General features: G+C 50.8%; 1 protein-coding gene across 7 annotated transcripts; it reads left to right on the top strand.

Moving 5' to 3' along the window:
* Window positions 1-14,851: 14,851 nt before the first annotated feature.
* On the top strand, window positions 14,852-41,646 carry MAB21L3 (mab-21 like 3). Of its 7 annotated transcripts, XR_006788268.1 has the most exons (9): window positions 16,329-16,753; window positions 24,307-24,447; window positions 25,936-26,227; window positions 28,901-29,079; window positions 29,479-29,673; window positions 35,300-35,394; window positions 35,519-36,504; window positions 38,576-38,637; window positions 41,484-41,646. XR_006788268.1 is itself a non-coding variant. In XM_045861642.1 (8 exons), the coding sequence occupies exons 2-8, from the start codon at window positions 16,589-16,591 to the stop codon at window positions 35,943-35,945; spliced, it is 1,494 nt and encodes a 497-aa protein (XP_045717598.1). In that variant the 5' UTR covers window positions 14,852-15,028; window positions 16,517-16,588; the 3' UTR covers window positions 35,946-39,208. The 7 variants fall into 7 exon arrangements, 4 of the variants coding, with proteins under 4 accessions (XP_045717598.1, XP_045717599.1, XP_045717600.1 ...); XM_045861642.1 differs by lacking the exon at window positions 41,484-41,646 and adding an exon at window positions 14,852-15,028 and having other exon boundaries at window positions 16,517-16,753; window positions 35,519-39,208; XM_045861643.1 differs by lacking the exon at window positions 41,484-41,646 and adding an exon at window positions 16,086-16,202 and having other exon boundaries at window positions 16,517-16,753; window positions 35,519-39,208.
* The last annotated feature ends 28,845 nt before the right edge of the window (window positions 41,647-70,491 follow it).

Below are 70,491 nucleotides of genomic sequence, written 5' to 3'. Positions count from 1 at the left end.
GGGGCCTAACAAACTATTTATAATTTGTAGATAATTTTTTATCATGAAAAGGTATCGGATTTTGTCAAATACTTTTGTGACATTTACTGAGATTATATGGACTTTGTTTTTTATATCACTAATTTGGTGGGTTATATTATTTGATTTTCATATGTTGAAACAACCTTGCATTCCTGAGAGAAATCTGACTTGGTTATGTGTATAGCTTTTATTGAATGTTGCTGGATTTGGTGTCCTAGCATTTTGAGGACTTTTGAATGTATATTCATGAGAGATATCAGTCTCTGGTTTGCTTTTGTTATCTTTGTCTGGCTTTGGCATTAGGTTAATACCAATATCAGAGAATAAGCTGGGAAGTGTTTCTTTCTCTTCCATTTTTTTTTGAAGAGTTGTGAGTGATTAGTGTTAATTCTTCTTTAATTTTTTTGTAGAATTCACCTGTGACTCCATCTGATCCCGAGTTTTGGAGGGGATTTTTGAAGGGGAAAGTTTTTGATTACTAATTCAAACTATTAGAGGTCTATTTAAATGTTCTATTTCTTTTGGAGTCAGTTTTAGTAGTTTATGTCTTTTATAGATATTTATTCATTTAGATTATCTAATTTTGTTAGCACACAATTAGTCATGGTGTTCCCTTATTGTCCCTTTTGTATTTCAGTAAGGTCACTGGTGATGTACTTCTTTTATTCTTGATTTCTGTATTTTGAGTCCTCTCTTTTTATCTTGGTCATTCTAGCCAATGGTTTGTCAGTTTTGTTGACCCTTTTAAACAACCAGCTATTGGTTTCACTGATTTTTCTCTATTATTTTTCTATTTTATTGTTTTCTATTCTCATCTTCATTACTTACTATTTTCAGATTTCTCTGAGTTTAGTTTGCTCTTTTTTTCTAGTTTCTTCAGGTAGAAATTCACTATTGATTTGAGATCATTTTTTGTTTTTAATATAGGTATTCATCACTGTAAATTTTCATCTAATCACTGTTTTACCTGTATTCCATAATTTGGTAAATTGTGTTTTTTATTTCTATTCATTTTAAAGTATTTTCTAATTTCCCTCATGATTTCATTTTTGGTCCATTTTTTTTATTTGGGAATGTGTTGCTTAATTTTTACATATTTGTGAATTTTTAAAATTTCTTACTGTTATATATTTATAATTTAATTGTTATGATTGAAAACATACTTTGCATGATTTCTGATTTTTTAAATTTATTGGGACATGCATATTGTCTATCTTGAGGAATTTTCTACGTGCACTTGAAGAGAAGTGTAGTCTTCTATAGTAACTGAGTGTTCTGTAGATGTCCATTACATGTAGTGATTTATAGTGTTGTTCAAGTCTTCTGTTTTCTTGTTGCTCTTCTGTCTAGTTCTTCTATCCATTACTGAAAGTGGGGTATTGGAGTTTTCAACTATTATTGTTGAATTGTCTTTTTCTTCCTTTAATTTTATAAGTTGTTATTTTATTTATTTTGGATCTTTGTTGTTAGGTGTGTACATATATTTATATTTGCTATATCTTCTTAATTAACTGACCCTTTTATCATTTAAAAATGTCTTTGTCTTTAGTAACAGTTTTTATCTTTTTTTTTTTTTTTTTTTAAAGATTTTATTTATTTATTTTTAGAGAGGGAAAGGAGGGAGAAAGAGAGAGAGAGAAATATCAATGTGCGGTTGCTGGGGGCTGTGGCCTACAACCCAGGCATGTGCCCTGACTGGGAATCGAACCTGCGACACTTTGGTTCGCAGCTCGCGCTCAATCCACTGAGCTATGCCAGCCAGGGCAACAGTTTTTATCTTAAAGTGTGTTTTGCCTGATACTGATATTCACTTCAGCTCTCTTTTACTATTTCTTTTTTCATCCTTTAACTTTCATCCTATTTATGTCTTTAAATCTAAAGTATGTCTCTTGTAAACAATATTGAGTTGTCTCATGGGTTTAAAAAATGTATTTGTCAGTTTCTGCCTTTTAATTAAAGTGCTTTATCCATTTATGTGTAATGTAATTACAGATAAGTTAGAATTTACATTTGCCATCTTGCTATTTGTTTTCTATATATTTTTTGTCTTTTTGGTTCCCCTGCTTCTCCACTACTGCCTTTTTTTGTTGTTCTTAGGTAAATATTTTCTAGCATACCATTTAAATTTCATTTGTTATACATAGTTGACTTATTTTCTTTGTGGTTGTCCTGAGGATTACAGGTATCATCATAATTCATGACAATCTAATTCAGGTTGTTGCCAACTTTGTATAGTATACAAAAACTTTGCTCTTGTATAGTTCTATTTCTTTCCTGCTTCTTTTGTGTTGTTGACATACAAATTACATCTTTATACTTTATGGGCCCATCAACAAAGATTTGTAATTATTGCTTTATAAAGTTGTCTTCTAAATCATATAGGAGAAAAAAGAGTTAGGAAACAAAAATATACAATTACACACTACCTATATTTACTTATGGAGTAACTTTTACTGATGCTCCTTATTTTTCGTGTAGATTCAAGTTACTGTCTAGTTTACTTTTAGCTTGAAGGACTCCTTTTAGTATTTCTTGTAGGCAAGTCTGCTAGTGATATATTCTCTCAGCTTATGGTTATCTGTGAATATTGTAATTTCTTAATTTTTGAAGGATGGCATTGCTTGATACAAAATTCCTGGTTGAGAGATATTTTTTTCTTTAACACCTTATGAATGTCATTCCAATGCTCTCTGGCCTCCAAGACTTTTTATGAGAAGTCAACAGTTAATCTTATCAGAACCCTTTGTACATGATGAGTCACATCTCTCTTTTTTATTTTATTTTTTATTAAATTTATTGGGTGACATTGGTTAATAACATTGCATAAGTGTCAAGTGTAAAATTCTATAATACATCATCAGTATATTTCATTCTGTGCTCTCTATCTAAAGTCTAATCTCCTTCTTTAACTGTATATTTGACCCCCTTTACCTTCCTCATCCTCCCTATACCCCCCTTCCCTTCTGGTAACCCCAATTCTATTATCTGCATTTATGAGTTAGTTTGGTTGTTCATCTGTTGCTTTCTGTTTCATATCCCCCAAATGAGTGAAATTATATGGTTCTGGTCCTTTCCCATCTACTTATTTCACTTAGCATGATACTCTCAAGATCTATCCTTGTTGTTGCAAATGGCAGTGTTTTATCCTTCCTTGTGGCTGAGTAGTATTTTGTTGTATATATGTATCACATTTTCTTTACCCGGTCTCTCTTCAGGCTTTCAAGATTCTCTCTTTGTCTTTCAACATTTTGATTATAATGTGTCAAATCTCTTTGAGTTTTTCCTACTTGGAGTTCATTGAGCTTCTTGGCTATATAAAATAATGTTTTCCACTGAATTTAGAAATTCTTCAAATATCCTTTCTTCCTACTTTCTCTCTCTTCTTCTTGGACTTCTACAATGCATTTGTTGTTATACTTGATTGTGTCCCACATGTCTCTGATACTGTTAATTCTTATATATTTTTTCTTTCCATTGATCAGACTAAATTATCTCAATTTGCTGATTCTTCTTTATTCCAATCCCCTCTAGTGAATTTTTCATTTTAGTTATTGTAACATTTCAACTCCAGAATTTTTATTTGGTTCCTTTTATAAATTATCTTTGTTAATATTCTCTATCTGATGAAACATTGTTTTCATACTTTTCTTTAGTTTTTTTTGACATGGTTTCCTTTAGTTTTTTGAACATATTTAAGACAGCTGACTTAAAGTCTCTGTGAAATCAATCCAAATTGTGGGCTTCCTGAAGGAGAGTTTCTGTTGATTTTATTTTTTTCTTGTATTTGTTCTATACTTCCTCATTTCTTTATATGTCTCATAAATGTTTTGTTGGAAACTGTATACCTTAAATATATAGTGTGACAACTATGGGAATCAGATTCCTTTCCTCACCAGGATTTGTTGTTGTTGGTTCTATTGTTATAATTGTTCAGTGACTTTTTTGAACTAATTCTGTTCTTTGCTGTGTATGGCCACTAAAGTCTCTGCTAATTTAGTTCAGTAGTCAGCTAATGATTGGACAGAGATTTTTTTAACCATCTGCAACCTATGTGTCTCCCAGCCTTTGCAAAGGGGCTCTCTTGTGTGTTGGGGCATGCCTGCAACAGTCAGGCAGTTTACAACTCTGCCCTAGCCCTCAATTCCTGCTCGTGCAGAGTCTCAAGTCAGACAAAGGTGAGAGATCAAAGCCTATTCAGGTTTTTCCTTAGCATGTTTATAGACCTAGGAATTTGCGCAATGCCTTCTAGATTCCTAGGCTCCTGTAGGAGCCTTCCACAGCCTCTATGAACATTTAATTCCCCAGCTCTTTCTTTTAGGACATCCATCGATTACTGTATTGCACACCCCAATTATTATTCACCTCTCAGACAGCCATGAAATTAAATAATTAACTGTAATTGTTTTCACAAATGCACTTAGGAAAAAGTCTGTTTCTACTGGGAGGGCCCTGATTTAGGCCCGTTATAGACAACCTCAGGTCTTCCAGGACACTACTAGCCAAGGTGCATAATGATAATTTTCTAGCATGAGGTTTTAGAGGGACTCTATCCCTGTCTGCTTCCTCTGGTGCCTGCCACGGTACTAGGTTTCATCATGAGGATGGGCTGTTCATTTCCAAGGCTACTGTGGAGCTAGAGAGTAAAACATAGAAAAAGTTAAACCACTACACAGCTCTCTCTTCTTACCAAGATTTATTTGTTTTCCTTGAATAATAGATGCTCCCCCAATTGCTGCAAGACTGGTTAATTTCCTGATTTCTGAAAAGGTTGATTCTGCCCCCTTTTGCAGTTTTCTCATTACATTTATGGAGAAGAGAATTTTTGACAGTCTTTATTTTCACTGACATCATTTGTGTCCATGCTTTTGGACTTATTTTCTTTTCCTGGGACACCCTTTCCTTTCTAAACTTCCTCACGAATCTTTCCTACCTTTCAAGACTCAGCGTAAATATTACTTCTTCAGTGAGGTTTTCATTCACCTGCTGGGAAATATTGATTTGATTTGCCTTTGCTTGCACCTGTCACTTGTATCTTTCACTTGTTGTCCCCTGTATTGCAATTCAGTGTCTGTGTTTCTCTCATCATTAAAAATGGGCCCTTTTGTTTCTCTTTCATGTTTGCAATTCTCTGTCCACACCAGAAAAGTGGTATCTTAACTAAAAAAAGTATTAGCTTAACTAAAGTGCACACAGCTATTCCAAGAGACTTTATTTAAGACTCTAAAGTCGAAAGTGCAAAATCCACTTACCAAGAAATTAAAACCAAGTTGTGGAGAGACCTCCAAATGGAAGACAGATTTGTCAATTATGTATTCATCTGTCTACCTTACATGGCAGTCTTTCTGGGAGTAGTTGGCTTTTATCCAATTCAGGAGTACACACTATATGAAGAATAATTACCATGTCCCCAGCTCGTGGAGAAAAGCTATTATAATTCCCTAGTAATTATAGCTATGGTTTATTATATCTTTAACTGGGTCATCTCAATTAACCTGAAGTATTTATAACAGATATTTTGGTTTAGGGAACTTCTAGAGGTAGTTAATTAAAAGGAGCTGTGTTGAGCTGTACTAGGCACCCAAGCTGAGGTACAAAGAACTGCAAACATGGTTGATCTGAATACCATTTCTTTCATTTCCTTTTTTTAAAATTTTTTTTAAGATTTTATTTATTATTTATTTTTAGAGAGGGAAGGGAGGGAGATAGATAGATAGAGAGAGAGAGAGAGAGAGAGAGATATCAATGTGCGGTTGCTGGGGGTTATGGCCTGCAACCCAGGCATGTACCCTGGCTGGGAATCGAACCTGGGACACTTTGGTTCCCAGCCCGCGCTCAATCCACTGAGCTACGCCAGCCAGGGCTTCATTTTCTTTTTAAAAAGTTTTTATTTATTGACTTTTAGAGAGAGAGAGAGAGAGAGACGTCAATTTGTTGTTTCACTTATTTATGCATTCATTGGTTGATTGTTATATGTGTCCTGACCAGGTATCGAACCTGCAACCTTGGTGTGCTGCGATGACACTCTAACTTAATTGAGGTACGCGGCCAGGGCTCTCTCATTTCCTTGTTGTTGGGGCCTGTGTGTGATAAACTTACTGTTCAGAGTCCCTCGACATGCTGGCCTTTTATCTCGGATTATTTTAGCGTGAGGTATAGTTCGACTGAGCTGCGTAGCTGAGGATGTATGTAATGTTGTTCTTACTTGGATATTGAAGAGAAAACCAGGATCTAAGCAGCCCTCGGGGCCAAGAGCCCAGGAGCCCTCAGATCTGTTTAGTGCTAATAACCGACTATCTGATGTTGAACTAAGGCCAGAATTTATCAAGAAACAAGAGCATTATTTGAAAAAAAGCCCCAAGAGCTGGGGGTAAGGGATTATTCTTCTTGGTTGATAGTGTTCTGGCTGCTTGCAACCAGTTGTCATGGAGATGGGAGAGAATGAACTGGGAGGTGGCTGTGACAGGCATCGCCACGTGGAAGAAGGGGGCTTAACCTACATGTCCTTTGTTAATGGGACTTTGTTATAGCCTTCCTCCGACTAGGGCTTGAAGTATCTTGTAGCCTTTCCTGATGCTACAGTGCGAAGTGAAGGTGGTGAAAGTATCCTACCATTCTGCAGATGAGACTTGTTTCTGTCGACACTCCATTATTCCATGACCCCCAGGGGACTTAGAGACTGAGGAGAAGCCTTGGTGGCATGAAAAATGTCAGTATTTATATGATTAAGTTTAGGCACTAAAGCCCAATGTGAAAGACTTATTTCAACTGATACCAGTCATTGGGCACTTTATTCCACCAGCTTAGTGTTTTGTGTTTTGTTTTGTACTGAAATGTTTAATAAAGACTCACTGATGTTTAGGTATCAAACTTCATTTACTTGTTTTCTATTCTTTATTATTGTTGTTATTGTTTTGTCTGGGTGGTTTGACCTTGGTCACTTTTACTGAAGGAGCACCTGCCCAAAAAGTCACATCTTATTTTCTCAACATTGATTGTAGATTACAAATGGCCATAAACCTACGGTAAAAAGCCATGTTTTCCTTGGTATCCAGTTTCCTTAATCATGTTTCAAGAACAAATATTGTGGTTCTGAGCAATGAAACAGAGAGGCAAGGCCTGCGTGTTCCTTCTAGCAGGGACACCTCCAGCGTGTTCCTTTCTCAGAGGAAGGGCAGGGTGTTACTCCTTGGTGGATTAGGCCTTTGCGGGCTTTCTTGGTTTTCTAGCCCGATGGAAAGCTCAGAAGATTTTACTTCAGTAGATTCCTGATCTGGATGCCTAGGTCAAGAGCTCTCATTTTCAAGACTGACCATCAAAGAACTCACTTGAAGAGTGCCCACCAGGCTCCCAGACGAGACACAGTAAAGGAGGAACTGGGGTGGTTGGGACAGTGAGCTTTCAGGGGTTCTAGGATTGAAACCTGTGAGGAAAAGGGAGACAGAAAGCTGGCCCAGCATCTGGTGCAGGTGGGAAGAGCAGCCGAAATGTGTCCCAGAAAAGCAAGAAACTCCCCTTCAGGAGACACCAGCCGGAAGCTGCTGCCCCTTCCTGGGGCAACGGGCTGACTGGTGGCAGGGAGCGCAACAAGGATGCCACTAGGGTGTCTCTCTGTCCGGCTCTGGGAAGCTAAGGGACTTCTTCAACAGGGTGTCTTGGCCTGCTGGGCTGCTATACCAAAACCCCAGGGACTAGGTGGCTTAAACCACGAAACTTATTTTCTCACGTTGTGGAGGTTAGAAGTCCAAGATCAAGATGTCAACAGGCTCGATGTCTCCTGAGGCCCCTCCCTCTCCTTGGCTTGCAGAGAGCCACCTTCTCACTGCGGCCTCACGTGACCCTTCCTCTGTGTATGCATGTCCTTCATGTGTCTTCCTGCCTCTTCCTGGCAAATCTTTCTCACGCAGGTGTCGTTGGCTCACCAAGCACTGGCCTTAGAGGACTGGGTCCAGCCAGAAGGCCGCCCTTCCTGGTGGCACCGTGGGGACGAAGTGGCTGATGTCAGCTGGAAGTCCCATGATCACAGTGAACCCTACACAGTCTCCGCCTACAAGGCTGACAGGCTAATGGAGATGGATGATCCTATAGACAACTAGCTGCAAAGTAGATCACTCTAAAGAATAATTCCTATCATATCCATGTATTATTCGAAATCCTTTAAAGGCTCTTTGTTGCCTACAGGGGGAGATCAAAATGCCTTAGCCTTGAGTTCAGTGCCTCGTGTCATCTCTCCACACTTACCCGGCATGCTTCAGGTGGACTCCTGTGACCCCAGTCCCTGCCTGGGCCCCTGGGCCTGTGGCCGGCTGTTACTGTGGGCTGAGGATGCCCGCGCCCACCCTCCTCTCTGGCCCTCACCTTCTCAGTGTGCACTCAGTCCCCGTCCGGGCCAGCAGCAGGGCTTGACCCATGGGTACGCAGCTGACTATGTCGCCCTTTGTACTTGGGCCTTAACTCTAACTTGACCCACTGTGAGAACCTATGGAATCGGTGGGATCTTCGTGTTTGGGTGCCCAGCATGAGACTTGCATCAGGTAGGAAGGGCAGGGAGCTTGTATAGCCTGAAGCTTCTTTTTAAAATTTCCCAGTGTACTTTCAAACATTTCTGTTAAACGCTTGCCCTTGAAATTGTGTAGCTACCTTGAAAAGTTAGATACATACCATGAAATGATTTATGAATGTTCTCTTACTGTCTCTGACCTACATATATTTTTATTTTTTCTGCTTATATCTTTCCTGTCTCAGCATGATACATCTCAATAAAGAAAACCAACACAGAAATATATCTACTTTATAGTCATGCTAATAATATTGTCCAACTTTCGAATGTTTATAAGATTGGGTCTGTTTTTTTTTTTATCCTCACCCAAGGACATGCGTATTGAGTTTTGAGAGAGGAGAAGGGAGGGAGAGAGAGAGGGAGAGAAACATCAGTCGGTTGCCTCTCATAAGCACCCCAACCAGGGGCTGAACCCACAACTGAGGCACGTGCCCTGACTGGGAATTGAACCAATGACCTTTCTGTTTATGGGAAGGTGGCACTCTGACCAACTGAACCACACCAGCCAGGGCAGGCCTGTTTTCTTATTATGCAGAACAATGTTGGCAAAACTAGTTAACTAGAGTCTAAGTTGCTAGGGTATTACCAGGGCCCAATGGACCTGGGAGAAGGGAAATGCCCAACTCCAGTAAGTTCTAGCCTTCTGCAGGGGAGAAGGAAAACAGCCAACTCCAGCCCTCTCTGGCCACACTGGCCCACTTCTGGAGGGAGGAAAAGCAAAACCTCAGCAACTAGTGGAGTTCACAGACCAGAAGCGCAGGCTCCCTGCAAGACAGAGGCCTCATCATGGGGCTGCAGCATGTCGCCCCTCCCCCCGCACCTCTCCACCACGTTGCCAACGGCCTGTTTATAGCAGGTCCCTTTACTGAGTACATTCTGTCCAACTATCAGCAAAGACGTCTAAGGTGTATGGAAGAAATGAGGAATGCCTTTGCTGGGCTTATTAGGAGACTGAGAAAAGAGTTTCTGAGCTAGAGGCTATCTCAATAGACAGACGCCTTCAGAACTGAGTAGCAGAGAGCACGAAGACTAAAAGCAGAACCAAGTGTCTAAGAATTGTGGGACAACTGTGCAAGGTGGAACACACATTATGAGAACCCCAGAAGGAGAAGAAGCAGACAAAGAAACAGAGGGAATATTTGCAGCAATAACGACTGAGAGTTTCCCCAAATGCAGTGCTCCCCACTCGGCTATGGTTTCACTCAGAGCCCTTTCCATGACCTGTGGTCAACTTTCGGAGATAAATGATGTGTAAGTGTTCAATTGAGAGCTGTTCTGAGCAGTGTGATGAAAATTGGCGCTGTCCTGCCTGAGACACGAATCATCCCTTTGTCCAGGGTGTCCCCACTGTATACCTGACTCACCTGTTAAGTCACCTAGAAGCTGCCTCCGTCATCAGACCAACTGTTTCCGTATATCGCCAGTGCTCACGGTCACGTCACCCTTATCTTGCTTAATGATGGCCCCAGGGCAAAAGAGTAGTGATGCTGGTAATTCAGACACTCCATGGAGAAGCTTCCCTTAAATGAAAAGGTGAAAAGTTGCTCAATAAGGAAGAAACATCATATGCTGAGGTTGCTAAGGCCTATGGGTAAGAAAATCTCGTCTATTTGGAATTGTGAAGAAAGAAAAAGAAATTCATGCTAGTTTTACCGCTGCACCTCAAACTGCACAAGTTACAGCCACAGTGCACCAGGCGAGAAAACAGTAACACACGTGGTAGGCAGGAATCTAACTATACCGATAATTGCTGTGAATGTGAATGGTCTAAATTCACCAATTAAAAGACAGATTGTCGGAGTGGGTCAAAAAAACTAGACCCAACTATATATTGTCTACAAGACACCCACTTTAGAGATAAAGATTAAAAGTATATGGATGGATGAAAATATACCATGCTAGAAAGTGGGGTGGGGGAGTGACTGTATCTACTGCAGGAAGAGCAGATGCAAAGCAAGGACGAGTTGAAGACAAAGGAATAAAGTAGGATCCTCACCTCACCCCAGACTCCTGGCAACCACTGATCTGTTCTTCGCCATTGCAGCTTAATATTTTTTAAGAGTTTCTGAGAATGCCAAATAAATGGAATCATGCATTATGTAACCTTTCGAAAGTGGGTTCTCTCACTCAGCATAATAACTTTCAGATTTCTCCAAGTCATAGATATCAATAGTTTGTTCCCATGTACTGTTGCATAGGATTCGGTGGTGTGCTTATACCGCAGCCCCTTATCCAGCCGCATCCTGAAGAGTGTTGGGTGTGTGTGTGTGTGTCTGGATTCTGACCACAGCAAGTAAAGCTGTTGTGAACAGTCATGCACAGGCTCTTGTACAAGTCAAGGTTCTGTTTCTCTGAGCTATAGACCTAAGAGTGCAGTTGCTGGGGGTCAGATATACACCTGACTTTGTAAGAACTTACCATTCTCCACAGTGGCTGCACCCCTTTACACTCCCACTTGAAAGATACGGATTCTGTAGTGGCTCCGTGTGCTTATCTGCATTTGGTGTTTTCAGTATTTCTTTTTAGTTTTAGCCATTCAAATAAGCACGAGAGTAATCTTACTCTTGTATCTGACTATGTTTTTAGTTTGCATTTCCCTCATGACTAAAGATATTGACGCTCCTTGGTCATCCTACATCCTCTTTGGGGAAATGTCTCTTCCAGTCGTTGCCCCCTTTTCATGACTACTTGTCTTCTTACTGTTGAGTTGGAGAGTTCCGTGTGTATTCTGGATACAAGCCCTCTGCTGGAACTGCAGTTTTCAAATGTGTCCTCCTCTTCCACATCTTGGCTTTTCATCCTCATGACAGCATCTTTGGAAGAACAAAGGTTTAAAATCTTGAGCTGGATGAATTCAGGTTTTCACTCTTTTAATGCATCTTTTGTTGGGTGTTAGTCTAAGAACTCTTTGCCTAACCCCAGTTCAGAAGGATTTATCCTGTTTTTTTCTAAACGCTGTATAGTTTTATGTTTTTCATTTAGATTATGTTCCATTTTGAGTTAATCTTTATATAAGGTGTGAGTCTTCTGTCAAGGTCTAACTCTTTGCTTATGGATGACCAATTATTCCAACAAATACCATCTTTCTTCCACTGAATTGTGGTTACACTTTGTCAAAGATAAAATGAGTGTATTTGTGTGAGTCTTTTCTGGACTTTCCATTTAGTCCCATTGATCTCTGGGTCTGTATCTTCTCTTTGAGTCTCTTTTAACTGAAAAAAAAATGACAAATTTGTCATATGTCATGAGCAATGGGGGGAGGGGGGGAGGGCGGTGGTGGGATCAGTCACCTGTGTGTCTGAGAACTAGTAGCAGCTAATTCTCCCCGTCGTCTATTTCCCAACAGTTTCCAACTCAGATACTGCAGAAACTGGGGTGAACAGCTCAGTCAAGTGCCAGTTAGCTTTGTGGTATAACTGACTAATAACACCAGTGTCTCCTTCTGTAAATGTGCTCCTTACTCTCATTGGTGTCAGCTGAGAACTGGGCCAGCCTCACGTGACTCAGAGCAGAGGGAAGGGAGTAGCATCTGACCTCAGGAAAAGTTTCAGATGAAAATGGTAGGGAGATTCACTGTTCTCTGCACCATTCACTGTTTAATTGGTAAATTAAAGTGTCATCCAAGCCACAGAGGAGGTTTATTACACCAACAATGTGTGTCGGTTGAAAATAGTTTTCTGGGTTGCCCTTCAGCATGGGCTGTTTGGATGAGAAAGACCCAGGATGACATCCCAGTGCATGGAGTACAGATGGACGGACGCACAGACAGATGGGTGCAGACCTAGATAGTCTCTTTCCTTTCCCCTGCACACACTAGGGTCATGTAATACACACCATTTCACAACTAAAACAGGTCATCTGCTGCATCCAAGGCTGGAGTTCACGGCACTAATCACGTCTCATTATTTCTTTTGATCAAAGGCCATGCAGGTGGTAGAGTCGGTGTGAAGTAAACACGTTTTCTCCATTCAGGCTGATGTTGGAGGACTCCTTTTCCTGGGTGTATTAGGGTGAGAATTGCTGCTAAGAAATAATGCACTTTTCATTGAAATGGCCGGATGGAGCCACGACTTTCACAAAGACACAAGGGTGTTTGGGTGCCAAGACCACACGGCACATTCTAACCCCTGGGCATCTTGTCAGCAGCCCTGGTAGTGTGGGCTGTGAGTGGCGGCTTCCTTCAGGTACAAACACATCAGTCCTGTCACTCTGCTCTTTCTGAGTTCCAGTCAGCTTTTCCAGCGTTCATTCATCATGCGCCTCAGTAAAGCAGTGAGAATTTTCTCACTATCTACCTTTTACTTTTCTCACTTTAGCGGGTGCCTCTAGGTAAGATGGGATTGGATTGTAGAGTAGGAAAAGGGGCCACCCTCATTTACTCATTTGTTCATTCACACATTCCTTCATTCACTCCGGAGATATTTATTGAGCGCTCACTCCGTGTTAAGTACTGTAATCAATAAGGGAAACCTTGGCCTTTAAGGAGCTCATGCTGGATGGATCCTTGATACAGCACATGGTCCCCCACTCAGCCTTGAGCATCAGAGAAGGCCCCTGGAGCAGGTGGCAGCTGAGCTGAGTCTTGGAGGACAAATACGAGTAGAAATAGTCCCAGGGGGCGTCAGAGGGAGGGGTGAGTGTCCACGCAGAGAACATTGCCTGGATAAGGGCCCAGAGAGGATGATGTCAAGGCTTCTGAGGAAACTGGGACAATTTTAGTATTACAGGAGCACACAGCATGGGCTGGGTTTTGTGTCATCCAGTACACACACACACACACACACACACACACACACAACCTAGAATATCCTAGAGAGGGAATGTATTCTCTAACCCACCTCGGGCCCCACCCTTTCCCATTGTTCTGCTCTACCCTGTTTATCTTATTACCTTCCTGGCTCAGATAGGCATTTGAATCTGGGGTCCTCCACCTCTGAGCCTTGATAAAAGGTCAAACTATCTCAGTTGCCATTTTGAGTAGGAGAGGAAAGGAGACTAGTTTTTTGATGGAATTATGAGGAATAACCCAATGGAAGATCTTACCCATGAGATAAGACTAGGAGGATTAGTCACATGTGTTAAAAGAAGGGTCTTTTTTTCTCAAAGAGGAAAATGGAGCATAAAAACATATTTATTGATGTCCTACCATGTGTCAGATACCATGCTAAGTTCTTTTATATCAGGTCTTTCTATAAAAGATGGTAGTAATTTAAAGAGATCATATATTCATGTATGAAGTTAAACTGATAATTTATAAAGTGACTTTATGCATCGCAACATATTTTATTTACGGGGATGTCACTTTAATGCTTAATGCAATCAAATATTCGCCACTATTAAGGGAAGGTCGATTACGTGTTAGCTACTCAGCTGTACGGGGGACACAGGACACTCAGGGTCCCTGCCTTGCTCCCTGCTGGGGCCTCTCCACAGTGGGAACAATGATCTCTGTCTGGGCTGTTGAGCTGTCCGGGGTGAGTCACTCCAGCATTAAAGGAAAACTTTGGAAGAATAAGTCGAGTTTGCAACCTTGGTAAACTTGAACACATTTGTACATTTAAGATTGATTTGGATGGAGCCAACCCTTTGCCTTCCCGGAATGAGTATCCCGGCCACTGGGTGAATCAGCAACAGGCGCCTGGTGAGCCAGGGTGACTCCGTCCTCCCAAGGCTGCCCCTGCTGATGGCTGAGGGCTGTGACGAGCTGGTCGAACCGCCTTTAAAAAACAACATCTTGGTCCTCACAACAGAAGTTGTGTGAGCTGGTCAGCCTGTGCAGACCTGCATGGGGTGTGAGTCAGGAGAAGTGAGGAGACCTTCCTCCTGGGGAAGGAGAAGAGTCTGAGTCATCTCGGAGCCCCTCCGAATGGCCTAGCAGAGCGCCTCAGGCCGACTGCTGCTCGGTAAACATTTGCTGACCCAACACCCAATTAACCAGAGATCCATATCTGCAAAGAGAGCTGTCTTTTCCAATCTGCCAGAGGCCACCGTGTTTGTGACTGCCCTGTATTTGGAACCTTGGAGTACAAAACGGGCTGTGTTTGTATATACAACACCCCTATTTCCCGGCTCTGACATCCAGGTAAAAATAGACTGCACTAAGTCACCTGCACACGAGCTTCTTCCCTCCCCTCCCAGGTGCCTCCGTGGGCCCTGTTTTCCCTCCTCGGGTCTGGCAACTGTCACTGGCCCCAGCGCAGCAGAAGATTCGGTTTTATCGTTTCGATCAGCTGCGGTGCTGGTGCAATCGCAGTTGGAGAGCCACGGGCAAAAATGACGCAAGTTTGCACGCCTGATGATGAGAACGAGGGGTAACCTTAGAAGGGGAGGGAAGGCCCCACCAGAGGAAAGAGACTCGCAGTTAGGGACAGCAGTGACACAGGAGTGAGGACCACAACATGAGCACCTGGAAGAAACTAACCGGAGGACCTGGGCTGCATTGAAAATAAGGTGGGTCCAGAATTCTGAATCGAAAGAAGCTCGGAGGGAGGGAGGCTCTCGTTCTACCTGTGAAAAGCCGAGCGTTCGGAACACCTGGCCAGTGGTAAGAGCAGCCAAGGGAAGAAGACTGAGAAATATTCAGGAACATTTGCTGGAGAGAGAGAGAGAGAGGGAGAGGGAGGAACTTAGAATGGCAAATGGAAGAAAATAGAAACATTGAGGCAGTTTTTAAAAAGACTTTATTTGTTTGCAGAGAAAGGGGAAGGAAGGGAGAAAGAGAGGGAGAGATACATCAATCAGTTGCCTCTTCCAAGCCCAGCACTGGGGACCTGGCCAGCAACCTAGGGATGTGCCCTGACCTGGAATAGAACCAATGACCTTCCAGGTTGCTGGATGACACCCAACCCGCTGAGCCACACCAGTCTGGGCTCAAGGCGGTATTAAGGAGGGTGGCTTTCCCTGGTTCGTATCAGACTGCAGTTTCACAGAAGGGACCTGTGGAAAGAGGCTGGACTGAACCCTGGGATTGAGGAGGTGGCTTTCACACCACCAGCAGAGCAGGGGAGTTACGTGAATTCTGGGGCTGCAGAAAGCGGAGTCACCTGGCACCCAGCAGCACCTTGCAGAGCTCCCCGAGGTGGGTTGGGAACGCTGCTCAGAAGCGAGCAGGGCGCCTAGACCGCTGTCACGGCCTCAGATCGAATGATGGCACACTGTAATGTTTACCAGCGTGGGGGAGGTCGGATCAGACTGGTGTGATTTTTTTTCCTGTAATGAAACTTGCTCCAGCAAGCCGGACTGGGAGCTTACTGCCTGCGCTGTTTCCCAACATGGTTCGGCTGGGCAAACCAGCCGTGACGGTTTCCTCGACTCTCAGGGGCTCTGTTCACGGGGGCAGTGACATAGTTTTCATGGCCCGCTCTCTTACCTTTCACCGCCACTTTTCAAGTGGGAGGAGGGTTAAAGGTCAGTGGGTGAGCAGGAGGATCCCTGTCCTGCCACTGGTGGGCGTGCCTGTGTGTGCGTGCCTGTCTGCACAGGCTGGCGCTCGTGCGTGCGCTTTCCTGCACGCTGATGGTTGCGCCCTGATCCGGTTGGCAAGCCCTGACCCCCATTCGCAAGCACGGTGATGGGTGCCAGGCCAGTTGTTTGGCAGTTTCCTACGTTGTTTATTGTAAAGAAGGTAAATCAGTCTTCGGGGGTTTCTGGGTCAGAGGGCGGGGGGTATTTACTGTCAACAGGAGAAGGGCGAGGGGATAAAGGGTGCTGAGCTCTGCGGTGTGCCTGCTCTCAGGAGGAGAGCGGGAGGAGGTGGGGAGAGGCCACCCGCAGGGATCTCTGCCCTGGGGTGCTTGCGTGGGAAGCGCAACTTGGGAAACTGCTCTTTGGCCCGAGCGCCAGAGCCAAACAGAAGAAAAATAAGGTTGGACTCAACTTCCATTTCATCGACTCTCCTTTTCAAAGTTTTTTTTTTTTTAATTCTCCCTAAACTGACAGATGGATGCTCACAATTTGGGAATAAGAGTTTAAGCGAAGAATCGAGGAGGCACGTGTCTGGTCCCCGCACACATGCCCCGAGAAACCGAAGCCAGAGAGCCTGGCGGGAGTGGGAGAGCGGCCGCGAGCACCGTCCTTCCCGGAGAAGCAAGCCCCACGTCCGCTCTGCTCGGGGCCGACCCAGAAGCAATGAAATCTCTGACTTCGGAAAGCTCAGAAGAGGACCTGCTGGATAAGGTGAGGACAGACACTGGTCTCCCACACCCCCTCTCAGCCCTCCTCACCCCCCTCAGCCCTCCTCACCCCTCCTCACCTCCCTTACCCCTCCCTACCCCTCCTCACCTCTCCTCACCCCTCTTCACCCCCTCACCCCTCCCTACCCCTCCTCACCCCCTTACCCCTCCCTACCTCTCCTCACCCCCCTCAGCCCTCTTCACCCCTCCTCACCCCCCTCACCCGTCCCTACCCCTCCTCACCCCTCCTTACCTGCTCACCCCTCCTCACCCCTCTTCACCCCCCTCAACCCTCCCTACCTCTCCTCACCCCCGTCAGCCATCCTCACCCCTCCTCACTCCCCTCACCCCTCCCTACCCCTCCTCATCCCTCCATACCCCTCCTCACCTCTCCTCACCCCCCCCACCCCCTCCTCACCCCCCCCTCAGCCCTCCTCACCCCTCCTCACCTGTTCACCCCTCCATACCCCTCCTCACCTCTCCTCACCCCTCCTCACCCCTCCTCACCTCTTCTTATAGCTCCCTACCCCTCCTCACCCCCTTACCCCTCCCCACCTCTTCTCACTCCCCTCACCCCTCCTCACCCCTTTCACCCCCCATCCCTCCTCACTTTTCCTCACTCCCTCACCCCTCCTGACACTCTCACACCACAAATCTTGATTCAGACTTCATTATCATAGTAATAAGTTGGTTTCTTAGGCAAAACTACTAGAAGATAAATAAGAAAAACTTACAATGGTAAAAATTATAGCAAAATGATTTCCCATTATTTTTCCTTATGAGGGCTCTTTGATAGGAGGAGTGTTGGCTGACATTTTCCCATTATCCTGTGTTTTCTGAAAGAAAGAAGTCCAAACATTTTAGCCCGGCCTTCGAGTAATGCTTTTATCTTTCTACTCTCCACCTCCCTGCATCTCCAACGGGACTTTCAGACATCCCTCTGCTCACTGAATCCAGCCTGTGCACGTGCTTTCTGTAGCCTCTTAGCGTATTTCGAATTTGTTGCAAATACGGGGTGGGCAAAAGTAGGTTTACAATTGTGAGTACGCAAAACAGAGTTTATTCTTGTATTATTATTTATTAATTATTGTATTATTCTCCATATGAACAACTGTAAATCTACTTTTACCCACCCTGTATTTTAAAATAGAGATTTTTGAATAGAAACCCAGATTTTCATCTTCTCTGGGGGGGAAATAATCAAGGTATCTGGTGACCACAGGTCCCAGTTTCTTGCCTGGCAACCGTGGGCTGGAGCTGCGTGACCAACAGGACCTGGAGCTCCCTGGCCCTTGGGGCTCTGAGCCCGACACCTGCTCCTCCCCATCCCCCCATCTGTGTCCTCCACCCCACCCCACCCCTGGGGGTGGTTGTGTCTGGCACTCCTGCCCCACAAAAGGGGCAGCTCTGAGAAGTTCGCAGGCCAGAGAGGGAACAGCTCCTCCTCCCCCACTTTCCTGCCTCATAGCCACCCTTCCGATTCAGCTCAGAGTCCACGTTCTCAAAAAAGTTTCCCAGACACAAAACATTTTCCCCAGCACAAAACGATTTTTGCCTTCCTGTGAACTCCCCTCGTAATTATTACTGATAATATTTATTTGACAATCATTATTGTAAATATTATATTGCTTGATTGTCTCTAAGTTTCTGGAGGGAAGAAGAGAGTCTTGGATATCTTTATTCCCCTTGATATTCATGCAGTATCTTTGCACACATGTGGTCAGAAAATCTTCAGGGTTTACGGAAGATACTGCAAAAATAGTGTAAGAGGTGCTGGCAGGTGGAGGCCCACACAGTATCTCATTAATCTAATGGCAACCCTGTGACACACGCAGAGGAGGGAACGGAGGCCCATGTGGATTAAATAACTTGCCCTAAGTCACACAGCTGGGTAGAGAGGGGGCTGAGGTTTCAGCGCACTGTTCTTGACCCCAAAGCCGTAGGTCTCCTGCAAAACGCACCCTTCTATACAAATCTCCGTAAGCACGCGCTGAGCCCCGGCTCTGGGAAGAACACGGTGCCCAGAACCCAGGTCCGGGGTGTGGCTTGCTGACTGAGAGAGGTTCTGTGCTCCGGTGGCCTCCAAGGGTGGCCCTGTCCCACCTGCGCATCTTGCCCATAACTCCAGAGGCAAAAGGGATAATTGTGCAGATGAGTAAATGTTTAAAGTCACACATGGCTGACCACAGGGCTGCAGTAGGATTCAAATGGGCTGCTGGAGGCGGACGGGTAGCTCCGTGGGAGAAGCGCTTCAGGGCGGAGGCAAAGCCTCCGCGCATGCGTAGGACTTGAGCGAGCGGAGGATCAGAGCAGAGGCCGTGGGGTTAAGGCAGCCCATTCACGCGGTGGGCGTGGGTTTCTGTCCCACTCACCTTGCCCTTGGGGAGGCTGTGTGCAGTGATTCTGACGTGGGCTTCAGAATGACACAGCCCGCGCGTGGACCCCTGTCCTGTGACTCGCTGACTCTGGGACCCTGGGCGAATTCCTTACTCTTTCTGAACTTCAGGCTCCCCATCTGTAAAATGGGGGCAATCATAGCATCCGTCTTAAAAGGATCCTGGGAGGCTCCAAGGAGCTAAGCCTTAGAAAGTATCCCGCACATCTCCAGCTTCCCCAGTCTGAGCTCCTTCGTGCCCCTATTGCTAAGGCTTCTGCTATGCGTGGGAGCTGCAAATATCCCGTGGGGCCCGAGCATCTGGTTCACGGAAGAATTAGTCTGAAAAGATGAGGATATGATGGCGGAAAACCTGTTTCATGATACATATCGCTGAATTTAAGTCTCCACCCCTTCCCATTAGTAACCCCTGGAAGACAGAGACGGCGTCTGTCCTTCTGTACATTGATTACTGGACTTGATGCGATCCCAGAATTAAAAGGCCGACTTCCTGCTTTCGGGAAAGAAGGTCATTCCCAGCGCGCAGCTGGGCGCCGTTTCCCGGCCTCGCTCTCCAGCAAGCGCATCGGAGTGCGGATGAGTCAGACTGTTATGGTCGGGAACAACCTTGATGTCTCAACAATTTACATTTGAAACAGTAAAAACTGTCCCCAAACTTGAGCTAGTCATGGAGCGAAGGACAGTGTGATTTGGGTGGGGCGGGGGGGGGGAAGCAGCCCGGAATGGGACGCGCGTACCTGCGTGGGGACTTGCAGATGTGCCCTGGAGAGAGGGAGGCCACCGATCGGGGCTGGCGCCCTTAATGAGCGGGTGCCTCCCCTGGCTGCTTTGGCACCAGTGCTGTTTACCTGGGGTAACTGAATCTGCCTCTTCACCAGTGTAGCATGACTTACCCGCGGTCAGTCGGTGCAGTGGAAGGGTTAGATTAGCCTTAGCGCTTAGATACTCCAATCCAGTAGTCTTTGAGAATACAGTTACTTTCCCCCACTACTCCTGATCAGAATCCCTCGGGATTTCTGAATTACCCAGTGTCCCCTAATGCACTAGCCAGCTCTGTCCTTCCCTACCGGGGCTGGAAAATGGGACCCACCAGTCCCATGGGACTGGCAACGGGAAACGCCCCTTGCTCCTCTATCCATCTCCAGGGCTTGCCCAGCAAACTGGGTTCTTGGCACCTCAGCTATTACCTCTGGTGCTGGAGCATATCTTACAGCTGAGCCCACCTGTAACTCCCAGCTTGTGGACCCGCCCACATCTGTCCTGGGCACTGCCTGGCAATCTTACCCATGTGCCCAGGTGGCCCCGCATTCCTTAGAGAAGCCATTTCCAAAGTCTGTCACCCCCAAGTCCCCTGCCTTCCATCTCTCCATCTCACTCGCAGCCCATTGCCTCGTCTCCTGCTCTAACGAGAAAACAGACGGCCGACAGGAAAGCTCTCTGATTCCCACCATCCCCTACCCTCTTGCCTGTATTTGCACCCACCGTTCCTTCCCCCTGACACCCGGAGGCGAACTCCTCACCAGGCTTCTGCTTTTGCACAACCGTTCCCGGCTGGGAAACCCTTACTCACTGGCTTTGCCCTCTGTGGCCTCTTCCTGCTCCTCTGGCTCTTTCCTGTTGGCCTTTGACGTGTTCCAACCCGTGTGCCATTTGGAAAAAAACCTGTCGGTGTCCTTGTTTGTTTTTCCTTTCCGAGACAACTTCCCGGAGGAGTTGCTCACTTCTGTCTTCACTTGCTCATCTCCCGCCACTGAAATCTGACAGAATGCCCAGCAAGTTCCCGGACTCTTCCCTCCTGTCCCAGCTCCACACCCTACGGACACTGTTCGGGCCTTATCTTAGCCATTTGCTGTTGACTTTGTTCTGAAAACTCTTCTTGCTTTATCTTCAAGACCTCTGTTTATTCTCCACCTCACCATCCTCCTGCAAGGCAATCCTGCCCCAAGGGTATAGGGATGATTACTACTCTCCACCATGCTCTTCTACTAGGTACCTGCCATGCTCTCTTTCGAGAACAACCTTCCTGCTCTTGTCTTTCTAGCCCACTCCTACTAACCTTTCAAGACACGACTCCAATAACTCCAGTGCACAGTGCCTCCAGGAAGAGCCTACCAGTCTCCAAACCAGGGAAGTATCCCTTGTTTGTGTACCCAGCGTGTACTTTGCAAACACTTAGCACTAGCTGGCTGCAGTTTCAGTTTGTGTTTTGTCTCCCCCCCCCCCCATCTGTAAACCTCTTTACAACACATATGCACAGAGCCTGGTGTGCGGTGGGCATTCCACAAAGCCGGCCCTGCAGAGTGGGGTCACAACTCACAGGAGTCCTACACTGGCCAGGGCCCTTCACCACAGCCTCCGAGGGCACCTTCCTCGACTTTTGGCAAACGGCCTTACCTCTGTGACCGCCTGCTCTCTTCCGCTTGCACGTTCTGGCAGATTTGGTCCCCTTCTCACGATGAGCACAGCGGGGTGAACGTTTGGGTGGGGGAGGTGGCTGCTGGTGGCAAAGAGAACTCGTGAGAAGCTAGTAGAGATGTGATCATATTATTTAAGGTCAGGCAAGACCCATGGATTCTGAAAAGACACCTTCACGTCCATCGTATATTTCCAATGAGATTGTAAGCTTGTGGAGGCCAGAGACCTCGCCTTCTGATTCTCGTTACTCCTAGGAATCTGGAGTGCATCAGTAACTAGTTCTTCAAAACCGGTCTTCTGTGTGCACCTGTCTATGCACATATCAGATTTTCAAGCCACCTCATTGTCCTGATGGCGCCTCCGCCTTCCCTTAAGCTTTGTACTTATGTCTGTCTTCCCCCCCGCTTTAAGTTCATGGCCACGTCTGTGCTATTGTTGCTGTGCCCTAGCATGTATCAGTGCCTGGCACATAGCTAGATAAATGTTTATTGATGCACTAAATCTGTACAGGACATACAGCATGTGTGCAAATACACACACAGGCACCGCCGTGTTCTGTGTCCATATGCGGTTGGCTGGTCGGTCAGTGGGAGGCATGAGGTCTCGGGCGACTGGACAAACTGACGAGTGAGTTCAGAGAGACAGAACTCTCATAGACTTGGGCGTTCTTTCTGGACTGGTTTAGGGGTGTCCAAAAACTACTCTAGAATGTCTGGAAACAGCCATTACACAAAACTCGGAAGAAATGCAAAGATTCATTGGTGCACATTACATTTACATGATTTATCAGGGGTGTCCAACCTTGTGGCGTCTCTGGGCCACATTGGAAGGAGAGTTGTTCTGGGCCACATGGTAAACATGTTGCAACATGTAATCACAAAAAAACTCATAATGTTTTAAGTAAATTTATGATTTGGTGTTGGGCCGTGTTCACAGCCATCCTGGGCTGCATGCAGCCTGCAGGCCGCAGGTGGGACACCCGGGAGACACTTCCCGTCAGTGCCCGGCTGGGCTCCGGGGCGTCTGTAAGGGAGACCGCCCCCTGCTGGTCCCAGCCTGCAGGTGCCTCGTGGGCAACCTAACGAAGAGGTCCTCTAGTTCAGAAAAATCCTACAGATTCTTCCCACCCCCAGATCACCTGGACTTTTCTGTCTCTCCTGGAGTTTGCAAAGAGTTCCCTTGCGTTTCCCACATAACACAAGCATGTTTCCCTAACCCTTAAGTATCCTTTAAGGTATGTATTTTGGGGGGTTCAGTTTTCTGTGGGTATCTTCCAGTTTTCGGAGACCTGCTGGGCAGAGTTGGAAGAGACGTCTGCACACATTCTCCTACTGGTGCAGGAGGGCTGCGCTCCTGGAGAAGGGGACCGCTGTTTGCTGACAGGGGCAGGAGGCACTCGCTGCAAGTTTACTCGCTTTAAACCACAGGTGGCGAATGCAAGGCCCGCAGGCCAAATCCCACCCTCCACCTTGTTTTACCCTGCCCGGCACCTTGTTTCTACCTGGCAGCGGCAGCAAGCTCCTTGCCCCTGGTTAAGGAGTAGTTACGTTTATACAGTCCTAACATTACATTCAGCCCTTTGAAGGCAATCGCGAGGCTGATGTGGTCCCCAGTGAAAATGAGTTTAACACCCCTGCAAACCATTTAATGTCCATGCACACTAAACTGGTTTATATTCACCGTCCTGGCCAGCAGGGGTCAGGCTCCTTCACGCTGTGTTCTCACCACAGCCCCCAAAACCCTGTGGGACGCTGGACTGAGCCCCGCCCCCACCGCCCTCCTTCCCGGGCTCCAGCCCCAGGGGCTCCCCTGCCTGACCTCCCCTCGAGCTTTACCAGGCATGCCCCGCTGCGGGGGACTTGGAATAGACTTTCCCCAGCTGTCGTCAGGGCCCGCTTAAATGCCAGGTCCTCAGAGATGGCTTCCCTGCCCCCGATCCCAAATAGCAGCCCCTTTACTCTCTAACCCCTTACCCTCTTATTTTTCTTCATGGGATGTACCACACGGACAGCACATTCTGCACACATGTGGTGTGTGCGTGCACATATATAGGGCGGGGCAAAAGGAGGTTTACAGTTGTGAGTATGCAAAACAGGGTTCACTCTTTTATTATTTATTAAGTATTGTGTTATTTTCCCATACAAACAACTATAAACCTCCTTTTGCCCCACCCTGCATGTACATATACATGTATGTGTGTATATGTACATATACCTATGTGCTGTATGATCAACCACAGGGCAAGTCTCTCTATCCTGTTTGCAGTTGCCTCGTTCTTTTTTTTTAAGATTTATTTATTTATTTATTTTTAGAGAGGGAAGGGAGGGAGAAAGAGAGAGAGAGAGAAACATCAATATGCGGTTGCTGGGGGCTGTGGCCTGCAACCCAGGCATGTGCCCTGACTGGGAATTGAACCTGCCATGCTTTGGTTCGCAGCCCGTGCTCAGTCCACTGAGCTATGCCAGCCAGGGTGGTTGCCTCGTTCTTAACTGTGCCCCGGCACCTGGACAGGCACCCACCACATTGCAGGTGCTAGATGAATACGGGGCAAACGCTTCTATTTTAGAAGCGAGCACTGAGGAGCACCATCAGACCTAAACGCACCCCTCCTGGAGTTCTGGGGAAGACAGGAGCTTTTGAGCCAGAGTCCTTGGGTCACCCCCACTGTGTCCTGTCCATCACTTCTTTGCACCAGTGCCTGGCGGCCAGACTGGAGGTGACCCCTGTGCTGCTCCTTGCTCCCCCAGGTGGAACTGAGGCGCCAGTGGGTCTCCCAGACTGTAGAGGAGGTGCAGAAAGCCATCTACCATCTGACCACCAAAATCAGCAACCGAGACATCCGATTCCAAGCCATCCCTTACTCCTTCACCTACAACGGGAACATTAAGGTGAGTGGGTCTCCCTTGTCTCTGGGTGCCCGTGCAGACAGCCCGGACAACTGGGGTGGCTGGGGCTCAGTGAGTGGCAGGCACTCACACTGGGAAGAATACTAATCATACTTCCTGTTCCCATGGGTGCTCGTAGTACTTGCCATTCGCAAACTCATTTGAGCTCTCGCACTCCTGCTTTCCTACCGATGATAAGAACCGAGACTTAGGGAAGTCAAATGACTTGATCGGTCTTAGCAGGCACCGAAGCCAGAACTCGCACGAGGCCCTTGACCCCAGAGCACATGCCACTATAATGATTAACGTTTAGTGAAGCACCTGCTCATTGATTAAGCAACTGCTTCATAGATTGGGCACTGGGCAGAGGGCACTTGGGGCATCATGGGGAATAGTTGAAAGTGATAATCTGTGGGTTGCAGGTGGGGGAAGGAAGAAAGCGGAAGAAGTAGCCTTGAGAAGTTACAGGAGCAGCCTGGGCCCCCTTCCCTGCTGAGGAGCCCCGCCGAGCTGTAAGCCACCAGAGCCGGCACATAACGACCAGCGTTCACGCAACACTGTGGGGCGGGCCACGCCGTTCTCGCAGAAACGGTCTCACTCAAACCTGCAAACAGCCTTGTGGGACAGACATTAGGTCTTTCCCCTTTTCGAGATAAGAGAAGTGAGGCTCGGAATCATTCTAGGTCCCCAGGCTCCTTTGTCTCGATTTTTCTCATGACACAGAACAACCCCTTTTGCTGGTGTCACACTTATGTGTGTTCACACCCCTTTTCTCACACCAGACTCAGCTCCTGGGCCATGTGTAAGGGTCATGTTTATGGATGGCTCCATTCCTCGCCCCCAGCAGGGTGGGTGGCCTGCGGGGGACACTCGGCTCCTGTTGAATGAATGCATGAGCAAAAAAAATTAGTACATGAGGAAAAGAGCATTGCCAGGCCAGTGCATTTCAAGATTGGTGGGCATAGCAAACACCCATAAGATTCTGGGACTTTCACATTTTGAAAGAGTGTTCGATCTCAGGACGTTCACCTCAGGATGAGAAGTGTAAAACAGACTGGATCCTGGAATGTCAGAACACCATCTGCCCACCTCTACCGCCCACCTCTAGTACCACCTGAGTTAGACAAAAGCAGACCACGGGCTGGGAATAGAAACATCACATCACTTTTCCTCGAACAATATCCCAGCAAACTTCCTCCTGGGAGAAAGCTTCTCCCCGCAAACATGAGGTGCCCTGTCAAGTTCCAGGCCTAGTTCCCTCCTTCCCCTTGCAGACTCATGAAACTGAGAGCTCAGTGAGTTAGTCGCCTGCTTGAAGCAGCACAGTGGGTGAGTGGCAGGACGAAGGTGGACCCTCTAGCCATGGGCAGGTGCATTTCCCTGTCTACTTGGTTGCTTCACTGAGGGTCGAGTGGTTCACGGAGCCACCTGGTGTAACAGGTCAGCCCCAGAGCACTTCTCTCACCTCCCTCTTAACTTTCCTGCCCCCAGGTTTTGGCGCCCAGCCAGTTCCTGGTCACAGTCCCAGTGAGAGGCCTGGCTGGGTACAGGGAGGCCCAGGAGCGCTGCTGGCGCTACTACACGCTGCAGGGCACCAGGCTGCCCTGCCCCCTGCCGGGCCCAGATGGCCTGCAGCAGTGGCTGGAGGTGCGGCAGTTCCCTAGGAGCCTGTGGCTGTGGCACGAGGCAGACGTGAACATCGAGGGGGACCTTGTGCCTGCCAAGGTCCTCCAGGTGTTCCGGACGCTGGTAGAAGATGCCATTGAAGCCTGTCACCTGTCAGGTGAGTGGACCAAGAAAAGGACAAGGGAGATTTCAGGCACTTTCATTTTGCTCACTCAAACCTCTGCTAGGGTGTCACCTGAAGCTCAGGCCCCTAAATTGAGACAACAGTCATGTACTCTTTGACCTGCCCCATCCTGTGACACGAACCAGCCCCATCCCTGTGACACGAACCAGCCCTCTTTGTGCTGTCACACACAGGAGGCTGGAAGTCACACCACACCGACACACTCCTGTGGATTTCAGTGGTCCCTGCCCTGGCATGGATAGGATGGGCTTTGGGCTATGCAGCCTTTCCAAGACGTCAGCTTAAAAAACTTGGGCACTTTTTAAAAAGCACAGTCTTCACAAACCCTCGGATCTTTGTGATTAACACATTGTATGCGGGAAACTTATTTGTACGTTTTACATTGACTGGTAGTAGAGCGCGTGATAAAAACTACCCGCAAACAATGTGTTAAGCATGTTTCTGCTACAATACTTGGCAACCAACCACAGTGCCCCAGTGGGTTGAGACAGCACATGTGGAAACCGCTGATTTTTACCAAAACACAAAACCCAGAAGCCATGGAGAACTGAATCCAACAACCCCAAGATCTTAAGTCACAGTACTGTGTGGCTCATGCACACACACACATACACACACGCATGCATTTTGTTCACCCAGAGTAAAAAGGTGAATTTCCAGCTGGAAAAAATGGCTGATTCCCTCAACTGGGCAAGAGTACTTACAAACCAATAAGAAAAAGCATATAAGCAGATCAATAGAAATAATGGCAAAAAAAAAGCCATAACTCACAAAAAAAGATTATAAAGGGCTAGTAAAAATAAGAAAAAGTGTCCCATCTAATATGTATTTTGAGAAATGTGCCTGAAGCACCTAACAGATTGGCAGACGTGAAAACGTCCAATCACACTCAGTGCAGGGGCGGGCGTGGTGAGACACATTTTCTTGGAAGTGCACATTGGTTCCTACTTTTTAAAGGGCAATTTGTCCACTTTTATTTTTATAATGTGATGACTTGGCAGTGCAGTAGCTCCGGTTCTAGAAATAGATTCCTGCGGATCCCCGAAAAAATACACACAGGGACACCCACTGCCGCAGGCTCTGCAACAGCCAGTAGCTAGAAAGGATTGACGTGGAAACAGGAAAACTGACTCGGGAAACCCCGCGGCATCAGCCTGGTGGACGACTATGCAGCCTTTAAAAAGGATGAGGTATGTGTGTGTGGGTGTGCACACACAGTTATGGAAAAGGCTGGCGCTAGATAAGGAGGTGGAAAACCGAAGTGCTGAGCAACACGCAATTGCATTTGTGCAGAAAGAAATGGATTTCATTGCACATTTCCTGTGCGGCCAGAACAGTCTGCAGGCTGCCATCATGGAGCTAGCTCGTGTTTAACAGTTGTTACCGTGGACAGGCGCTTCCGCGGATTATTTAATTCCATACTCGTTGCATGCCTATAGAGCAGGAATGATTTTTCTATCTGTTTTACAAATGAAAAGATGAGATTTAGAGAAATGAAGTTCCGTGCCGAAGGTCACGCAGAAGTGAGCGGAGCGAGGAGCCTCGGGAGCCGGGTGGGGGCCGGGCGGGCTGGGTCCGGCACTGGCTGGCTTGTCGCTTCGCAACACTGTCAGCGGTGACAGTGAACAAGAGATTCAAACTGGGCCGGTTGGGGAGGCGCCGTCAGTGTTCACGCTGAAGTGCCAGACGCCGGCCTGCTCCCGGCTGGACGGCCCTGGCGAGGGGCAGACAGTACTCTTTAACACACCCGCGCCAAGGACAGAAGGATGTTCTGTTTTGAACAGCCGAGCACAGTGAACGAGGGGGCCTCCGTTCTCTTCTCTGAGCAGGGAGACACAGAATAGTATAGTGGATCCCTGTCCAAGAGGGCTCACCCTTGTCTGTGATGAAGGCGAACAAGCACACAAAAAAAGACTGTATCTTCTGAAAGAAGGAGGAACACTTAGAAACGGGTGCTAGTATACGAGCGGGAAATCTTTACCAAACGTGTTCCTTCTCTCTCCCTCTCTTTACCCGGTTGGAAAAGACGGTGTGAGGGCTTCCTTCTGCTCGCTCGACTCCTTGAGCCAGAGCCCCACTGGGAAACACTTTGTGATGAGAAATGCACCGGAGGCCAGGCAGGCCTGATGGGTGGTAGGAGCAAACGCCGGCTGAGCGCCCGTGACTCAGATAGGAGATGGGTTAAACTGAATGCCACCGAAGGCTGATGACTAAGTGAGGGGACCAAAGCCGTGACAAACAAGGGGGACTTGGGGGGGGGGGGGGGGTGTGAATGGTTGGGTTTCATTTTGCAACAGCAAATACTCTACCTTTTTTTTGGTATTCAGCGTCTCTTCCTTTCAGCTGAGCTTTCTGAAAAATAATCTGTTAATTTAAAAGGAAAGGTACCATAACAACCTTGGGGGGAGGGAGGAGAAAGATAAAAGAAAAACCCAGCCACCGTGAGATTTTTCTAGCAATGCTTCTATCAATATTTATTTGGCTATTGTCCAGTCTTGATATAAATACCATCCCCTCCCCCACCCCCGTGTGCTATTAACACTGCGAAAGTGCCCCCCCCCCAGTTACAAGTTGCTGATCAGAGCCACTGTCCCCACATCCCCTCTTTGAATGCTGTTTCTGAGCCTGTTCGTCATTTCCCACCAGGAAAGGTCAGCATGCTAACAAACGGCACTGCAGTTTGGGTTGCCATGGAAACATCCAGCGGTCCGGTGGAGATAGAGCTGGTCCCCGCAGTGGAGATCCCCACCGCCTGGTCCAAGAAAGCCCGGTGGCCTCGGTGTCTGACGCGCTGGCCCTCCCCAGAGAGAGTGAAGTGCATCAAGGTACGGGCAGGCAGGGCCCCGGACCCCCAGGACACCGACCTCACAGCTCAGCCTCGGGGGCAGGAAGCAAGATCCGCGGTTCTCAAAGTGTGGGCCGCAGAACCGGCCGTGGCCCCTGCAACCCTGTTGGACGTGCGGCTGCCTGGGCCGCGCTCTGAACCTGCTGAAGGAGGCTCCGTGGGCAGAGCCCGGCCATCTGGCTTTAGCGAGCCCACCAGGTTGCTTGTTAGCTGCCCACGCACAGCGGGGCTCGGGGGCTCGTCCTGAGGCTCCCTCCTCGCCCCGCAGGCGTCACTGCCTGCCGGGGGGCCGGTCCCCCAGACTGGTGGGCTGCTTCCCAGACGGCATCCACGCCGGCAAGCGTCATCCGGCTCAGTGACCCGCTGTCTTCCCTTGCAGTCGTTTGGATTCACGCTGTTGGCCCGTTTGAATTACCACTGGCAGCTGAGCTTCTCGCAGGCCGAGCGGGTGCTGCTGGAGCAGCTGGACGAAGACGGGGGCTGCCGCCGGCAGTGTTTCCGGGCGCTGCGGCAGCTGAAGGAGGACGTCTGGTGTCCGGGGAACAGGCCGGTGCTCACGTCCCACCACCTGCAGGTGAGCGCGCGGCCGCCGCGGCTCCGGTCGGTGGGCCCGCTGCGGCTTCCGTAGGTCCGGGCCACAGCCACTGGCTGGCAAGGGGCCTGGGTGTGCCCGTGATGCGCTCCGGCTGGGTCTCCGGAGTCCGCATTTGCCATCCCGCAGAGCACGTATTACTCTTTACGGAGCGAGGCAACCCGCTGGATGTGCGGCCGCAGCACTCCTGGCTGGCAGGGCAAACTTCCGCGCCTCTCTCCCTTCCCAATCGCCCCTCTCCCTGTTCTCGCGTCTTCTTTTTTCTGCCTCTCTCTCTCTCCCTCCTTTTATTTTACTCAACAAGCCGACACCAGTGCCCACACCGTGTGCCAGAAACCCTGATGAGCTTTAGAAATGACTTCAGCACGTGGCCTCTGCCCTTGAGAAGTCCACAGTCCCCTGGGATCTTGCAAGTTGCCCAAACCTCAGATAAACTCATGGTTTTCCTTGGGTCAGGACTCAGTCCGCACTCGAGTCCAAGTGTAGCCGCTCACGCACGCACATGCGCACACGCTCCGCACCGAGGAGGAAACCGAGAGTGTCGCCGTAAACCCGAACGTCTGGGTTCCGGCCCCCAGCCTGGATCGGCCCTCGCTCTGCCAGCACCCGCCTCCTCCGGCCCCAAACCCAACCCTGCCCGTTCACGAACACGCTCACTCCCTCAGCAACCGCTCGTTGAGGTTAGACACCACGAGCCTGACACTGGCCCCCGCACCTGCTGTGCGCGCTGCAACTGGAGGTCCGTGGGGAGCAAACAGACCCGGGTCCTGCTCTCACGGAGCTCACGGTCCAGCAGGGGAGACAGACGTGGAGCACACCGTTTTGCAGGTGCGCGTGGAATCCCGCGGTGCAGGGAGCACGAGGGAGAAGAAGGATGTTGCTCCGTGAGAGTTTAGGGCAGCAGAACCCAACCTGGACCGGGCACCCAGGGCCCTGGTCTTGGAGAGGCGGCCTTTGATCAAACTCTCTGCTCCTCCTCCTCAAGTTTCTGACCCATGGCGAACTGGGTGCTCCTGGAATGTCCCCTGCAGCACACTAGGTCGGGGTGGCAGGGGTCGGACTCCTCACGACAGCGTAGCCCCAGTCTAGCTAGTATCTGTCGGGAGTTTCAGCCCTGCTCCCTGACCTGCTACGATGCACAGGTCCCTGGGCCAGTAGCCCATGTGGTGCCTTCCTTGCATGCTCCTCCTACCTGTGGCTCCTCTCCCTCCCTGGACAACCGTTTTCCAGCCCTGTGTTACCCTCAGCTCTAATGTAATCTTTTTAAGGACAAATACCCTGTTGGTCTTATCATCGCTGCACCCTACTACCTCTCTTGCTGCTTTGTACCTCGTAGTTGCCTGGTAAATATTTGTTGTCAAATGAATGAATGACTGCACACTTTATCAACTTTGTTTGCCCCTCATAAAACCACTAGCCTTTGCTTTTTTATCCTTTCTGATCATCTGTCTGCTTGAGAATCTAGTAGCATCTCATTGGCACATACTGGGACATTTCTCTGAAGTTTCTACATGTCCCTAGGAACACACGCCTGTTCTGGGTCAAGGGCAAGTGCTTTCTGAAGGGTGTCTAATTTGTTTACTGAAGTTTGCTTCTCCCTTGCTGGTCTTTCTACACGAGGAAGAGTTAGAGCTGAGAGGCAAACTCCACTCTGTCTCATTGCAAAACCTCATCATCGTAACCAGTGACATCACTGCCTCACAGTTAGGATGGATGGGACACTCTGAGTGGCATGGATATTTTAGGCAAGGCTGAATAGGGCCACCATGGGCCCCCAGGCCCCAGCTGCTCTCAAAACTGCATTCTACCGGTGGGTCCCTTTCATTCCAGCTGCGTCTAAGTCGTCTTGAGAGTTTCAGGGCAACTCCCTAAAGGTTCTCTGCTTCCCTCCTCCCTAACCCACGCACACAGCCCAGTAAAATGGTGCATTCTCAAGGCTGGGCATTTAGAAGGGACTTGTGTGCTGAGAAGGGTGGGACAAGCAGAAGCAGAACAGCCTTCTCCTCCAGCCTCTCCCGCGCGGTCAGAGAGCGGGTCCTCTCCCAGGCGGGCAATGGGGTGGACGTGGCTGGTAACAGTGTGGGGCCATCCCTGATGATGGCTGGAGTGCGCAGGGCCTCGGCCGAGGCTTTGGTCTGGGAGAGGTGGGAGAGTTTGGGTTGCAGAGCAGCCTGCCGTGGCCCCTCACCCCCCAGCTGACACCGTGCTGTAGGGCCCTCACCTCCTCCCGGACAGGCCTCCCCCAGAGCGATCTCACCAGGAACGAGAGATCACCTGTGTCTTTCAAAAACAAGTTTGTTATAATGTTTAATTCAATTTTTTATTTATTTATATTTAGATACTTGTTTTTTGTATTATAAAGGAGTTTTATTATTTATACTTGAACATAGGAAGGTCTAAGAAATGTTATGTAACAAATGATTACAAAACACAAGAATAGGTACAAGGTATTTCAGGGACTACCCATGTATAAGGTGCATTCTTATTTTTACCTAGAAATTTTGGACAAAAAAGGGCGCATTATGCACGCCAAAATGCGGCATTTCTAAAGCCCACTCAGGGCCTCAGGGCCTTGACTGTAATAGGCTTCACGGCTTCAGTTTCCTTGGTTAACTGAAAGAGCGGAGTTGATAATACATTGTGGTTTTGCATCTAGGTTATCTTGACTAGAATGAAATGATCTCCAGCGCTTCTGCTCCGAACAATTTAATCTAAAAACATATTCAGTATCTTGCTGTGGGCCTGAAAATGTTCTTTTTCTCTTTAGTAAAGACTGTATTTTTAAACCTGCTCAACCTCGACCAGGGGTGTCCAACCTTTGGCGGTTGGGCGTCCCCGCCCCACCCTGGGAGAGGAAGAGTTGTCTGGGGCCGCACATTCAATACATTGCGACACATAATGACAAAGAAATCTCACAATGTTTTAAGTAAATGTATGGTTTTCCGTTGGGCCGCGTTCACAGCCGTCCTGGGCTGCGCGAGGCCCGCGGGCCGCAGGTTGGACTTACCTGGTTAGTCCTTATTTCACTCCAGCGGTAAATGCGTACGGAGCGCCCGCCGGTGCGGGGCGGTCCCTCCGCTGAGTGCCAGGGACCGACGTGGCAGCGAACGAAAACGGGCCTGGTCCTCAGCTCTCGCGGAGCTGGCAGGCAGCCTGTGGTCGCGTAAATAAATGTGAAAATGGTTGCTCCGGTGCTCACTGCCGCTCGTGAGAAATAAACGGCAAAGAGGATGTTTAATGGCTGCCAAGGGACCTAGGACCTGAAGAATGAGTTTCAGGACGGAGGGGAGGAGGAGGCTGGTCGGGCACAGCAGTGCGGCTGGGAGAGGCCCCGAGATGGGAGAGGGCGTGACATGAGGCCGGGTGGCCAGCAGGAGGAGCCAGTGAGGCTGGAGAGGAGGGGTGGGACCGAGCCTGGTAAACCACACAACTTAAGACGTGTGTGTCTAATTAACACACAATGGGGAGACTTGGGGGTACATTAGATAAGCAGAAATTTAGATTTATATTTCCAAAACAGCACGTTGTCTTCCATGGGGATGGTGACAGATTAGAAAGTGGCAAAAACAGGCGCAGGCTGCGTGGACAGCTGTTGCAGCGGACAGGGTGGGGTGGGGTGGGAGCTGGCAGGGATGTCCGAGATGAAGGTAAGTGGGTAGATTTGAGAACTACTGGGTCGGCCAAAGAATCTATTTAGTTTCTTTCTGTAAAATAAAGGACACATTATTCATTTTCACCAATAACTTTGTTGATTTGGATACTGAGTATGTTGGCTATCTCCCGCTATTGGATTCTAGTGGGCAGAGGCCAGGGGTGCTGCTGAACACCTCCCAATGCATAGGACAGCCCCCCAACAAAGAATTATTTGGCCAAAATGTCAATAGTATCAAGAAACTTTGCAAACCACTTTTGACACATTTGATCAGTCACAGCACCTTCTCCATACACTGTACAGATCTTTTAAAATTTTTTAATAAGAATTATTTTATTTAAAAAAAAGATTTTATTTATTTTTTAGAGAGCGGGGAAGGGAAGGAGAAAGACAGGGAGAGAAACATTAATGTGTGATTGCCCCTCACACACCCCCAACTGGGGATCTGGCCCCCACCCCAGGCATGTGCCCTGACTGGGAATCGAACCAGCAACCCTTTGGTTTGCAGGCCAGTGCTCAATCTACTGAGCTACACCAGCCAGGGCACACATTTTTTTTTTGGCATTTCAGTTGTGTTTTTAACTTTTTTGAAATAATAAAGCATAGTATGATGAAAATGTTGCATATTTTCTTCCATCTTCAATATAATAATGGCTGCACAAAAATTCACCTATTTTGATAAGTTTTTTGAAACGCACGCTGATATGACAGCTGTCACAATACAGTCTAACAGAATTGTTTCAAGTGAAGTGAAAGACAACTAAGCACTACTAGACCCGCTGTACCGAGAGAACTGAACAAACTTTTCAGCCAACTCAATACTTGCGCAGGAGGATGGGCAGGATTAACTGGGGCTGGTGAGGGAGGGGAGGACGCCTGAGTTTGCCCAGCTGCTGGATGAGCAACGGGGGAGGCTGACCGGTTTTGGGGGAAGGCTGTGGTTCAGTTTGGACATGCTGACTTTTGGGTTTTCAAGGAATACCAGGAAAAAAGTCAGTGGAGAAGCCTGGGCTGGTGAAAGAGAACTGAGAGTCACAGTATCTCGCGGAAGTTAAAGCCACTGCTGTGGAAGGCAGACAGTGTAAGAGGGCCTGGGGCGGAGAAACGCCAACCTGTAAAGGCGGGTAAAGGAGGAGGAGAAGCCTGCCAGGGAGCAGCTGTAGTGCTGGAGAAACCCAGAGAGTGTGTGGGCTTGGAAGCCAAGGGCAGCTGAACTCAAGAGGGAGGACGTGGAGGAGAGAATCAGAGTCTGCTGGATGGCCTGGCCGAGTGCAGGCTGGACGAGGCTGTTGGGTCTAGCAACACGCAGCTCGCTGGGCCTTCAGCAGAGCAGCGTTTGAGCGCTGACGGCAGAAGAGTCCCTACTGGGCTGGGCTGAGGGGGGGAGGCGGAGCAGAGGAGGTGATGAGGGAGAATTGAGAGGGCTGCTCGGAGAAACCTGGATTGGCAAGGGTGGGAGTTAGGGGGGAAGGAGATGTGGGGCTGGGGGAGCTTTGAGAAGGTTTAAAAGCCAATGAGAAAGAGGGAGACGATCATACATGGTTTCTGGAAGGAGAGAGGATTCGGCTGCTAGGAGGCGTGGCGGTTGCAGAGAGGCAGAGAGGCAGAGAGGAGGGTGGCCGTGTGGGCAGAGCTGTCTGGTCTGTGGGCACCAGGACTTCCATTTTCCCTGTAAAGCAGAGGCAAAGGCACGTGCTGGGGGTGGGGAATCAGCTTCAAGAAGAGCCGTGATTGTTAGAAACCTCAGTGGAGAGCGAATGAATGAACAGAGAGACGTAGGAGACCAGCAGGACGAGGTTGAGAGCACTCAAGGCCGGGGAGCAGGCACTGAGGGCAGAACCAGCCTTCCTGGGTGACCCTCTCCTGCCCCTTGCAAGGTCACGTGAGCTCGGTGCTCCTGAGGATACTCTCCCCAGCCGCCTCCATGAACTCTGACCCCGCCTCTTCCTCCCGCAGACAGTGCTCTTTTGGACCTGTGAGAAGTATCCCCACTCGAAGGACTGGCAGGTCCTCAGCAAAGGGCTCCTGCGCCTGGCGAAGAAGCTGCACAGGTGCGTGAGCCAGCGCTTTCTGAAGCACTTTTTCGTGCAACGCTGCAACCTCCTGCAGCATGCCGATGTGGCCGAACTGGACGCGGTGGCCCGGAAACTGGCCTTCTTCCTCAAACACCCCCAGATCAGCCTGCCCTGAGGCTGCGCCAGCCCGGCGGCTCTCGGACACTCCGTCCGGCTCGACCTCTGGGCTGTTCGGGTCAGATGCCGGGTTCCCGCCCGGGACAGAGGCTACCACGGCGGAGGGATTCACGTCGGCCCAGGAGCGGGAAAAGCGGCGCCCTCAGGTATCTGCGTGGCCTCCCGGGGCCGAGCAGGCGTTTCAGCCCTCGCTACCTACCTCTCTCGGGGACAGCTCTCATCAGGCCTCCCCAAGCCACAGACTGCAAACCGATGACATTTCTGAGTTTATTTTCCCCTGCCCAGGTGCTGACGGGGAGGATGGAGACAGAACCCTGGGGGGCCGGGCATCAGCCCGAGGCCCAGCGGTGGTCCTCCAGCCCGCCGACCACGGGTTCGCCGTTTTTCCGTTTGTAAAATGGGACTGTTAAGGTGCCTCCCTGCAGGCAGGGCTGTGCGCCCGAGCTGCCGCCCTTTCCAGGAGAAGGCATGGGACGAACACAAGCGCTGCTGGTTGGTCAGCGGCCAGTTTGCATCCCGGATCAGCACCTAACCACTGATTAAATAAATGATGGCTTCTGACGTGTTAGCACACGTGTCTTTCCCGCCAGGTCCCCTGGGCGGTGGTGCGAGGCTTGGGGCTCTGCCTGCTTCGCTGGCGTCCCCTCCGTAGGGAAAGGGAGGTTTAGATGATGGGGGCCGGTCAGACGTCAGGGCAGCTCTGCCCGCCCCCCTGCTCCCAGCCGCTGGCCTCTCCTGGCTCCGCACACCGTGACTCCGGGTGGGGACGCCCTGACTTCATGAAGGAGCTCGTTGCTGTGGCCTGCACGGATGACTTGGGTGCCACTCACCTCTCAGCACCTTCCTCGGCTCACTACATCCACCCCCTCGTTCACTGATAAATGCGTGCTCTGTGGGCGCTGGGAGTCGGCTGAGAGCGACTTCCCTGATGGATGATGCCTCGTGGTGCAGACGGGAAATGAACAGCAGGTACGTAAACACGGTTGTTGTAAACTATAGCAGCTGCCCCGGAGAAATAAACAGACCCTAAACGGAGCCACAGAGAGATCCTCGAAGGATGAAGATGCAAACGGCAGGAGGCCAAGGAAAGGGAGCCAAGGTCAGACTTGGAGGGGCCGCAGCAGTCAGGTCACTCGGCCCTGGGAGGCTAGCTGGTAAGGAATTTGCATTTTTTCTAAAATCAAAGGCATGGTATCATGGCCTCTCCCAGTATCATGCTCTCAGCTGCATTTTACATACATGCCCACCCTCGTGTCTGCACAGAGAGGGGCCGGGGCTCCCACGAGGGGGGCTGGGGGTGCAGAAGGCTCTCCAGCCCCGCGCTGTGAACTCCCCTGTGGTCAAGGCCCCCAGCCCGACATCAGCCAGGAGCTGCCGGAGTGTGGAGTGCTGGGCGAGGCCAGCGGCTTCTCCACTCAAGGGGACCCTCTGTCACTTAGAACACGCTCCCCAACTATGTCACCGTGAAACTCCCCAAAGCATGCACTACTGATTTTGTAAAATAAAAAGTCACATTTGAAAATGAAAACATTACTTTTACAAAAACACTGTAGCCAAATGGTGGGGTCCCTGGGCTATCACACAGGAAGTCATGGTTTTGAAATGTTGAAAAACAAAAATCTTCCTAAGCATACAATAAGTTTAAAATTTTGAAAACATGGATGGATGAGGAACCCAATGTTTTATTAAATCATCAACACTTGCATTCGAATTCTCATATTCTTAGATCTTGGGAAATATTTTTGAGAAGGTGGTGAATAATAGTGAGTTTTCAAAATTTTAATGATGAAAAGAGCTGAAGCAAATTTCAGAATAGCTCTGAAGTTGCAGAATGTCAAAATGTGTAAATTGACTGTAACATTAATTCACAATGTGTGCGTGTGTTTGGAGAGGGGCGGGACGGGCACACTCCAGTCGGACTGAGGTAGATTCTTCCCACCTTTCCCTGCAGATCTGTGGTTTTTGGAGTAGGGCTGTCTGGAAATTCCTGAGTGTTCCCAGTACTGACCAGCAGAGAGCAGTAGAGGACCACACATGAAAATAGTCCGGCTCCTACCCAGTTCCTTTTCAGCCCAGCAGGTGTCGTCCTCCCCAGCCTGTAACTTCACCTGGCTTCAAAACAAACAAACAAACAAACAAACAAAACCCCAAAACAAAAAACAACGGGATTCAGGGTCAGAGGATTCCAGCTGATGCTAAATTGTTTACCTTTCCCGTCATTTGGGCCAAAATTCACAGTCGTTCTGCTTATAGCTCAGATTAAAAAAAGGAGCCTAAGCAAGTATTCCCTATCCTGGGGTCTGTGGAATATTGGGTTCATAGTTTTGAAAAGCCTGATAATATTATTCCTCTATGATGGTCAGCTTTTTTTTTAATTCTCCAAAAGGTCTTTTCTAACCATTTACAATCTTCTAGGCACGGGGCTGCTTTATAGACTCTTGAGTAGAATGCATGGTATCAGCCCCAGGAACGGACCTGCTCATGTGTTAGCAAGCTGTTCAGCTTCCTAGCTCCTAATCTCTGTTTCTTTGTGGACACCGGTACGGGCTGAATTGTATCCTTCTAAATTCCCGTGTCGAAGCCCCAATGCCCAATACGTCAGAATGTGACTGTTTTGGAGACAGGCTCTTCAAAGAGGTAGTGGCGTCAAGATGAGGCTGTTGGAGGTGGGGGTGGTGGTGCCCGCATCAACAGGACAGGTGTCCCTGAAAGTAGAGGAAGAGAGGTCATGGGCAGGTGTGCAAGGACAAAAGGCCGTCTGCAAGCCCAAGGAGAGAGGCCTCAGGAGAAACCAACCCTGCTGGCACCTTGACCTTGGCTTTCCAGGCTCCAGAGCTATGAGAAAATAGTTGTCTGTTGTTTCAGCCACGCAGTCGGGGGTACTTTGTTATGGTGCCCCTGGGAGACTGCTGCAGGCTTCGTGAGAGAATCCGCACCTCCTCCCTGTGATGGAGAGAATAAATGGAATATTATTCTCTCTGTGATAAGTGATGGATGCAAAAGACTCTTTGTTTAGTTGAGTAAGTGTTTGGTATTTTAGATGCCTGTCCCTCGTGGCCATCCATCCATCTCTGCTGTTCCTGATAACTACTCCACCCACAGGTAAGTCCTTCGTGAAGAAGTTAGACACCGTCACAGGGAAAACACACACAACACGCCATCACCACAAATTCCAGAAACCCCTCCTTTCCTCTCTCCCTCTCACTACCGTGGAGGGAGCGCGTCTCCCGACTTCTCTGCCTGTGATGGGCTGACACCTCGAGCCTCTCGGGGCCACGTTCCCTTGACTTCCGTAGTGTCCGCCGCCGCCGCCGCCCCAGCTCCCTGCCTCTCTGCCCCTCCAGTCTCTTGAGCTATTATTACACACGCGTCCCCACTTCCTCAGCTCTTCACGCTTCTGTTTATGGTGAAAGCTCAAACAGGAGAGAGTCTGAGCTGTTTAAAGAAAAGCAATAAACACAAACGTGCTCACCAGGTGGGAAAAATAGCTCATTGCCAGAACTTCAGGTTTCTCCTAGGTGCCCCCTCCGTTCCCTGGCACCTCCCTTCCTGACACAGGGAACCTCAATCCCAAATCTCGTGTACGTCATTTTGCTTCTTTTTTCAGTTTTACTGCCTACCGTATTTCAGTAACTGTAAGCCCCCAGCAATTGTAAGATGCACCACTATTTCCTGTCTAAGAAAAGAAGGGTGCTACTAAATGTAATTGCCAGGCACCATCGATTATGAGACGCATCCCGATTTTAGATGAAAATGTGAAAGGTGTATTTTAGTATCAACAAAATAGGACCCGTGTCATCCCAATGTCTTTTTAGTTTTGCCTGGTTTTGAGCTTTGAGTAAATTGAATCGTACTGATGAAGTCTTCTTTGATTTGCTCCTTCTGTCTAGTCTGCATTTTATACTCTCCCACATGGATGCCTGTGGTGGTGGCGTGTTCCTTTTCACTGCTGTGTAATATTCCACTGTGAGATCACACCACTTTATATATTTATGTTACTCTAATTGGGCATTTCGATTGTTTCTAGCTTTAGTGATTTTTTGTTTGTTTGTTTGTTTAGCTTGAGTGATTTGAGCTGTTTCAATACACATTCATTCTTATATATGTCTTCTGATGCACTCAAGGTTTTTAAGGGAATATACATAAGAGTGAAATTTTAGGTTCAAAGAATATATGCATCTTTCAATTTACAAAGTAATGTCAACATATTTTCTGAAGTGATTCGCCTTTTTTATGTAGGTGGATTTGTGGTGACCTTCCCCACTGCAAACGGAATACATTTCGTGTCTTTTTCAAATATCCTTCTCTTTTCTTTGGGTCATGGGGACATGATCCCATACTGTCTCCTGAAATGTTATGGTTGTGCCTTTCACCAGAGATAGGAAGTGCCCTGTTTTTCTGCTCCAAAAATGTCAGAATAATCTCTCTGTTTGAAAGCTTGGTAACACTCGTGTATACTTGGACCTTGGATTTTCTTTGTCAGAAGATTTTAAACTGTTAATTCATTTTCTCTTAGGGATAAAGGATGCTCTAGTTTCCTGTTTCTTCTTGAGCAGGTATTATTAATCTCTATTTTTCTAGGAATTTATCCATTTCATGTAGGTTTTCAAATTTACTGGCATAAAATGTTCATGATGTTTTATTATTAATTTAAATTCGGTTCATGTTTTATTATTATCGATTTAAATAATAATAAAATGTTTTATTATTTATAATATTTTAGCATTATCTATTCATGTTTGATTATTATCCATTTAAATTCTGATGCATCTGTATGCATCTTTCTTGATAAATCTTTTAGACGCTTACCAAAGAAGCACTTGTTTTATTGATCATTACATGTATTTATCTTCTATTTCATTAGTTTCTATTTATATCTTTGGCCTTTTCCCTCTACTTTCTTTAGGTTTATGCTGGTATTCTTTTTTATATAACTGCTTAAATGCTTAGCTCAAACATTTTCAGCCTTTTTTGTTTCCTAAGTATGTAGCCTTCCTATTAATACCATTTTTATGGACTCCCACAGGTTTTGGTGTATTGTATTTTCATCTCTCAGTTCTATTCATTTTCTAATTTCTACCATTTTCCTTTTTTGACCCAGGAGGGGCTCCAAATATATTTTTTAACAAGTATATTGGGTTTCTTAGTTATGTTTTTGCTTTTTTTTAAGATTTCATTTATTTATTTTTAGAGAGGGAAGGGAGGGAGAGAGAGAGAGAGAGAGAGAGAGAGAGAGAGACATCAATGTGCAGTTGCTGGGGGTCATGGCCTGCAACCCAGGCATGTACCCTGACTGGGAATCGAACCTGCGACACTTTGGTTCACAAGCCCACACTCAATCCACTGAGCTACGCCAGCCAGGGCTTTGCTTTTGGTTTTTAACTCAATTGCACCGTAGTCAGAGGAAGTGGCCTGAAAAGGCCCATCCTTAGGTATTTGTTGAGGCCAGTTTTTCATGTAGCACTTCTGCACCGCGCTCTGCGTGTACGAAGGGACCGCAAATGTAATGCACTGAGCCTCACCTGCCAGGGCTCGGGTGTGCAGATACAGAGTCCAGCACCTATCCACTGGACCATGCACTCCTCGGATTTCTGTAAGTCACAGGTTCCCTTATGGCTGCATTTCCCAACATCTACGGAGAGAGGGTTGTTTTAAGACGTTCTCTGTGTCGTGCCAGCAAACACTGACTTACCGTGCTTGGAGGCTATATTATTAGGGGCACACAGGTTCAGAATGTTTATGTCCTCCCACTTAACTGAGGCTTTTCTCATTATAAGGTGACCTGTTTCAACCACTGTAAACATTTTGCTGAAACACTGACTTTTTTTCTGGCAGTAACACAGTGACCCCACTTGCGCTGCTTGGCTAGTGTATCTTTTTCCAGTCCCTTCCCTTTCAGTCAACTTGTATCTTCATGTGGCTGATGACTGTGTCTCCTGTAAACACAGCTAATCTTCTAAAACACCCCGCCTGAAGCTGAGGTCGTGGACTCCAAAGACCGGTGCACTGGCGTCTCTTCTGACAGACCACGCGCTTGGATTTGCTGCCACGCTGTCGTCATTCACTGCCCATGTGACCCCTGTTGCAAGTCTTCCTCCGCCTCTTGCCCCACCTTCCTGCCTTTTAAAAAATTAGTGTGCTTTCTTCCGCTTTTTCATTCATTCCCCGCCGCACCCCCCTACCCCCCACTAGTCTGGAAGACTTGTATCTAGTCTCTGTCTTCCTAATGGTTACCAGGGCTGTTTGCACATACGGACCAACTTGTATAGACTGAAGTCAAATGTCAACTGATGACCTTCATCCTCTGCTTTGAAAGGGGCCTGGAAGGCTTGGCCCCTACCACTCCCCTCTGAGGTTTCCTGCCATTGTGATTCAGGATTATGGTTCCAGCCTGTTTGCCAGCTACACACACACACACACACACACACACACGTATATAAAGTGGATATTGTTATTTTGTAAAGTTCTTATTTCCTTATTTTATCTACAGATCTGGTATGTGCACTACCACTCTTTCTTGAATCTCAAACCTTCTGCCAGGCATCAGTGTCCATCCCCTCCTGCCCGGGCCCTGTGCCCTGGCGTGTCCCACCGCGGGTGTGCAAGAGTCGGTCTGTGTCTGTCTGTGGGAGATTGTCCTTGTTCACCCTCAGTCTTGGAAGACGGTTTCTCTGAGCGTTCGCCTGTGTGTTCACAACCGTCTTCTCACCACACTGAAGATGTTTTTCCACTGGCTTCTGGCTTCCATTTTTTGCTGTCTACTCGTTAAACATGGGACTCTGTGTGGTTTCTTGGTAGGGCGTCTGCTTTTCTCTCGGACCACTTTCTGTTTCTCTTTCTCTTCCTCCTCCTCTCTGTCTCTGCCTCTCTCCCCCTTTCCTCTTCTCTGCCCACCCCCAGCCTCTTAGGCTTCCAGTATTCCTGGAAAATTATCAGCATTTAACGTGGAATGTTGCCCATTCTCTCTATATTTTATTCTAGAAGGAAATCAAATTTAGGTGTATAGTAGATTCAATCATTCTAGCCTCTATATCTTTTTAACTTCTCTTTTAAAATATGTATCTTCTTATCACTCAAACCTGCATTCTCACTAATCTATGTGGTCCTATCTCCCAGTTGACCAATTCCTTCTTCAGCTGAATCTCACTGAAGATTTAGTCCATCTACTGCATAGTAAACTTTTAGGAGGCCTGTTTGCTTATTTCTCAAACCTCGCTGCACATTCTTCCAAACCTCTCGTTCCTGCTCGTGCTTCATAGCTTCCCTTTTATTTGCTTAAACATAAGAAATAGAATTATTTTTTATTCCATGCTGAAATCCCAGTATCCGAAATCTTTGACCAGTTGTTTCTGCTATCTGTTTTTTGTTTGTTGTTATTGTTGTTGTTGTTTATTATTATTATTATTTTGCTGATTTTCAGCCATAGGGCTTCTGTGTGTTTTATAAATTTTTAATGTGAATTGTTCTTTTTTTCTTAAAACTTTACTAAAACAACCAAAAACCATTGAAATCATATTTAAATGTTAGAGATTTTTCAAGCCAACAGATAGATGAACTCAAAAAACATTTGAGACCAGCTCGCGATTGCGAACTCAGGGGGAGAGGTTTCCCCTCACCCACTGCCAAGGTCAGGCACGTCAGTTGCCTTTTTCTTGGTGGATTTCTTCCTTGTTCACCCTGTTCTGCGGGCACAGCCCCCCAGCTCCCAGTGCGTGCAGAGAAACTCCTCTGGGCTCCCCACGCGGGCAGGCCCTGGATGCGCTCACCGGTCCCCCCGGACTCGCCCAGCTGGGCCCACGTCTCTGAAAGTCCGCGACTCCTCAGGGCGAAAGCAAACTTTGTTGTTCACTCACCTGCCAGGGCTCCTAGTGCTACTGCATTTTTGGAGTCAGTGAATTTGTTACTGTCATTCTATCTCAGAGATATTTATGAAGGTTTCAAAATACATATTTAACCCAGGATTTCAGCTCTCTGAACTAGGAGGGTTATCCGGAGTGCTTAATGTGCTAACCCAACAGGTACGTCGAGGCCGGACCGAAGCCGGCTGGAAACTTTATTCCGATACAGACTCAGATGTGGCTCGCGCCCCACCCTCCCTGCCACACCGAAGGTCACTTCTCGGTTCCTGTGTCACATAACCGCCCCAAAGCCCTCGGCGCCACTGGCCTCTCCCCCTCACTCCCCTCTCCTCTAGGGCCCCACGAAACTGCTCTCTCGCTTCTAGTTCTGCTCCCTGGTCTCCCTTCCCATCCCTTCTCTGTCCACCCCCCCCCCCCCGCCCCATGTTGTCACCCCTCCCTCCTGGGCTCAGTCCCGGGCCCTCTGCTTTTCAGACTCCACACACTCAGCCTAGACAATGGTACCCCCACCGGTGGCCCCACATGCCACCTCTGAGCCCCGGGTGTCCAAGCCTCCAGCTCCAGGCGGCCAGCCCCGAGTGTCCCAGGAGGTCCTGCAGATCACCCGACGTGCCGCAGGCAGTTCCCGCTTCCTGTGCGCCTGCCCCTGGCTTTGCTCCGGTGGCCTCGTGGGATTCGTACAGAAGCTTCCTCACGCTGCCCCTCTACTGGTCCTCAGGAGCTTTAATGTATAGGAGGAAGCATTTCTATTTTTTTCCAAATTGTACATGAAGAATCTCTTTAAAAAACAAACAAACAAAAAACCCTGAGTATCATCCATTGCCCAACGTCTCCAGGGAGCGGAGGAAAACAGATTGGTCAAATGTGAGGAGTGGGGGGCATGGGCAACCGAAATGAGAGGAAACCTAGAGAAACAATTTAAAGTGGAAAATATGGTGGGAAAGATAGCCTAAGGATAATTTTTTCACAGATCACATACAAGCCGTGATTCTGTGGCATTTCTGTAACTTGTATAAGGCCCAGCGATGTCACGGAGGCACCGCGTGATGAGAGACAACACATGTGGCAGACTCCGTGGGGTGCCACCCAGGTCCCTCCGGACGGAATAAAGGACTGAGCACTCACCTCCCCGGTTACTGGGAGGGTGGCCCTTCGCTGCCATCTGCTTTGGGGACAGCCTCGCTCACAAACTGCCTTGCCCGAGGTCACTGCCCACCTCCCAGGGCAGGGCAGGCCTGGCCAGGGACGGACCACCGTGGGTGAGCAGAAGCCCGGCCCTTGGGTGGCCTCTGAGAGACCCCTCCAGTGTCCCTGGTGAAATGGCCAAGGCCTCTGTCGGTCCTTCGCCACAGCTCAGTTTTCTCCTCCCCTCGGTCCTGCCTCCTCCTTTCCCCGGGCACGTTCTGCTGATCGGTGTCGATCTCCAGATCAGCCTGACCTGACATCCTGCTGCCACCCCTGCCCCCGAGCTGCCCTCCTCAGAGCACGAGCTAGGACAAATGGGTCGAGTCCACTGGTGTCCGGTGGGGGCGGCGGGGGGGGCACCCAGCTCGGCCACTCACAGCTCTGGGTCTTGCACGAGTCTCTTCATCCCTGAAAATGCTTTTCCTCGCCTGAGTGCCGCTCGCGTCGCAAACGTGGGTTGGCTCGTCTGGAGTCACCCAGCCCTGGGATGGAATCAGCTCTGCCACTTACTGGCCTGTAGCTTTGGTTATGACTCAACCTGGCAAGACCTCAAGTTCTTTGTCTGCAGACTGGGTAGAGATTATGTCTGTTAGCCCCTGGAATCCCCGGGGATCTCTAACCCTACAGCGGATGAGCAAATGGGGCTTCCAGCGGGGACGTGTGGGTTTCTCACCAAGGCCAACAATTCTGGTTTAAGCATCTGCTGGAACAGACATGCCCGATTACTTTAGAGCGGCAAGCGTCTTCATGCCGCATCTGATATCCCAGGGGCTGCCTCGTCTTCGTGGATCCGTTTGTCAGACCACGTCAGCCCTCTGCTCGCAGCCCTCCCACTGTCTCCCACCCCTCTCGTGCTGAAACCCAGAGCCCTGGGTAGCTGGGAGCCCCACCAAGGAGCCTGCCCCCCCCGACCCCCCACCCCCACCCCGTTCCTCACACTCGTCTTCAGTCCGACTGCGTCCTTGCTCTTTCTAGAGCGCTCCACACGCCACTTGGGACTTCTGAGCTTGCCGCTCCTTCTGTCCGGAGACCTGCCCTAGTTCCCATATAAAAGAGCCCCCCCAGTCCCCACCCCCCTCTGCCCCAGGTGTTGACATGGTCTGCCCTGGTTCTCTGCTTGGTTTCTCTCCATAGCACTTGGCACCACCTGGCGGGTCTGTCTGTCTGTCTAGCTGACTCACACCCACCAGAGCGAAAGCTTCACGAGGAAGGGACTTAATCTGTATTTTCAGGGTCATATCTGTACAACCTTGGGCATAGAGTAAGTGTCCGGGACAGGATGTATTGAATGAAAATGTTTGCAAAACTCCTTCAAATACTATCCATTTGGGTTTCAAGGTTCTTGGATTTGCACATGTATTTGCTGTTGTTGTTTTCTTTCCTTAGAAGCAACAGAATCCTAGAATTTTCTAGCTTGAGGAGACGGACGAGGCCTTGACACTGAGAGTGGAAGGGACTGAGGTTCAGTCTGTTTGAACGACTGGGTCCAGACCCCAAACCTGAAGCCGTTTGCAATTGAAGTCTTAACGCTTCTCCTCTCAGAAGCCCCTGAAACTTCTAAAATGCAAACCCAAGAAATGTGGGACAGGACATGTAACTTGAACTTTGACCAGACATACGTTTTCGGGGCTTCTTCCTCCTCTGCGCCCTTGGCTCTGCTCCGCGCCGCCCACTAGCCCTCTGCCCCGTTTCCTCTTTCCGGTGGCCAGACCTCAGCGTGGGCGGGGCCCTTGGGGGGGCAGGGGGGGGGACTTGTGTGTTCTCTCCTCCACCCGCCGAAAAGAAAGTTGAAAGAGACCAGTCACCTCTGTTCTCTGAATTCGGAATATATTAGTGGGCTTAAAAGACAGGGGAATGGAGGAGAATTGGAAAAAATAACCCTAATCACCACAAAGAGAAGACAGAGGCCAAAAGAAGAGAAAAAGCAATTTGCACAAATTTTTTTCATCTCAGATCGAACTCTTGATTTCCCCCGTCAAACGTGCCCCTCGCCTGAGTAAGTGGGGCCGTTATCCAACTACTCACTCCAGCCAGAACCCAGGATTTATCCTCCAGCCCCTCCTTTCCACCACCCGCCACCTTCGATCCACAGCAAATCCTCGGGGTCCACGTTCTAAACACGGCGCGAGCCTGACTCCCACGCCCTCGGCCGCCACCACCCGCAGGCCTGCAGGGCCTTCCCCACGGGTTTCCTCACACCCGCTCTCACCCCATCCCACCAAAGTGTTCCCCACACAAGAGCCGGAGTGGTCTCATTTTTTTTAATCCTCACCCAGGGAAATGTTTATTGATTTTTAGAGGGAGGAAGAGAGAGAGAGACATTGCTGTGAGAGAGAAACATCCACCAGTCGACTCCCTTACATGCCCCAACCAGGGACCGAACCCACAACCTGGGTGTGTGCCTTGACCTGGGATCGAACCTGCCACTTTTCGGTATATGGGACAACGCTTCAACCAACTGATCCACCCGACCAGGGCCAGAGTGGTCTTGCCAACACGCACATCAAATCCCTGCTCAAACCCTTCACATAGTTCCCGATTCTCTTTAAAAAGTTTGAAACTCCCTACAAGCCCACAGGATCTTCCTTCCGCCCATCTCTCTGCCCCCGCCTACCACCCTGTCCTTCACTTCATCCCCCCAAAACCACAAGCTCACTCCTGCCTGCCCCACAGATTGTCAAAGCCCACCCCTCCCTGGCAGTCTAACCCCTCATCTGCCCCTTCCCCGTGGTGGGGCGCCCAGCCCCCTGTTAGAACGTGAGCTCCCCGTGGCACAGAGTTGTCTCGTCCACCACTGTATCTCCCGCACCCAGAACAACGGCTGGTGCGTAGCAGGTGCCCAGTGAATGCTTGTGCTGAGTGGATGATTGGATAAAGGAGTGAATGCTGCCGCTCCAGGAAGGCCTCTGCTCCATAGCAGGGCCTGGACTTGAACCCAGGTCTCCTGACTCTCAGGCCAGGCTTTTCCCTCTACAAAGTACCATCTTGAAGGTTGAAGGATCACTCCTCTAGCTGTCGAGAAAGAGAAATGACCTCTGGCTCCGGCAGCCTCTTTGCCAGGAAGGGCCTGGCCCTCCCTGCGGCAGCACGCACACTCACGCTGCGGAGGGGCCAGCCCTAGCCGGGCAGCCGGCCTCCCGGCCGCCACCAGCGGGGACCCTGTGGCACACTCGCTGTAGCCACTGCTGCTCGTCGCAGCCAGCTCAGCCGGACCCCACACGGGCACTGGTGCACCGTTTGAGCACCACACACACACACAGACGCGCACATACATTTTGCATGAAACAAAGCACTTCAGAAAGGAGTTCGGGCTCTGCCCCTCCCTTCCTGCCGCGCAGCAGTGACAATCGGTGGTGGTCTTGGCAGAGGCCTCTGTTGCCTCCTCTTTGTCTCCGAGTCTAGACCATTCATTTCCTCTCATTGAGCTTTATTTTCAGCCTGTGACTCTCGTGTGTGCTCGGACCTTCGGCTCCCAGACTTCTAGCCTGTGCCTCTGCTGTCGGGGCCGGCTCTTGGACAACCAAACCTGTGCGTGAACCCGTGCGCGAGTGCGTCAGTGGGAAGGAACAAAGTGTCTCAACGATCAGTGCAGGCTCCTGCTGATCCTGTAGTTAATCAGTCACCTCCCTCTTCGGGGCGCAGAGGGACACTCGGCACTGGGTGGAGCGTCGGCCCGTGGCGTGGTCCCAAAGGAGGGCCCCACCCTGTGGTTTCCGACCTGGGCCCAGGTGGACAAGCCGGGCTGTGCTGGGGTGGAGACCAGCATGGTCTGGGACATTAGGTGGGGGTGGCAGTGGGTGAGGGGGCCAAGGGGTGGAGCTCTGGGCTCCTGGGCTTCTCTCCCTCATCACAGGCCTCGGTGGGGCCATCCTCTCACCTCGCCCTTTCCTTTCCTCTCCTCTCAGGCCTCCTTCCGAGGTGTCTTCGTCCGCACAGTGAGACAGAGGGGTATTAACAAAGCTCACTGCCCTTGGCTCTCTGGTCAGGGACTACCTGCCTGGCCTGTGTGCTTGACGACCAGAACGTGGGCTCTTCCAAGAGTGATGAGGGACCAGAGGGGTGGGTGGGGCATGGGTGTCCACCTCCCTCCTCACAGGCGGGTGCTGGTCCCGCCCTCAGAAGGCTGGGCTGGAGGAGCAGATGGAAGGGGACAGGTCTGCGGGGCGCTGCGGGTCTGAAGCAGCAGGTGGCGCCCACGGCTCCTCTTTGCAGGAACCAAGCCGGCTGCAGAGCTCAGACTACAGGGAAAATTCCGCCATCGAGGAGCAGGCGGGGACACTGCGGCCTCGCCAGACTGCACCCTGCAGAGTCACCACGCCCCTGCGGGTGCTCACCGGTCGGCCTCCGCACCTGCCAGCTCTCAGTTCTCCAGGGGGCGCGCTGCGCTGCGCCTGCCCGGCCACAGCGGCCCCCACCCGAGCCCCGCGCCTTCGGAGTGACCCTTCAGATCAGCGGCGCCAGGGCTGACTGGGCTCTAGCGGCCCCTCTTTTCAGTGTGTGTGTGTGTGTGTGTGTGTGGGGAGGGGTTTATTGCACGCAGGGGTCAAGGCCACCGCAGCGCAGGGATGCGCTCCTTCCTGCGTGTACATCTGTGTTGCCGCGGTGAGCCCGGCCACCGCCCCTGCAGGATTCCGGGGACCCAGGAAAGGCAGAAAAGCTGCCATTCCCTGTGGGCTCTGTTTTCTTAGATTATGTCAGGGGGGAAAGGAGAGGGAGACCCAGGGTGTCCTGAGAGGAGGGTCGAGGAGAGGATTGGGGGCTGGGGGAGCTGCTCCAGGAAAGGAGAGGTCCTCACAAGCGCTGATACTTCCCACGCACCAGGCACACTCTGGTGGCGCTTTATGCATTATCTCATTTGATCCCCCAACAGCCCTTTGAGGTCTGGAGGCATCAGAACCCATTTTGCTGGTGAGCATCTGGAGGCTCCCTCCAGGTCACCCTGCTGGATGTGAGCAGAGGCATGTTTTGTGCACTTGTCCTAGTGAGTGTCTCCCAGTGCCAGTGACCAGGGCGAGAGGGGGGACAGACAGAGGAGAGGCGAAGTGGGCCAGGCCCCGGGTTCTGGCAGCCTCAGCCCCTCCCGCTGGCTTTGCAGCCAAATGCGTTGGATGGCACCGAGGGAGAGGGAGCTGGCCGGGAGGGGCCTCTGCTCTTGACCTGGGTCGCTCCTCAGGTGCACGTGGGTCAAGGTCCTCAGGGAAGGGGGCCGGTGGAGCACGTGGGGCGAGGGTGGGAGAGGGAGCCTGTCTTAGAATTCGCCCTGAGCTAAAATTTCCCAGTTGCACCTTTGACCCCTGTAAAAAGAATCCTCAAAACTCACTTTCACGGGAGTTAATCATTCACCTTCTGCACGGGCCGGGTGACCTTTGCCGTGTGCTTGGCATTCTGTTTGCTTTTCTTAAAAGTCCTGGCGTCCGCGTGATTGGGCCGGTGGTGTCCTTTAGGTGGGGCAGAGGGGGGTTTGGGGTGTGACACAGGCCTGGTTTCCTCCCCGCCCTCCGTCTCCCGGGAGTCCGGCAGCACTCCTCAGAGGTTCTGAGTTGCACTCTATCGCTGTGGCCCGAGCGGGGTGGGAGGGCGGTCCAAGCGACCCCCCACCCTGCCCTTGGTTGCTTTAGGGTTTGCTCTCGTCTGGGTGGCAGCTGATTGTACCAGCGGAGAGCATTCTCTCTTTACTTTTTTAATTGAATTTACTGGGATGACACTGGTTAACAAAATCATGTAGGTGTCAGGTGTACAGGCCTGTAACACATCATCTGTGTGTCGTGTTGTGTGTCCACCGCCCCACATGGAGTCTCCTGCCACCACGTTTCTCCTCCTTCCGTCTCTCCCCACCCCCTTTCCCTTTGCTAACCACCATACTGTTCTGTATCTGTGACTTATTTTTGTTTAATCCCTTCAGCTTTTTCACCCAGCCCCCCGCCCCCTCCCCTCTGACAGCTGTCAGTCCAGAGATCATTCTCTTTATTTCATTGCTACGGTTCCCTAGTCAGCTTGCACATAGGGAGATACACGTTAGAGGCTTTTCACTTTTAACATCCGACTCACCTGAAAGTTGATTACCCTCCTATAAAAGTTAGGGAGGGCAAGTTGGCTGTGTGACCTCAGGCATGTCACCCAGCTGCTCCAGGTCTCAGGCTTTCCCTCCGCACAGAGGGGCAGTGGGCTCCCAGCCCCCTCCCCAGGTGGGCGCTCTGCAGCCTGTAATGCAGCCTGCAATGCAGCCTGCAATGCTGCCTGTAATGCAGCCTGCAATGCTGCCTGCAATGCAGCCTGTAATGCTGCAGGCTGCTATCAGAGGCAAACCCAGCTCCAATGACTATTTCTGGCTCAGTGAGGAGAGAGCGTGTCTGCCCCACCCATATCTCCGAGGTCCTGACAGCCGGCAGGACGCTTTCCCCCGGCATCCCACTGAGCGTTCAGACTGAAGATGCTCCCACCAAACGCACCCCCCCTTCCTCCCCTCTTCTTAGCCAGCTCCTCTGGTGACCCCTTTTATCTCCCTGGCACCCCAAACTGGGAACCTCAATAATGTCTCTGAAGTCTTGTATCCTTCAGTCTCACATTCACTTGGCTCCTGAGACTCGAGCATTCTGGTGGTGAAGTGCTCTCAGCTTCTCCCCAGTCCAGGCCCTTGTCACCGCTCATGTGGGCTCGGCCGCTGCCCTGAACAGCCTCAGTGGTATCCCTGCTCTCCTTCTCTATGCTGACTCATGCAAAGCATCACCACCAGATCTGTTTCACCCACCTACAGCCCTGGCCAGCCTGGCCCCTCTGCAGACCTTTGAATGGATTTCTGTGGCCACCTGAACACTAAGCTGCCTTCCAGGGCCTCCATGACACAGGCCCAGCCACACTCCCCTGCCAGCCTCACCCTGCACTCCAGCCGCACCGACGCCCTGCACTCGTGGCCCAGCCGGTCTGTCTGTCCCCACATGCTTCGTGTCCTCACGTGTTCTGCCTGCAGCACGCACAGCTCCCAGAGCTGGCTGCCTCTTCATCAAGGCCCACTGCCAGTGCTGCTCTTTCCTTGAAACATTCCTGGAGTCCCCCCGTGAGGATCCATTTCCCATTCATCCATTCAATCCTTGAACACTGACAGAGCAGCAGCTATGTGCCTGGCCCTGGGATTTCAATGGCAAGTAAGAGGGACGAGTTCCTGCTCTCAGGGAGCTGACTGATGGACGATGGCAGAACCTAGACAAGGAAGCAAACAAGCAAATGAACAAACAAACATTGGAGGTTCCAGTAAGTACTAGAGAAGAACTTCTCGATTCACTGGCCTTCACCATGGTCCACTGGTAACACAGCTCTCTGTGAGCAAATCCTGCCTGTGCACCCTCAGAGGGCAGACTCTGAGTCTCACTCATTTCCGTGATGTCCACGTTGCTGAGTCTCATCCCCTCTGTGTAGCAGCCCCTCCATGTGTGTGTGTGTGTGTGTGTGTGTGTGCATGCGTGCATGTGCGTGTGTGTGAAAGGAAGGGAGAACTGATTCTTTCTCACTCTCCCTAAAACGCATCCTTGAAGGGTCGCACCTCTTTCGACCATCAGGTTTGTTGCTTCAAGCCTAGGAGCCCGCCGCCGCTCCCCTGAACAGCGTGCCTGACGCCTCACATCCCCAGAGAAAACACCACGAACCATCTCTCCCCCTTTGCCGTGCTTCGCTGGTGTCAGTACGTGACTCGTGACCTGCCCGCACTCTGCTCACCAAACAGACGGTAGGGGCCCCGCAAACTCCCCCCTTAGCCCGCTGCCCCCTTCCGACACAGGCTCACACTCGGTTTTACATCCTCTGTGCCTTCAAGCCCGCCCGCCCCCCATGCCAGACGTTCCCTCGGGGCCGCGGTGGGAGGACGAGACTCGGCCTTGGGTCGTCACGGCCGGAATCAAGCCTCTGGAAACCAACGTGAGTGATGTCAGCAGGGCCAGGACTACGCTGGTCACAGCGGGAAACACACTCGCCCCTGGCTTGTGCAAAGCCAAGTCCCCTAAAAATGGCCCTCAGCCATCATCAAGATCTACTTCTTGGGTGAAGAGGGGATGCGAGCGGTTGCTCGCACACACGCCCCTGCAGAGACGCGCTGAGTGTTCACTGAGCTGGAAAAGGGAGGAGAGATACAAACGCAGGATGGCCCTTCATGAGCACAGGTCTCGTCACTGTGCTCCTGGCACGTCGCCCAGCCTTCCTGGCCATGTCAATCAGCCAGACTCCGGCGGGTCTCTTCCCCAGTTTCTGCTCTCTCCTCCTCTCCTAACACCACGTGCTTTTTTGAAGAGGGTGGGAGTGGGGGTAGAGGGTCTCTCAGATAAATGCTTTAAAATTGCGGGGAATCGGGGCAAACAGAATGGAATGCTCAGCAATCTCCATCTCCCTCACCTCACAGAAGAAATAATCACAGCATGAAAAAAACAGTCCACAGAGCAGATGTTGGAGGAGTGGTGGAAGCCTCTGCTGTGGGCAGCCCAGGCTCACAGTGTGTGGAGAGTCACTGCGGTCACCAGGAGCTGTGTCATTGCCCCGTGCATGCTCAGTCATGCAGAACACCTCCTCCGGCCAGGCCCCCACAGCCCCTGGCCTCAGGCAGAGCTGCGTCTGGATTCACTTTCCATTTGGGAGACACAGTTTCATTGCCATGGCCGTCTGCAGTAGAGGCCTGGGGCCAGGAGCAAGTTCATGGGAACCCCTGCCAACAGGGACCGCCCAGGGGGGCCGGGGCCTGTGGCTTGGCTCTGCTCACTGCTGTGTGCAAGGACCTTTCACCTCTGTAGGACGCAGTCGCCCCACCTGGGGAAAGGAGACCGAGAATGCTCACCTCATACGGGTGTTGCTGAGAAAGCCGCGGGAAAGGTCCTTGAAAGCACTTCGTGTTGAAAGCACAGAGCCAGTGCTGGTTGCCATTGTCACCGAGCTACTTGGTTTTAGAAATTGCCTTCCAGTAAAACTGACTGGTGTGTGTGTGTGTGTGTGTACAGTTCTATGGCTCGTCAAGCATGCGCACATTTGTGTAACCATCCCCACTGTGAGAATATGGAAGAGTGTGATCGTGCGCCCAGTGCAGGACTTTAGTCCCAGCACTGTGATTTCACTGTCACTGGGTTTAATTTGCTGACATTCTGCATCGATGTTTGTGAGGGATATTGATATGACCTTTTCTTCTGCTGCCTTTGTGTGGTTTCGGCATCAGGGTAATAATGCCGGTGTCCTGGGATAGGCTGGGAAGAGTTTCTCTTGTTTGCTTTTTAATTTTTAAATTTTCAGTTATACAGTTGATGTACATTACTATATTCATTTCAGATGTACAACAGAGTGGTTGGACATTCGTATACCTTACAAAGTGATCGCCCTGGTAAGTCTCGTGTGTTCCTCTACTATTTCCTCCTATTTCTTCTTGAGTCTTTGCTAGAATTCACCAGTGAGACCGTGCGGGCCTGGAGATTTATTTTTTACAGGGCTTTTAACTATGGATTTGTTGTCTTTAATCATAGCACTGTTTAGATCTTCTATTTCATCATCACTGAACTGTAGGTTGTGGTTTTCACGGAATCGGTCCATTTCATCAGACAGCCAGACTTGGGAGCGTGGAGTTGTCTGTAGTATTATTCCCTCACCGTCTCATTCACTACTGTTTAAAACACCTGGAGGGGTGTTCTTCTTTCATTCCTGGTGTTGATACCTTGTATCTTCTTTCCTTTCTTATCAGATGTTCACTGATTTTATTGATGGGACTTTCCAAAGACCCATCTTTTGGTGTCATTGATTGTCCCTATTGCTCCTCTGTGTTCCGTTTCAGTGGGACCTGCTCTTGCTGGGCTGTCTCCCTCCTTCCGCTTCCTTTCCGCTGATTGCGTCCCTCCCGCCCTGGTCCCGTCAGGTGTGAGCTTAGGTGGCTGATTGGGTGCCCACCTTCTTGTCTAACGTAAACACTCAATCCCAGAAGATTCCCCCTGAGCCCTGCATTAGGTGCAACCCATACACTTTGAAGTGTTCTGTTTTCATTTTCATTCAGTTCAAAATATTTTCTCCTTTTCCTCAAGACTGCGTCTCAGACTAATGGATTCTTTTAAGTATTTTATTTAATTTCCAAGAGTTTAGAGATTTTTCCCATATATGCTTTCATAACCATTAGACCTAGGAAAACTGCAGGTATCCAGAGAAGCCATTATTTTGAAAACTATAGAACTTATTGAACACTCCCCGTGTGCAGAGTGCTAGGTCAGGTGCTGCTCTGGGACCATGGCGGCAGGAGGTTCAGCTGCAACCTTCCAGGAACTGACCGTCCGGGAGGGAACCCGAGATGCTCGTGCAAACAAGTGGGATTCATGGTGGTCAGTGATACACACTTCGTTGTGGTGCAAAGCAGCGTGGTGACTGGGGTCTCTTCCAGCTGAGGCGGTTGTGGTCAAGGTCAAGAGTGGGAGGTGAGCCTTGAGCATGGGTAGGATTTCTATTGTGAAGGCCTTAGGGGAGGGCCGTTTCCGCTTAGAGGGAACTTGGCCCGGCGGTGGCAGCAGCTTGTGCCCTGGGACCCCTCCGCTCCCGGTGCCCAGCTGAGCCTGCTGCCACTCCGCACACGTCACCTGCTCAACTCGCACTGCTCTGGGGCGCGAACTCATCAGACCCACTAGATTAAGGCTCTTCCAAAAGTTGAAGGCAGCTCCAAAAGCCGTTGGAAAGATAGGTATTGTTCGCTGTTTTCTGGACCAGCAGAGGCGAAGGCGGGGGGGACAAAAACAAGGTTAATGTAGAGTCTTCCGACTTCCCTCACATCTTGCCACCTCACAGGTGTAGCCTGGTCTTCTGCTTTTTCAGAAATTAAGCCAAGAAACAGGAGTCAGGGACTCACTCACGACGATAAAGCAACTCATTGGCGGATCCTGGAGCATTCTGCCCTGTTGCGAACAGGAGTCGGATTAGCTCTGGGGCTTGGGCCGTTCTGGCCTCCAGAAGCCAGGGGAGCAAGCACTGGACTCACTGAAGCCAAAAGAGAGTGAAATGCCTGGGGGTGGGAGAGAAAGCATCACCTTCGCGTCAGCCTGAGGACTCCTGCTCCTTGACAGAGGTAAAAATGGCTTCCCTGCCTTTGAGAGACAGGGGAGATCGACCAACAAGAAAGAATTCTGGGCGGAGTGAGAGTTAACAGCCCCCAGTCCTTGTGGCCAAGTCTGCCGTCCTTCCTGAAGTTTTCAGACGTATCTCACTTCCTTTCCTATTTGCTTCAGAAATTGGTTTGCAGGGTCAACAAACCTGGACTAACAGCCATGTTTCTGAAATTCTGGAATTTGCATTTTCCAATCAATTTATCCTGCATTTGCATATTTGGGTTTTTACTGGAGAATGATTGTGCCTCTATTGGCGGTTTACCAAGAAGAAAATACGTGTTTTACCTCTCTTGGCAAAGATTAAAATAATTAGATTTCATTTCATAGAAAAATTTTTAAACAAAATGGTTAATTCCTTGTTGAATTTCCTTGGACAGTTACTTAAACTCTCCAAGTCTCAGTTTTCCTCGTCGGTAGAAGAGAGCTAACACCCCCCCACCTCATGGGGTTGCCGGGGTACGGGGAACGTGAGTCAGCAGTCTGAAGAGCATCTAGCACAGCTGGGCACGTGTCGAACCCTTGCTATGGATATGGGCTGCCTGAATACACGGACGACAGTCACCCCCAGCGCTTTATGAAAGTCTGTCCCAGAACTCCCAAATAGGGCTATGAAATTGGATCTAATCTTGGTGCCTTTTTATCCGGCCTCATAAGGACTGGTCACTGTGACCGGTTTTCTTGTACAAATAACAAGTTTGTTTTGAAGGAGAATGACTCCAAGGCTGAAAGAATGTTCGGAAAGAACCGGATTGATTTATTCAAAAACAAGACATCCTAAAGGATTTTATATTGTTCTGGTGCTTTATAGTTCGTGAAAGCTCTTTAGCATGCCTCATCTCTTTCGGATTACCAAAATCACACCCGGAAAAACAGGCTGGAACATGAGGAGACTCAGCGAGGGAAGAAGTTGCCCGTTGCTAAGAAGGGCAGGGAGCAGCCTCGAACTCACCTTCTGCGTCCAGTTCTAACAGATCCCTAGGGCCCAGAGGACACCGAGGAAAGCCATTCGAAAGGAAGACTGAACTCTTTTGGACTTACTGGAACATTTTTCTAAAGTGCCTGCCAGCACTTGAGTGATGGTTTACACTAACATTTGATGTTTTCATGATGAGAGTATCCGAGATTTCTACCCAAGTTACTTCAGCTGTGACAGGGACATAGAGTCCGGATGTAAAACCGGGATGAAGCAAGCAGAAAGAGAGCCGATTGGGCCTTTGGCAGCGTGCTCCGGGCTCCCTGGGTGGCTCACTGGCCAAGCCTCTGCACTGCACGGCGCGCTCATGCATTTTCAGTGAAGCCCGCCAACACGCGGCTTAGAGCGCCCCCGCAACTCCGCAGGCCTCCCAGGTGGGTCTGGCCTGCTCCGGGCAGGTTACGACTCTTTCAGACTCGTTAGGTGGTCAACCAGCTCTTCGGGGCCAGCTCTGCCCTGGGCACAGCTCGGAAGACACAGAAAGCTGCGGCAGCTGCTGGGGCGTAGCACCCCTCTGCCAAGTCTCAGGGCACCAGTGGGCGAGGTTCTCAGACACGGAGGCCCACGTGTGCTGGGGCCGTGCCAGGGGTCCCAGGAAGAATCCATGAGGGGGGCCTTGCCTCAGGGCGTGTGCTCTCAGTTAGGGTAGGGTCTCCTACCCTAACTACCTAAGTAATCGGCTCTGAGGAGGGGCTGGTCCTCTAAGGTCTTTTCTTTCCGTGAATCCCCAAGGCAGTTTCAACGCCACCGGAAAGCAGAGAGAAGCAGCAACCTGCAGCCCGTGCTCCTGTGAGTCACCGTCACGGTCCTGCAGGACGGCCCTGGGCATTGGCCTCCTGGGCTCTGGGCACCGCAGGTGGCTCACCTTGTCCCCGAGTCCCTGCGACAACCGCACCTGTCTGCCCACCCCTCCCCCCATTTGGAAATGCCCGAATGGCCCTCCCAAGAAACACAGGATTGGTGTGAGTAGTAGTATTTGTTTAGCAACACCTCACCCAGGGACCAGTGGAGCCGGCAAACCATGAACCATGGCACACTTTGGCCCATGGCCTGATTTTGTGTGATCTTCATGCTAAGGATGGCTTTGTAATTTTGAAGGGTTGGGAGGAGAAGGAGAAGAGGAAGTGATAGGCTCTGTGTGTGGTCTGCAAAGTCTATATTTACCTTCTGGCCCTGTAAAGGTAAAGTTCACAGCTCAGCAAGCACGGCCAAGTACCACACCAGCCGTCCTGCCAGGTGCTGGGGAGGGGGTGATGGCAAGACACCACTGGTGTCCCCAGGAAGCGACAGTTCTGTGTGGGACAGAAAATAAATGCCCCGTAGTAGCCAGTGCAGCGCACACCATGATGGGGTCATACATATGTATTAGTGTTGCTATGGAGACTCAGAAAGAGGGACATCCAGCTCAGCCTTGGGGCCTTGGGGAATTCAGATCGGGGGAGCCTTCCAAAACGGGGGGACAAGGCTCTGGACAGAGAAGCAGGGATCAGCCAGGATGAGGAGAGAAACAGGCAGGAGTTGGAGCTGGAGGGGGGTTGAGGCCTGTTCCAGAAGATTCACAGTCTCACAGCGAAGTGCTTGGACTTGACCCGGGGTCTAATGCTGGCGCCATCACTTGACAGCTGTGTGGCCTTGAGAGGAGCACTTAACCTTTCTGTGCCCCAACCTCCTCATCCGTGGTTAAGAAGACAGCCTGTCTCATAGGGTTGCTGAGGACATTAAATGAGATAATACACGAAGCATGCAGAGCTGGGCCAGCCCATAGCTAGCACTCGGCCGGTGTTAGTGATTCCAGTCGCTGTCGGGTTCTTTGCCCTTATCATGCTGTCGGCGATGAGAACCACTGTGAGCACCTACCGCGTGCCCGGCTCTAACGGAGCACCAGGAATACGGCGGTCTTACTTGTCTTAAGACATCCGCATGGGAACTAGACCTCGCAGAAATCCAGGCGGAAAGCGTCATGACGATGGCTCCCTGGTGCCAGGGACAGAGTGCTCAGGGAATGCCAGAGGTCCGTCCATCCTTCGCGGACGGTGCGGAGCAGCCGCTGCCTGCCCGGGTGCTGGCCTCTGAGAGCCCAGGCGGGCAGGAGGTCTGGAAAGTCGGGAGACACGCGCTTCTCCAGCTCTCCTGAGAGGGGCATTCCAACTACGGCTGAACAGCGGAGAAAAGCATCAAGTCCTCGCTGCACCGGACTCACACTTGACCCCGAACCGCTTAGCTTTCCCGGGCCCCAGCAGCCCCACCCAGTCACGGCCTCGCGGAGACGTCTCTGGACTGGCGCGGGCCTCCGGCGGGGCTGCGCTTCCCCGCGGGCAGCAGCGCACCTCTCCCTGCGCATGCCCGGTTCAGTCCGCGGCAGAAGCCCTGGAAACGCAGTCCACGCGCAGTGGCGGCTCGGGCTCGGGCTCGTGCTGGACGGAAGAGAGTCTCTTCTTGCCCCGCCTGTGGAGCCTCCCTCTAGCTGCTCTGCCCCAGCCCGTGGGCCTTCTCAGGCACAGGAACGGCCCAGGAGGGAGGCTGGGGGTAAGCGCCAATATGCAGCAGGCAGGCCTGCGCCATGTCCCCCCCTCCTCCCTGCGTGTCCTGCGACCGTGCAGCGGTGAGTAGAGAGGGCGCCCCTTTTTCTGTGGCCTCTAAGCTGATGGTGACTGCCACGGTCGGTGGCCGGCCTGTGCATATGGCCCACGGTGTGGCTAACCTGCGGCAGGGGCCCTGAGGGCGGGGCTCTGAGTGCGTGTTTCTGGTGGGGGGTGGGGGTGGGGGTGGGGGCGCTGTGCAGAGTGGGAGCAGCTCTCGGCGATGCCCTGGGCGCAGGTTCTGCTGTCCCCACGGTGGGGGCAGCCCGGTGGGGGCAGCTGGTGGCCTCTGCCCCGCAGCCCAGCGCTGTGCTGGTCGGACTCTGACTATACAATCTCTAAGTGCCCTGGGCTGCTTTGAGAGGAGGACATTATCTTCCATATGATTATATAATAATGAGAAAATGTTCCTGTGTTCTGAGCACACTGTGTTCCAAGCCCTTATTTATTTTCCCTCCATAATATGAGCTGACAGCACAGAGACACAGGTCTGTGGTCATTTCCACACCATTTGTCTCTCCCCGCCCCACCCTCCTCTCCTCCTCTGCCACCTGTCGCCTGCCGGACCTCGGCCCTCTCACCAGGCCACGGCGCTCCCGGGAGGGCCCTGCAGCGCAGTGCTGCTCAGCCCTGGCTTGAACGTGCACACTGAGCTCTGACGATAGCCCCAGGAGGTAGACATTAAGGTGGTTCTCATTTCACAGTTGAGGAAACTGAGGCCTGGAGGGGTTCGGTCAGGTGCCCAGGGCCACACAGCAGGTGAGAGGCAGAGCACAGACTGCCACCCCGGCTGTCTGACTTCGTCTTCGTGCCGTCGGCCTCGCGCTGTTCAGCCTCCGGGTCTGTGCTGGACCTGTGTACAGAACAAGCTGTGGGCACCTGGACACCCGGTGTCCCAGCGCGTGGACACTGTGGAGACGAGGCACACTGACCACTGCACCGGTGAGAGGAGGAGGCCATGGAAGCTCTAGGCTGTTAAAGTAGTCAGGTCTGTCCTTTCTCGCCAGGACGCTCCCGGAGTTTCTCCGGTTGCCCTACACTGAATGTCTGGCATTCCTACGGGAAGTCTGGCACCTCCAGAGCCATTCCTGGGGTCCCCGGAGCTCCCCAGAAGCAGCCTGGGTTTGAGCTGTGGCACTGGGTTCGAGATACCAGATACCCCGGCTCAGCAGCCAGCTGTTTGGGTATGGCCAGCAGTGGGCCACCAGGACCCTCCCAGGAATGACCTGTCAACGTCTTGGAGTCTGTCACGGCGTATCTCTGGGTCTGGGCCTGTCTGTGGGTGTGACGGGACACGTGTGTATCTCATGAAGGTGTGCTTCACTGGGTTGTTGGGGTGTGTGTGTGTGTGTGTGTGTCAGGGCTCATATCTAAATATGGGTATGCACCAGTGTGAGCATAAAGCATGGCAGTGTATGTGTGGAAGAGGACAGGCCAGAGGTGCGCAGCTGTGTGACCACATGCGTGTGCATGGGCACATGTTCCTGGTGGCCCTTGACACAGTCTCGGCTCCGAGCTGCCCAGCATTCCATCTTCACTTCTCCAAGGCTCCCCAGCAGTGTTTCAAGGTGCTCCGGGCCCTGCCTGCAGACGCGGTAGCTGGTTCTTTGTGAGCCTGACTCTGTCCCTCCAGCTTCCCCCTTACTCACATTCTGCTCATTTTGCTTTCTGCTGCCCCAACCACGTGGACTGACCCCTGGCCACATCGGAAAGGAACTGACAAATGTTTGGTTCAGATACAGTTTTTGAGCCAAAAAAACGATGGTGCCCAGGAGTCCCCAGAGCCATGGCAGGACCATGCCCATGACTTTCTGCATCCCCCTCCTTCTGATTGGAGCCTCTCCCCCACCCCAGGCAGGCAAACGAATGGGGGAGGGCTCTCCCCTCTGTACTCTTCCTGCCTCTGGCTATTTCCCAGCGGGGAGCAGCACCACTCTCTGACAGCCACAGGCTCCGTCTGGGTCCCCGGGGGCTTCACTCACAGCCTCCACATTGCCCTGCAAAGCTGGGTGAATGGGGGGCTGTGGGACTGTTGGAACCTGGGACTGCCAGGAGGCTGATGGACAGGGGGTGCTACGCTGCCAGCGGGCCCCGGGGAGAGGAGTTAGCAGTCCAGGAGGCAGGGAGAGGGGCTCGGCAGCCCAGCGGGGAGAGGCAGCTCTGGGCGCGGCTCCAGGAGGACGATGCAGAGTCACTCCCTCTGCAGTAGCCCTGCTCCTGTGCCCTCCTCCTCAGCACCTCGTTTCCTTCCCTGTCCTCAGCGCCTGGGCCCAGGTCTCCAGGTGTGACCACCCTCCATTGTGCCCTTTGCCCAGTAGGGCTTATGCTGGTTGCCTTCCTGCAGGGACTCTCTGATGATGGTCAAAGCAATCAGAAAGCTCTGGACAAATTGACTGTGGACAAATTGCTTAAGCCCTCTGTGCCTCCATTTTTCATCTGTAAACCAGGAATGGAATAGGGTTACGGTGAGAATTGAAAGAGTTACTGTATGTAAAGCACTTGCAACAATACCTGGCATGTAGAATGCTCTCAGTGATGGTTTCCTGTTATGAGACTGTCCCAGAGGTGGATCTGGCCTTTCCCTGTGGCCCGCTGGGTATGGGGCCGGGGGGGGGGGGGGGCAGGGGACGGGGAGATTTGTCTTTTGCAGTTCCTAGGCCTGGAAGGGGGGAGGGGCAATGCCTCACGCCTGGGAAGAAGCCCCACGGGGTGGGCTGCACCTGGGGTGCCGGCCGCCCAGCCGGGGCTCCCTCCCAGCCCAGGCAGGGGAGGCTTGCAGACAGCAAGACCTGTCCCCCCAAGGGTCTCTTCTTAGAGTTCAGCAGAGCGGAGACCCTCTATAATTTGTATCTGGTGATGAGGCCAGTAGACCTAGGCTGTAAAAATAAACCTTGACAAGATTTTAATTAAGCGCTTTCCACCACAATTCAGAACAGGGTTGTTTCTTTCCAAGAGCAATGGACCTGCAGCGCAGCCCACCCCCGGGGGAAACGTCAAAGGCCTCAGAGAGCGGGATGGAATCCGGACCAGGCTGCGCTGGGCTCTGGGCTGGCCTTGGCCGAAGGGCCTGCGGACTCAACGTGAGGAGCCCCCTGCCGGCCCCGGCCCTGGGGTGTACCCACACTCCTGCCCCTCCCCCCAATGGGCTATTTCTGCACCTAGAGGCAAGTGGAGACTGGGGAGGTGGCTTTGCTTTTTACATCTCTTTTTCCCCCGAGCTTGTGGCTCTGGAGGTGGTGTCTGGGGGCCATGGAACCTGCCCGACAGGGCCCAGGGACCAGCCTGGACTGAGCACCACACAGGGCAGCATCCGCGTGGGACCGCCCAGGAGCAAGGCCCGGGCTCCTCTCCACGCAGGCCCCGTGTGGAGATGTCATGCCCGCTCCTTCTCGCTGCAAAGTGAGAAGAGATCGGCGGGGTGCCGGGACTGAGGGCGGTGACAGCAGCCTGCTCCAGGGGTGGTCCAGACTGGGGTGGGAGAGAGGAAGGGGAAGGAGAAGGGAGGAGGAGAAAGGAGGGGAAAAGAAAAGGAAAAGAAGGAGGAGCCAGGGGTGAGGGGCAGGGGGGAGGACCACAAAGGCGGCACCTCTCTGGCGCTCGGGAGCTCCCTGTCCCCCACCTCAGTGTGGGGGTCGCTGTGCTCTGCTCTGGCTCTTGGAGAGGGGGCGCTCGGGTGGCAGGCAGGGCTGGGGTGGGAGGACAAGGCAGACACCGAGGGGAAAACAAAGGGGCCGGAGCTTGTCGCTGGGACCCAAGAGTCTGGGCTGGGGGGTGGAGGTTCTGCCTGTGCCCTAAGCACCGGGCAACCCAGCAGCAGGCCAGTCCCAGCCCGGCCCAGTGACCTGCCTCCCACCCGCTGGTGTTTCCAGCTTTCCGTGGATCGTGTTCTCCCAGAGCTGGAGCAGGGGCTGAGGCCGGCTGTCTCCCTAGAATGACAGATCATTGTTGTTATCGCTCCCAGCTCTGGTTTGGGATTTGAGCATGGAGAAGCTGCATTCTCTCATAATTAATTTAGATGGCTGTCACGGTGGCCATCGCTGGCCCCAAGCAAAGAGAAGAGCCTGAGAAATTGAGGTGCGGGAGAGGAAATAATAACCACAGCCCAGGTGGGACTTCACCGGCTTGAGAGGTGGGGCCGCCCAGCCCTGCAGGGTCCTCCCCCCACAGCCACAGAGCCCGGCGGGGGCGCACCCAGCAGCCTCTGAGCATTTTATATATATCGCCTCACTCAGCCCCCAGAGTCACCCCGTGCATTAGCTAGTGTCAGCCCCACTTTACAGACCAGAGAACGACAGTTCTAACAGGTTGCATTACCTGCTTACAGTCACACTGGTGGCAGCAGCAGGGAGAGCTCGGATTTGAACCCTGGTCTCCGCCTTTGCTATGGTCCCCTATGCACCAGACAGCCCCTCCTGATCCTTTTCTTTGGGGCCCCCACATTGCCACTGTCCCCCTCACCTTCCGTCCCCTCAGCCCGTCCCTAGGCCTGTCTCGGGCACCCCTCACCTTCTGTGCCTCACTGCATCACGGTGTGTCCTGTGAGGGGGACCTGGGGCTACTTCACGGGGGGGTTCCAGGGCCTGACACTGGCCTGAAATGTCCTCCTCCTCCACCCCTAGGATGTGCCTTGTAAGTAGAATCTAAACTTCAAGTTCAAAGACAAGTTCTTAAGAGAATTAACTCCAGTGATACAAAAAAGTGGAGGCCACAGGCACCCCCCCAGCACACGGGCGAGGCCCCCTCTGTCCCTCCCCACCCCGAGCCGCAGCTGCAGGAGGCGGGCGGGTCTGGAGAAGAGGAGAGAGCAAACCCTGGCTGCGTATGTACCGCGTGCCGGGCGCATTCTGCCACACGCTTCACACACGCTACACACCCCTGTATACCTCACCGCAGCCCATGGGGTGGTCGCTCCCCTCCACATCTCAGGAAGGGAAACCAGGGTCTCCTCAGGGGCGGAGTAACTCACCTGAGGAAGTGCTTCTCCTAAGTACCTGAGCTGGAATTCAAGCCCATTCATTCAGTCATTCCTTCAGTAAGCATATTTCTATTCTTTTTTGTATATTTTACTCATTATGCTATTACAGTTGCAGTTGCCCCGTTTTTCCTCCCCATTATCTCCCTCGGCCCTGCATCTCCCGCCAGCACTCCCCCTGCCCGTAGTTCACGTCCACGGTCGTACATAGAAGCTCTTTGGCTTCCCCATTTCCTGTGCTGTTCCTAGCCTCCCCTGTGTATTTTGTACCTTCCAATTGCGCTTCTTATTCCCTGTACCTTTCCCCCCACTCTCCCCGCTTTTTCTTTCCCGCTGATAACCCTCCATGTGATCTCCATTTCTGTGATTCTCTTCCTGCTCTAGGTGTTTGCTTGGTTTGTTTTTTAGGTTCAGTTGTTGATAGTTGTGAGTTTGTTGTCATTTTACTGTTTGTATTTTTGATCTTCTTTTCCTTAGATAAGTCCCTTTAACATTTCATATAAGGAGGGCTGGGTGATAATGAACTCTTTTAAACTGACTTTATCTGGGAAGCACTTTATCTGCCCTTCCATTCTAAATGATAGCATGTGTGTGTGTGTGTGTGTGTGTGTGTGTGTGTATTGCTTTATTTCACTTGTCATAGCCTTCACTTCTTCCTTTATTTTGCATCTGTACTCAATCATTTCTGTGAGCATCCTGATTACCAGTGTTTTGAACTCTGCATCTGATGGGTCGGGCATCTCCTTGTTGTCGCTTAGGTCTTTTTCTGAAGTTTTGATCCTTTCTTTCATTGTGGCCATATGTCTTTGTCTCAGCGCAGCTATTATGTGGTAAGGGGCGGAGCCTTAGGTATTCTCCAGAGCAGGCAACCCATTTGGGTGTGTTGTGGCGCTGTCTGTGGGGGAGGGGTCAGAGAGGAAACTGCTGTTTGCTCAGCTCTTGCTCCACTTTCAGTTACTTCCCCCGCTGCCCACAAGGGAATTGGGCCCTTCTAGTGCTGATTCCCAGGTGGGTGGGTTTGTGTACTTTCTAGGGCCCTGAGGGTCCCTCTAACGTCTCCTGTGAGACTGGAATTTTCTCCTTCTGCCTCAACCCCCACAGATTTTTACAGCCAGAGGTTTTGAATCTTTATTTCCCACGCTGGAACCCCGGGTTGTGCAGTCTGCCTCACTCCCCAGTTGTTCCTCCTGGTTTATCCACATGCAAATGTGGGACTGCCTGGTCCATCCCGGTCCGCCAGCCATCACCTTGCCGTGTGTCCTCTCTGCCCCGGCTGCCCGGCTCTGCCCCTCCTACCAGTGTGGATGAATGTTTCCTCTTTAACTCCTTGGCTCTCAGACTTCCATACAGTTCAATATTCTGGCAGTTCTGCTGGTTATTATTTTTTTTAATTGGATGTCATCCTTCCTTTGGTTGTGTGAGGAAGTGAAGTGTATCTACCTGTGCCTCCATCTTGGCCAGAAGTTCATATTTTTATTCTTTAACTATTATTTCTCCCTGTGTTCCCAAGCATATTATTCATTCATTCATTCATTTTCTGTAGCTATTATTTTTGCTCTGTGTTCCCAAGCACATTATTCATTCATTCATTCATTCATTCATTCTTATTTAGCCATTATTTTTGCTGTGTCTTCCCAAGTGGGAGTAGACCATACAAGTCAGTACAGGAAGGTGCTGCATGGTAGTCTAATAGACGCCCTGTTGGGAGCCGTGGGTGGGCCATAGACACTAAGTACCTGGCCAGGTCTGCCTGAGGGCAGGGGTGGGGCAGTGGAAGGGAGTCAGGAAAAAAAGAAAAGAAAAGAAAACCTTTCTGAAAGAGATCTGTGGAGCTGGCCTTTTTCTTCCCCCTCCTCCTGCTACCTGCAGAAGTGCATCATGGGGAGGGGGCACAGAGGCCACAGATTGGGCCTCTTTAATGAATTAATTTATGATCCTCACCAGAGAACATTCTTATTGGTTTTAGAGAGAGGGAAAGCAGGAAGAGAGAGAAGGAGAGAAACGTCGATAAGAGGGAGAACATCCATTGGCTGCCTCTTGTAGGCGTCACAGCCAGGGACGAACCGCAGCCCAGGCAGGTGCCCCGAGCAGCGACCAACCCCACGGCCCCTTCCGTTTGTGACTCCTGTGCTCTGGGCCGCCTGACTTAACTGTGGCGTTTTGAGGACTGTTACATCGTTGCAAAGTGTCTCGTGTTTCTGGGTACATTTGGGCAGGAATCACCATTTTCTCTCTTTTCTTTTTCTTCCTTCTCTTTCTTTCCCAGTTCAATAGAGAATGATTTTAAAACATGCTTCACTTAAAGAACAAGGATTTTTTCAAAAGTGGGAACCTGAGGTAAAAATGGAAAACAGATGAAACTCAAAAGTATCTTTTCAACATGTCTTTCTCTGTGTTTCTATTTTGCAGGTTTTAAATGCAGAATTCAAGTGTAAAGCAGAGGGAGCTTTCTCTCATGCAACATTTACATAAGAAACACATTCCGAAAAAGAGGCTGTGATTCCGAAAATGTCCTTATTATGCGGCACTGAAAAGCTCCCTCGGCATCAGAGAAGGTTTAAATTAGTCTGGGAGAGGAGGAAACAAAACCCCTCATTTCAGATTGCAAATCTCTCCCCAGCTGAACACGTCGCCCCAGGCGATGGCCACACTGTGCTCGGGAGCAGACAGAGCCCTCTTTGTGCAAGGGCTCCGCCTTCCAGAGCCTTCCTTACAGTCCCCAGCTCCTCCCACAGCCACTTAGCAAGTCCCAACATGGCACTTGGTGCTGTGTCATAGGCCTTGAGCGCAACTGTCAAGTAGGCACTTATTTTCAGTAGTTGAGCGTTTTCCTCCAGAAATGTGTCCACAGGCTATTTAATAGACTCCAGAAATCAAAAGCAGTGGCACTAGCACAAAATGTCATGCATTTCCATAAGCCCATGTTATGTATGCATGTATTTGCATATATATTTTTTCTCTGATATGTATCACATATTTGCAGGTTAAATGGCATAGAATTTCACTGACGAGAATAATGCTATTTATACAATGTTTTGGTTATCTATTCACTGTGTAACAGACTACCTCAAACTTGGCGGCGACTTAAATAGCTATCGTTTTCCTGTGTATTGTGATTTGTACATCAGGAATGAGGGCAGGGCTCAGCTGGGTGATTCTCCAGCTCCAGGCAACAGCGACTGGGATGGCTCCGCAGTATCCAGCCAGTGGTGGGCTGCTCTGGAGGGTCCAACACGACTTTACTCACACCCCTGGCTCCTCGGCAGGGATGGCTGTCGGGCTGGACTCCATGGGCCCTGCCTTCTACAGGTAGCCTCGAGGTCTCTCCACATAGTCTCTCCGAGGCTCAGATTATAGGAGAAAGTTTATTTAGAAAGTCACAAAGGTCGAAGCAGTGAGCCATAGAAGGAATGGGCTCAGGAAATGAGTTACAGAGGCAAAAGCAGGGTCCTTGGAGTTTAGGAGAAAGAGAAAGGCAAGGAATGCACTTAGAAGGGGGTGGGGGAAAGCATGGGCATGCCAGAAAGAGGGGGAATGGGTAGGCAGAGAAGGAGGGAAAGAGGGAAAAAGGGAGAGAGGAAGAGAATGCTGGGTCCTTAGTCTTGAGGAGTTTCGTCTAGAGGTCTCAGGGAAGGACATCAACAGAAGACTCACCAGTGTTCTGAGTGTGTCCCCATTGCATCTGCTGATTGGTCGGTGCCAGAGCAGGGGGTCATTAGTCAGTGCAGCTGGCCCTGAGGTCCGCCACGGCGTCTCTTGTCTGGTTTTGCTGCTTTTCTGGGCCTGGAGCTGGGGCCTGGATATATTTGACACGGGTCAGAACTTAGTCGTCCAGGGGGCTCCATGCTTCAGGGCTCTTCTCCAGCCCTCCCGCCCTTTCCCTGTCTGAGGGGTCTAACCCGGGTGACTAGCAATGACCATGACTATGGAGGAAAGGTCAGGGGAGGGTCCGAGCTGCATGACCAGGGTATGAAAGGCCAGGGAGTCTACACTGCATGCCCAGTGATATGCTAGGGGAGGAAAGGTCACCCTGGGGCCCAGGCCCAGCCCAGGTTTGCCTTTGCAGCCCCCCGGGGCTCTCTGCCCTGGTGCCCTCCCACACCGGGCCTGTGGTCCTTGCTCCGCCCGTGCCCGTCTGACCACTGGCCACACGTAGACTGGTTCCTGCAGGGACCAGAACAGACCTCCTAGAATCATTGAATCTGTGATTTGGAAGGGACTTCAAAGATCATCTAGTTCAACATGCTGATTTTACAGATGAGATGAGCGAAGTTGAGAGAGAGTGGACCACCTGGGGCATGCACCCGCCAACGGCTGAGGCACGCCTCAGACCCCATGGTCTGACCCCGGAGTCAAGGATACATTCACGAATGTGTACGAGGTTCTGTGTGGCACTTTCACTGAAGTTGAGTGTTATGCCATCCCTGGTGCCCAAGAGTTTACAGTTCAGAGGAGGGGAGAGTCAGGAAATAACCTCGTTCTAGATAGAATAAGATGCAAATCACATGCCGTGAGACTCCGTGGAAGGCTAACTCTAGGGAGGAATGTCACGAAGGGGCTTCTGAAGACCCGTGCTTGAAATGGGCTTTGAAGGATGGGTGCAACTTTTGACGGGCGGCAGTGTAGCAGGAGGGTGTGTCAGCCAAAGCACATTGGGAGCAGAGGGTGGGGCACAGACTACGGGGCAGGAGGGTGCGGGCTTAATTCTGCACCATCCGCACCCTGTGTCCCAGTCACCCTGGAGACCCAGGGTGCACACCGGTCTGCTGTCAGACGTGGAGACCTGCAACCAGCCCGTGGTGGTTACCGAGCTGCTTACAACGAGTTGTCCTTCTGCGTGAGCAGGATCAGCTTTCTGTCCGAGCTGAGCTGTTCTCGGCTTGGCTGCCCCTCATAATCTCCCTGGAAGCCTTTCCAGGGGTGTCCAACCTTTGGCATCTCTGGGCCACACTGGAAGAAGCAGCGTTGTCTTGGGCCACACATTAAATACATTGCAACATGTGATCACCAAAAAAATCTCATAATGTTTTAAGTAAATTTACGAGTTTGTGTCGGGCCGCATTCACAGCCATCCTGGGCCGCATGCAGCCAGCATACCACAGGTGGGACACCCCTGGCAGAGTTCAAAGTTTAAACCCTCCCGATACCTGGGCCCTGCCCTAGCGTGACCAAGTTAGGGTCTGCAGGATGGGAGCCGGGTCTTGATTTTTTCTGAACTCCCTGGATGATCTAACGTGCTGGAGCAGCGCTTCTCAAATGCCAGTGAGCATCAGCAGCACGTGGAGATTACTCTCCCAACCCAGACTGTCTGCCTTCGGGGGTGGAGCCCAAGGTTTAGCTTCTCTGACAAGGTCCCAGGTGATGTCCTTGCTGCCAGTCCGGGGACCACGCTCTGAGAGCCACTGCTCCAGACAAGTGACCTGACCATCTGCACACCGAGTCCATCCCCTTGGAAATCCCGTCACTGAAAGACACCGAAGTTGCAGACTGTGTAGCTCACAGCCCTGCTACTCAGAGTGGCCCCTGGACCAGCGGCTGTGGCAGCACCTGGACGCTAGTTAGAAATGCAGAATCTCGGGCTGCACCCCAGACCTACTGAAGCAGAATCCGAGTTTTAACAAGGTTGCCCAGGTGATTTGAAGGTGACTGTATGGTATGAGAAGCTCTGTTCTCGAGCTAAATTCTGAGTGGTAATTCCTCCTGGACACCTGAACTGTGGTAGTCTGGTCAGGCGAGCAAGGCCCCCGGGCACAGCAACAGTGATGCCTTCCCTGAGCGATGAGACGTAGGTAGCACAGGAGCTCACCTGAGCACTTTGATATATGAACCATGAATTTGGATGACAGCAGCTGGGTGACAAAGCTTATACAACAGCTGCTTTTTTTGGGCCCTTTGCAGTTCATGAAGCACTTTCAGCTGTGACTAGTCCTGCATCTATTTAAAAATGCTGAAACACCCAAGTCCAGCACAAATAAAAGAAAACAAACTGTAATCCTTTCACTGTCAAGACTACCTACTAGTTTACCTTTCTTTCCTTCACACCTAACCCCGGGCCATTTTCACAGCATCTGGCCAAGTTCCAGGCAGGGGAACGTGCTCTTTTGAATGGGGCCTTGATTGCCTCTCTTGCACGGCTCTGCTACCTGCTCAAAGCTAAATGCTCCCAAATGGCTCTTAGTTTCCCACCGAAGGGGGTGGAGAATTAATGGTCCATTCTGCTAAGATCTCACCCAGTGGGTTTGGAATTCACCTTATTTTCAGGTGGCTTATTCCAACCCAGGGACAC

Source organism: Phyllostomus hastatus, unplaced genomic scaffold (genome assembly GCF_019186645.2).
Source record: "Phyllostomus hastatus isolate PE091 unplaced genomic scaffold, TTU_PhHast_1.1 phas_scaffold_216, whole genome shotgun sequence".
Classification (NCBI taxonomy): Eukaryota; Metazoa; Chordata; class Mammalia; order Chiroptera; family Phyllostomidae; genus Phyllostomus; species Phyllostomus hastatus.
This window is presented reverse-complemented; position numbering and strand designations above follow the sequence as displayed.

What these genes read in the sequence shown, in the direction of transcription:
- MAB21L3 (XM_045861642.1), top strand. Translation starts at nt 16,589, where the DNA reads ATGCCCCGAGAAACCGAAGCCAGAGAGCCTGGCGGGAGTGGGAGAGCG. An exon ending in TGAAGCCTGTCACCTGTCAG is followed by an intron (nt 26,228 to 28,900) that starts GTGAGTGGACCA and finishes ATTTCCCACCAG; the next exon opens with GAAAGGTCAGCATGCTAACA. An exon ending in AGAGAGTGAAGTGCATCAAG is followed by an intron (nt 29,080 to 29,478) that starts GTACGGGCAGGC and finishes CTTCCCTTGCAG; the next exon opens with TCGTTTGGATTCACGCTGTT.